This window comes from Bidens hawaiensis, unplaced genomic scaffold, assembly GCF_021521415.1.
Source record: "Bidens hawaiensis isolate Kalapana, Puna unplaced genomic scaffold, B.hawaiensis_p1.1 tig00017160_1, whole genome shotgun sequence".
Classification (NCBI taxonomy): domain Eukaryota; kingdom Viridiplantae; phylum Streptophyta; class Magnoliopsida; order Asterales; family Asteraceae; genus Bidens; species Bidens hawaiensis.
The window spans coordinates 337,156-409,244 of NW_027492596.1; the positions used below are offsets into that span (position 1 = coordinate 337,156).

The 72,089-nt window shown below is 36.3% G+C and overlaps 3 protein-coding genes across 3 annotated transcripts; 1 reads left to right on the forward strand and 2 right to left on the reverse strand.

The window, feature by feature from the left end:
* Window positions 1-17,501: 17,501 nt before the first annotated feature.
* On the forward strand, window positions 17,502-18,292 carry LOC143553232 (cell wall / vacuolar inhibitor of fructosidase 1-like). Its single transcript, XM_077043264.1, has one exon. It carries the CDS (start codon window positions 17,620-17,622, stop codon window positions 18,130-18,132), a length of 513 nt encoding a protein of 170 aa, XP_076899379.1. The 5' UTR covers window positions 17,502-17,619; the 3' UTR covers window positions 18,133-18,292.
* Window positions 18,293-44,218: 25,926 nt separating this feature from the next.
* LOC143553233 (tyrosine-protein phosphatase RLPH2-like) lies at window positions 44,219-48,399 on the reverse strand. Its single transcript, XM_077043265.1, has 4 exons — window positions 47,858-48,399; window positions 45,744-45,811; window positions 44,673-44,852; window positions 44,219-44,595 (listed from the first exon to the last, which is right to left on the reverse strand). Exons 1-4 carry the CDS (start codon window positions 48,360-48,362, stop codon window positions 44,428-44,430), a joined length of 921 nt encoding a protein of 306 aa, XP_076899380.1. The 5' UTR covers window positions 48,363-48,399; the 3' UTR covers window positions 44,219-44,427.
* A 4,714-nt stretch (window positions 48,400-53,113) lies between these two features.
* LOC143553234 (uncharacterized) lies at window positions 53,114-56,079 on the reverse strand. The gene is made up of 3 exons (XM_077043266.1): window positions 55,915-56,079; window positions 54,131-54,648; window positions 53,114-53,641 (listed from the first exon to the last, which is right to left on the reverse strand). The coding sequence occupies exons 2-3, from the start codon at window positions 54,597-54,599 to the stop codon at window positions 53,496-53,498; spliced, it is 615 nt and encodes a 204-aa protein (XP_076899381.1). The 5' UTR covers window positions 54,600-54,648; window positions 55,915-56,079; the 3' UTR covers window positions 53,114-53,495.
* Window positions 56,080-72,089: the final 16,010 nt, after the last annotated feature.

Below are 72,089 nucleotides of genomic sequence, written 5' to 3' on the forward strand. Positions count from 1 at the left end.
TTGAATTTCCTATGTTATATTATATGGTTTCCTAGTTTAACTATGATTCTCACCTATTAGTTGATATCAAGGGTTTATTGTTTATTTAGTTTCTGATTAAGTTTTATATTATAAGAACATTTTTCTTGAACCTTTGGTTCATTTATCGTCTTTGAATAATCATGAGTCTCTCGAGCCATTGATTGCTTCTAAAACCGCATTAGATTCATTGGTTCACAACGATTTACAAAGAAAGGGAAATGAATGGCTTTATGGTGCTCCGTGGGAATATTGCACATGCCTAAAAGCAAAGAATTGCATTTATATGATTACATCACATATTATAGAAACTTCAAATTACGTAGAATTCAAAGCAAACACCTATGAGCAAATAAAAAGACACAAAACTTATAAATTAACTTCTTATAACTTCTATATCTTTTTTTTTTCTTTTTCTTATAAATTACGCATCCCTTCAGTGTGTAAGCAACCTCAAGCCCTACAAAAGAACTCAAATCATCCAGATCTTTTCTTGCAAAATTCTTTGTTTAATCGGGAGACAATGGAAGCTATGATATCCTTTTGGTTGCCTTTTAAAATTTGATCATCCATAACCATGATATACAAAATGCATGAATCACGTTTAAACATAAACACTGGTGCATCAGCACGATGGCATTAAAAGCCACTACTACTAAGAAAGAAACTCAGACGTTGAAACAATGATCGTGGAGCTTGTTTTAGAACAAATAAAGGCATATATAACTTGCATACAAGTTGTTACATATTAATAAAACATATTGGTAGCTCCATATAAACTGTTTTAGTTAATTGACCATGCAGAAAAGCGTTTTAACATCTAAATGATGAAGCCTCCAGTTTGTTATTATAGCTAAAGATTAGACAACATATATGGTTGATTCTTTTGCCACAGGACTAAATTATGCAAATAATCTAGACTGAGAATTTGCGTAAATCCTTGTGCAACTAGTCATGCTTTGTATAATTCAACGGTACCATCCGTCTTGAACTTTGTGTGAAAGACTCATTTTGAGCCAACAACTTAACATTGTGAGGTCGAGGCACTAAAGTCCAGGTTTCATTACGATGAAGAGTTTACAACTTTTCACGCTTAACAAGTAGCCATTTACAATCGTTAGAAGTTGAGTTGAATCCTTTTTACACATGTTCCCAAATAGAGTAGAATATAACCAATGAGTTGGAATATGGAAAAACTTACGAGGATAGTGGTAGAAACTTGTATTTATTTAGACAACATTACAATTGAATTATAAAATAAAAGGGATATAAACAACTAGAATAAAGAATACACTAAGTTTATTTTCTTCTGCAATTTAAATAATTTATAAGAATTTAGTCAATAGTGTGAACCAAACAATTTAGTACCAAATATATAACATCGTACTCTCCTAATAAAATAGTTGTGACATGTGTCATTTTATGATGATTAAACCTTATAATTGTTTTCTTTCTTAAACTAAGATCTTTATTGACACTAATATATGTAATAAATCAATAATTATTCACTTTTCATTTACACTTTATTTATATCTATAATATATATAAACGAAAACATAAAAATCATATGTGTCGCGATATGGTCACTCCCCCTTTTTTTGAAGTCACCAGATTTGCTTGATTTTTAAATGGAGGCTTCTCATGCATTTGACCCGAATTCATGGGTATGGGTCTCATCAAACCCAAATATTTCTTAAACGGGTTATAACATCTCATTAAATTAAAAACCAATCTCATCAAATACTTAATTTAAAGATCCTATAAAGTAGTAATATACTAAAAATTAGTATCTTATTTATTTAAAATATATATATATATATTATTTATAATTAAAAAAACCAATTTTATAGTAAAAAAAAATAAACGGGTCTTGGGTCTCATCAAATCCATATAGCTTTTAAACCGGGTTATAACATCTCATTTATTTGTGAAACAATTTATCATCAAACCATAAGTATATTATTAAATTTCATACAATAAAAAAAATAAATGGGTTTATTCAAACCCAGATATTTCTTAAACAGGTTATAACATCTCATTAAATTAAAAACAAATCTCACCAAATATTTGACATAAAAATCCTATAAAGTAGGGATACTAAAAATTAATATATGATTTATTTAAAAAAGATATATTATTTATAATTATAAATCAAATCTATTGTAAAAAAAATAAACGGGTATTGGGTCTCATCAAACCCATATAGCTTTTAAACCGTGTTATAACATATTATTTATTTGTGAAATAATTTATCATCAAATCATAAGTATATTATTAACTTTCATACAATAAAAAAAATTCAAAAAATAAATTGTTATTAGAAACAAATTATATAAAACAACCCCCGTAATACAGGGGATAAAAACTAGTTACTATATATTCCAACATATACTTGGTGAAATCTAAAAATCAACAATAAACTATGTTTGTTAAAGATTGAAAAGAATATAATTTTAAATGTTATCGTTAACATATTATACTATGTATATTGTTAAAGATCGTAAAAGAGAAACAAAATTTGAATATGATTTCATTTATGAAGTAATTTTTTTAATGATTAAATTATAAATATATGTTTAAAAGTCTATCCATATTTTTTAAACAATCCATTTATCTATTATTATTATTATTATTATCATCGATAGTATATATCAATCACTTTCATATATAACAAAATTTATCATACTTAATTTCTTAGTTTTTTTATCAAGGATTTTTTCGGTTTATTGTGGAAGTCAAACTTGATTATTATGGGTCAAAACTTAGTAAGTAGATAAAAGTTAACTATATTTTGCTCAAATTTGTTAAGAGTTAAAAATGGGTAATTTGAGTATTTTTAAAAGTTTGAGAATTCAACAAGATTTATCGTCAAATTTGTTACGGGTTCAAAGTGTTGACTTGAAAATATCAGACAGATTAAAGTTATAATTTTAAACATGATTCGGGTTTCAAATTATTTTCAAGGGCATTTTTAAAAATAATCAAAAGATTTGGGATTTGGTAAATTGACTATTTTTTGGTCAACTATTAAAATTTAAGAAAATATGGCAAACACTTACGACATGCCACCCCAAGCCTATCAACGCTTTTAACTTCTATCAAATTTGAAACATTTGTGTTTGCATTAACTTTTCTTTCAATGATGATTAGATTGTTGTATGTAAAGCATGTCATGTAAAACTATGCTTAAATGAAGTAAATTATTCACAAAATTGAATGGGTTAACATGTTATTCTTTATGTTATTATTATGGCAAAGTCATGAAACCCCTCAACATATCAAAATCCTTTTTATTGTGTAGTTCAAAATAACATAGTTTTTGAAAAGCATCCACCGTTACAATTTAATGTTCTCATTTTATTTTGTGGGTTACAAATTGTTAAATATGTTAATAAATGTTACGATCCATCTATATTTACACCGAATGGTCGTAATTACTATTGTATGAGAATTCTTCTTTCCGAAATTGATTCATAATCAAAATTTTCTTTTAATTGATTTAATTTTAGAAATTGATGCTTTAGAATATTATTGGAGTGGAATATATATAAAGATAGATTATGACTCCGAAAAGAAAAAAAGTTGGTGTTATACATATGTGATGCTGAGTATGCAATTTCCGATATAGGGAGTGTTCTCATGTATGTTTTTGCACATGCATCTTTTTATTAAGTTTATTGTTTTTTTATAAAAAAACTTATTTTGTGTAACTTTATAATTTGAATCATCTCTTGTTTTGACTCTAAAACTAGTTTATTTAATATACACAAAACAAAACTTAGTAAGTGGGTTGCCGATTCAGAAAGGAATCATAAAAGAGCGATGAAATAAATTCTATTTTTTTAATTTTAGCATAGACAAATCATAAATATATTGTATTATTATTATTACATTCAAGTACAAAAAATTTTGGGCATTAATCGTTGTATCTACAGTCGCACCCGCTCTTACTGTCACGTCGTCCACAATCGTTGTCGTCTTCAAAACTCTCATTGATGCACTAACACCGTCATTGTCGCTACTTCCAAGTAGGGATGAAAATGGGTCGGGTTTGGGTCGGGTTTAGGTATTCCCAAACCCATACACGGTTATTAAAGTGCATCCCAAACCCGTAGGGTTTTAATCGGGTAATTATCCGTCGGGTTTCGGGTTTTCCCATCGGGTTTCGGGTTTTCTATCGGGTTTTGATAAAATACACGTAGGGTATACCCGACTTAAAATCCGTCGAGTTTTGACAATATATAACTAACCGATTACAAAGATGGTTAACATAAAGATAAAATAACTCAATTAATTAACATAAACAAGTTTCGACAAATAATATATATGGAATATAGTGTGTGTGTGTGTGTGTGTGTGTGTGTATAATATAATAAGCTATACCAGGTACATCGGGTATATAATCGGGTAAATGGGTTTATGTTATCGGGTAATCGGGTATATAAGAAATCCCAAACCCGTCCCAAACCCATGAAAAAATTTAAAACTAATCCCAAACCCGTCCCAAACTCTAATAGGTCGGGTATTACCCGTCCCACTTATGTCGGGTTTCGGGTTTTTCCATCGAGTTCGGGTTTCATTGTTATCCCTACTTCCAAGAAGCAATTATACAAGCTTTGTCTCATGATCACCCTTCTGGATCTATTCATTTGGTTCTGCCCACATGGTGGAAGGTCCACAACAATGTGATCATTAGCTACATGGTTACGCTACAAGATATCTAAAATATAATTAAATTAATTAATTATACAAGTTTTTTCTTGTTATTTTTGGGGTCCATCTTTTCATCCTTGTATCTTTGCAAATGGTCCTTTCTTTTTCCTGTTTTATAAAATTAGCCTTTAAAAAAGTTACAACAATGTATTTGTTTCATTTATGGAAAACAACCACATATAGTTTAAGGCTTGATGCAAAAGTGAAATTTTCCACATATAAATATGGAAAATGTCACACCCCGACTTAGGGTCTAGACGTGTGACCAATAGTTGATACATGTTTTGTAAATATATTAAAGTTTTAGCGGAAGTCTTTATTTATAATAAAATATTAATATATATTTTGAAAGTTTAATTTATTTGTAAACCTTTTATTTATAATAATAAAATATTTAATTTATTTGGAAAGCTTCTCGGATAATAAATATCCAAGTGAATAATTTATCAACCTTGTTTTGATTTATAAAACTTGTTTAAATATTATTTTCAATATTCTAATTATTTAAAACTGAGTCATCTCTACCTTGCGAGCATCTATCTTCTTGGATGGCTATAATTCATTGCTACCTGTGCTAACTTTATTTTCTGAAATAATAGGGGGGGATACGCTAGCGATATGCTTATGAATCGTTAACTCTAAAACATTTTATAAATCTTTATTTGGCTGACAAGATAGTTTTCTTGAACACACTCAGCAGAAACATCTCTTATTTCTGGGATTGTGCCACTGCCATACACACACAATTACGGTTCTCCGGGAAATGACGCCCATTGGAGAATTTAATTATGATCTCTAGTCTGTGGCCACATAGCCTTGATTGATAGACTAGATTAATTATGTTTGGATCTAGACACATGTGTACTCGGTCTGAGTTGCTTTTATATTCTATCTTGCATTTTAATAGGGATCACGTAATCCCATAAATATTTATTTGACTGTCTTTGTTTAAGATAAACAACATGTTTATCTTGACTGAAAAAGGTTTAACGTATTCACATGTGACTGTATGTTCTGAATAATGTGGTGATCTCGTTTGAAAACCTTTGTGAATGAATGATTGACCTATAATAAAATAGGTTTATATAAATACCTGGATCGTCTTTTAATCCGGCTAGAGACCTTTAGTCTGGTTTTGATAGCTTTAAACCTTGATTGGTCATTTGTTTGAATAAAACATTTTGGACATGAATTATTTCTCTTTATTTGCCAATCATGTACTATGTTTCTTCTTTAAAAAGAAATGTCTAAGATATGTTTCTTCTTCAAGAAGAAACGTTTTATTTATCTATAACCTTTGTATGTTAAGTCTTATGTTTCTTAATCATAAAGAAACACTATTTTGACTATAACCTTTGTATATAAACTTTTACTTTACTTAAACATTTCAACTATACCATTTGTATGTAAAAGCGTAGGTTTCTTAATCATAAAGAAACTATATTTTTGCTATAACCTTTATTTATATAAAGAACTATTATTTAATTTTTATCTTTTAATTTGATCAAAGTCTAGGCTATATCCCCGACTAAGGTCTAAGCCTTTTGAAATAGTAATATTTTATTTGGGAAGAACCCCTACCTTATGCGGGTATACGGAGTTTATATACCTAACTTGTACGAGCAGAACTTCTACTCTATGTCGCGTACTAAGACTTTAATTGGCGGAATTTCGAAGCTTGGATCGCATTACAAGGTCGTCACGCATTACGAGGTCGGTACACAAAACGAGGTGCACCGGTCATCGGGATTTGTCGGGCGAACTTCGAGGTGTCCTCGGTATATGGCACATCTCACGAGAATATAATTATCGGGTCAAGGCACGGAAACCGAGGTAGAGAGAGAAAGATTCTAGAGAGAGAGTGGAATTTTGGTGTAAGAATGAATGAGCCGTGACCCTTCTATTTATAGACTGAATTCGGGCTCCATCGCGATACGCGATGGACCCTTTCTCATGGTCATCGCGTATCGCAATGACTCATGTAGTCCATAGAGCGCTATGTGGCTTGTGATGTCTGACATGTGTTGCCACGTGGTGGGCACGTGTCATGAGTTGTCAGACCACGTCATCGCGGTTCGCGGTGACGTAGTGGGTTCCGGTGATCGCGTATCGCGACACCGCCCTTTCTTGGGTTTGATGAGACAGCCATCGCGTAACGCGATGGTCCCTTGGCTATGCCCATCACGTATCGCAATGGGTTAAGATATCAGAATTTTCATTTTTAGTCCCTTGTCTTTGGTAACTTGTCATGTCTGGGTCTTACTTGCAATGTCCAAGAATACAAAGTGCACCACCTTGCGCCCTTCGCCGTTGCCATCGCCATCTCCTTCGCCATCGTCCTCGCCCGAGCCCGTGCGCGTGCCCAAGCCCGGGCGCGTGCGCGTCGGGTTTTCTGCACCCTCACCCTCCGCTAGGACCACTTGGTGCATGATTGCCATAAAAGAATATTACTATGGAAACTTCCTTTGTTATAAAGAGCTTCTATTTCTTTACTACTTTTCATGTGGGATTGTCACACCCCAACCTACGGCGGAAATGCCGGGGCGCGAACTGATTGTCACAGCTCTCAAGGTACTATCATGCAATATTTAAATGACAATATCTATTAATTTTATTCAATTTTCAAATAAATCAACTACAAAATACAACTCATTAAACAAACAATAAACACAAATTTAATTCTTGATTTTATATTTTCTAACATAATTCTTCACTAAATTTTCACAAAGACTTGCAACTAATTCAAGCGATAACCTGCATATGCGTATAAAATAGAATTTTGTCAACAACACATGTTGAGTGAGCAACACACCAGTTTAGATGTACATATAGTATATAACAAAAATATGTAGTTGCAACAAGTCATATGAGAATAACAAATTAACCAAATGATCAAGTATAAATGAGATGTCGAGAAGCACAAAGGATAACGACTGGCGTATGATCATACTAGACTGAGATTATGTTGGACCTCTCCGAATGTGAAAGCATACAAAGCAAATAAGCATATAACAAGTAAGGTATAAGTTGTTAACACATAAGACAATAGTTGCAGTTTTGAGTATAAGTATATATGAGAAAGTGTATTTACGCATATGTCCCCAAAACGTGGAAAACAAGTAAAATAGGGGAATGTGGTACTCACCTCGATAGACGAACAAAAGTGAATGGATAACACTAAAAATAACGAAAGCGGGTCACGCGCGTTGACGACAAAGCCTAATAAGGAAAAAGAATACGAAGATACGCTAAGTTAATGAACCAGATCGGATAAGCGAGTTCGATAATTATAAAGCTATTAAGTTACTATTATATTCTTTTTAGCCATCTAAGCTTATATTTGTAAACTAATTAAGCAAATAAATATTGATAACTTATATAAAGAGATTCGAGATTGAACGGGTGTTCGTAAAATAATAATTTATATGAAGTTTGTAAATAATGATTACTTATCAAATAATATATTAATTTATATAAAAAGACTCATCTATAAACGACTTTTATTTATAAATTTTACTTTTAGTTAAAGTTGTAATAAATAGTATATATAAATATTTATAAAAAAAATTACATTTGGTTTATAAAATACTTGCCAAATAATTATGTAAAATAATATGGTATTGAAATATATACATATATATTTTGTTATGAATTCTAAATAAACAAAACTTTTAAAAATAAAAACCTTTATCAAAGTTTTAATAACTAATATATACATATACATATGCATATATAGGGGATGTGTAAGGCCCCGTTGCCGGTGCCCTACATTTGGTGTTGGATTTACTCATAAACACAGTTCTAAATATCAGAGTTAATTAAAACTTTCGCGGAATAATATAAAACGTCAACCATGCATTACAATTATCCATAATTTGTCTTTTAAAACATAAAATTAGTTATAACATTCAAAACATCATGACAATCTTCAGATGCCAGCCTCTTCAAACCTGCCATGTGTCCATCTCAAACCAGCTGTCTCAATCTATTAACCAGCGTGCATACTAAAAGTCAGCTATGTTGAGTGAGTTATAGTTAATCACACATTATACCATACATACACTTACCATTTATTTATGCATCTGAAGACACATAATAATTACTTTACTATTTTACTTTCATTACGTAAGTTCATACATACGTTCATACTTTATTACTTTCATGCTATATAACTTACTGTCCTTTTCTATCTCGGATATTATTAGGGTCCGATCCCTTCCTTTTCTATCTCAGATATTATTAGGGTCTGATCACTCTTTCCTTTGTCTATCTCAAATATTGTTAGGGTCTGATCCCTTTCTTGTCTATCTCAGATATTATTAGGGTCTGATCCCTTTTACTTCTCTATCTCAGATATTATTAGGGTCTGATTCCTTTCTTCTCTATCTCAGATATTATTAGGGTCTGATCTCTCTTTCTTCATCTTCGTGCATACTGTCTTAACATACCCATAACATGCATACTTTCTTTAATCATTCATACATACTCATATATTATACATATATCTATCATACACATTCATCTTTAATATAACTACCTCCCTTGTTAGCACGTGCAATATCCGAAGATCGTTCATGCACCGACAAGCTTTCATTCACAATTAAGATATACATACATAATATATAAACCATACAAGGCATACACTTACCAGTTAAGGTAAGTGTATTAACTATCACATCGAGTATGCACACAGCCCCGAAAACATAACAAGGAAATGGGGCTAGAAACTCACCTGAATGCGGTTACGTTAACCGTCACCATTAATAGTTATTCCCTTCTTGAGTTGTGCAAGGCTAACTGTATAATATTTACATGTATCAATTAACTATACTACTTATATCGCATTTCTATCTTTATATGTCACACCGTCAAAATCCACTAAAGGAATTTTACCGTCATAGGGTGTGAACTAACAGGATCGGATTCATTAGTTATAATCAAACCATAAAAAAAAGTTTTCAAACCACGAAAACGTTTACGAGTAATTAAATGCGGAAGCGTAAACACCATGAAATAAATGTTGCGTCACGCAGACGACTTAAACCTAATGATAACAGTTTTAAAAAAATAGTTTGCATAACAAAAGCGTTTCAAGCAATGCATGATCCTATACCGCGCGCCCGCCTCGGCTACCTGAGAATAACATACTAAAAGTGTCAACACGGGGTTGGTGAGTTCACAAGTTTATATAAAATAAAGCGTTTAGCGTTTGCGTTCAGCGTTTTGCGTTTCAGCGTTTTGCGTTACCAGATAGTGTTATGTCAATTATATATCTATAGGTAGCTAGCCTATAAAACAAGTATTACTAAGTGTTCGACACCGAAGCTGACTGTTTATCATTTGCCTTGCCACCAGGTCTATCCCGGCCATGGTATGTGTTTAGCCAAGATTACACCCACTCGACCTCCAGTCGAGTTTAGCGTTGGGTGGGGTTTGTCAAACCCAGTAGTACTACTCAACAATGACTCGCTATTATCCAATATTAAACGGTTCGATGTGAATGAAGGACTTTAGTTATTGCGTTTGCCACTTAGTCTTTACAAGTGATATATAATCTATATTAACAAAATCTTAAATGCGTTTTCGGAGTATGTTATCTCCCCAAGTGAAAAGCGTTTGAAAACAGTTTAAAAGGGGTAAGTGAACTCACTTCTTGCGAAGTATTTCCCAAAATAAATCACCAAGGGATGTGTGTCACAGAAAAACTCTCTCTAGCGTTCTAAAACAACAAAGAGATTTTTCTAAGTGTCGGAAATATTATCGAGTCTCTAGACTCGGCACATAATACCTATGCACACAATATATTTCGTGCTTCGTTTGTGAATCGTGTGTGACTTTAACAAGTACATCTGTGATACGTTGCATGTGTGAGCAATTATTTACGTGTCATGTATTAATAATGTACATCACTAGCAATTACTCCCCGTAAGGGAAATTTGGTCAAAACACGACAACTATTTAGCAAGTATTCCCCGCAGGGGCAATTTGGTCAAAACATAACAATTAACTAGCAATTATCATGTTTCATGCATTTTCACAAAATTCAGCAGCTAGTTTCACCGAGACAGAAATTCTACTTGAAAGATTGTACTATTACACCGATCATAGCATCTCAATTAATTTACCAAAAATCATCACAAAAGCATGCATGTGTTAGGTTTCCAGAACATATTTTATTTTATTTTTATTCCACATAGATTTCTCATAATGATCAAAACATTACAGCAAACTCATAACAGTCAAATTCATGCGCAACAAAATTTTATTTGAAATTCCAATTAAACTAAAAATCCAACAAATGCAAGACCACTTGGGTTAGGTTCCTAACTCAACAAGTCAACTTCCAGAAGTGGAACCAACCCAATTGGTCTCGTAGTTCATGAGATATAATATTTACAAAACAACCTAACAGCAGGTCTAACAACTCAGCTTTGCACAACGTTTTTGTAAAATCATAAAGGTTAACTTTTACACGTCCAAAATTTGCAAATTTATATTATTTAGAAACTAGACTCAACCTAGTTTACTGTAGTATCAATAATATCAACCAATTTTCACATTTACACCCCGATACAGTCAATTGAACATCAACAACACACAATCTGTCCAGAAACTGTTTGCAACAAAACTCAACATATTAACCATCTATAGACCACAATTCATTCATATAACATTCTAGACCCCATAACCACTATCCATGCATATCAATTACACCATTCATACATGGTTAGGGTTTTATTTGATCTCAAAATCAAAGACACAACAATTAACATGTAACAATATCAATTCTAGTCATCAAATCATCATCAATACATCATCAAATCAAAATAAAACCTATGAACACATATACATATGAAAAATCGGACCTAGGGTTTATAATTAACCCATTCAAAATCAAGATTAAGCGTAGAGGATGCATAGGATAGATGTTTATACCTTCCAAGCACCTTAATCTCCAATAAACTTGAACGATTCTTGTATGTATGTATGTGTGTGATTGACGGCAGCCAAGAACAAGGGAGAAGGGGGGCTGGCCGATCGGTTTTGAGAGAGAAAGAGAGGCTAGGGTTTTAGCTTAATATTATTTAATAACAATCATGTTACATCTAGGTCCCTCCACTTTCAAATGTTACTTTTCTAGCTTAATTAACTAGTTCTAGCACATTGAGTTAACGTTTATAACAATGTTATCACATAACACATAAGTCTAACACATAATTATCACATAATTATTGCTTTGGCGTTTTTCGTTTATTCACCAATCGTTTGCATCAACTCGTTTGCGTTTCGGTGCAAATCCCGAAAGACTACACATGTAGTAAGTGTCAAGCGTCATTTAAACCCTAGTTTAAATGTAATGAGGTGTGAGTTATAGATTCAGTGATCTTTAAGTTTGTATTGACGGAGTTGAGTTAACGGAGTTAACCTGAAATTGACGATTGTCACATTATATAACCCACAACGAACGGGGGTCCGGGGGCAGCGCCCCTGGCAGCGGGGTCTAGGGGCGGCAGCCCCTAGCAGGGTCCAAGGGGCAGAGCCCCTGGCTGGGGTCAGCTTGGAAAAATTTTATTTTCATTAACTGTCTTAACACATTTTCCATTAGGATTTTAATTTATTATTTAATTCGCTATCTCCTTCGCCATAACGAATTAAGCCTAATTCGTTACTGATTCGTCATCTTACATGCCTGATTCGTTAGTTAATTCGTCATTCTAGTTCGTTAGCTTAACATAGCGAATGATGAGTAACGAATCAACTGATTCGTTATCTAAGTATAACGAATTAGTTATTAACGAGTCTCCTGATTCGCTGTCTGGTTTGCTGTCTTATTATTACGAATTGACCAGTAACGAATGACCTAGTTCGCTGTTGTAATCATAACGAATTGGTGAGTAACGAATCACCTGATTCGTTATTTTAGCGTAACGAATTGGCTCTGTCTTATCCAAACCTTAACGAATTAGCCTATATTCTTATCCAGACTTTGACTCGGGATCAAAGTCAAAATCGAGTTGAACAAGAACAGTCAAGGGCACCAAATCTGCAATTAAACCCTCGATTCCTAACGAAACAACATGAAATTGGTACCATTGAACTCGCAATCCCAGCGCCTACAAACCCTAACCATCAAATCGGCCCAAATATCCATGTTTAAAGGGGTGCGATTTTTGCATCTATGTTACGAGTTATTTTAGGTTAACAATTAACCTATCAAATGCTAACCAATTTCAGTAAGGTTTGTTTCATTAGATTCGTTTTTAACATACTAAAACAGATCTATGATTTCCCTAATCAAACCGAACCTATATGAACGATTTCTAAATATAAACGTACCTTAAACGAGTCGAACTACGAACACGAGCTGGTCCTTGATGTTGTTTTGGTTCTTCACGACGATCTAGCATCAACAAGCTCGGGTTCTCGTCTTTGGATCTTGGTTCGGGTTATAGGATGATATGTGTTTTTTTGGAAGGTGTAGGCTAAGGTGTAGAGATGGATGAAAATGGAAAACTTTAGAGTTTAAGGGATTTTTATACTCCCTTAAGCCCATGGACCTAAGGCCCATTCCATCTTATATTTCCATCTTCTAAAGTCCAAGCTCAACCGTGTACAGTTTATTATCTAAACCGATAAATGACACAATATAAAATAAACGAAATTTATTTTATTATTATAAACAAAAGTGGGATGTTACATGATGGTTCAAGAGAAAAATCAAATTATTGCAAGAAATGAAAGAAGTTATTTAAAGCCCTAGATTAATAGTGATCAATGGCCTACAATGGTTATGGCATATTTGTAAATATTTGTATAGAGTATTAATGACTTTTAATCAAAAAGGATAGTGTGGTAATTTCCATAATTCATTAAATAAAGAAACTTAATTATTGTCAGGAAGATTCCTTGCATTGTTGCCACATATTGTCGTTCACATCATAACTCAATTTGTAACATTCCTAAAATCACACATATGTAGTGCATGTGAAACTATTTTTTTTCTTTTAATGTTTTATTTATAGAAATATGGGTTGGCCATTTTTAAAAAGCCTACACATATTCTAATAATATAAACAAACATATCATGAGATGTACCTACACTAGAAATTATCATAATATTCATAGTTTCCCCGCACACATTTATATACAACACCTACACGGAACATAATAACCTACACATGGCATTTTTATTGCATCATGTTGTAAACAAACAAGTTCATAGTATATGCATTGTTTGCATATCCCTACACTCATAAATATAATACATACACTGAACCTCATACACCTACACATAGCATTTTGTTTCATAATATCGTAAACAAACATATCATTTTATTCCTACACATAATCATTATACACCTACACATATCAAGAAATTATTAAATACACAACCTGCATATCCCTACACATATATCCAACACCTACATAAGGGTGTTCTTCGGGTTCGATTTTCGGGTTTCGGGTTTTTCGGGTCTGGTTCTTCGGGTTTCAAAGTTGTAAATCTTGACCCAAAACCCAACCCGAATCTCTCACGGGTTTCTCGGGTTCGGGTAATTCGGGTTCGGGTTTTTTTCGGGTTGGGTTAATCGGGTTTCGAGTCTCCTAGAAAACAAAACAAAAAAACAAAAATTTTTTTAAAACTACAATGCCAAAACTAAAATAACATGTTATTGTTTGCTCGTAAGCAAATAATCAAATAATAAATCAACATAACTTGATAAAACAATCCAAAAGAAGAGTAAAACTAACTCGAACCATAATCGCTTTCAATCGGGCATGATTTAGTTGTTCGATTACGGTTGCTATTAGTAATAAACAGAAAACATAAATTAACAACAAACAATTGATCTATAATAGTTGTAATGACAACAATCGATTATGACTAGATTTTGATAATTTTAGTGGCTAAGACTAAGCATATTATACCTAAATATATATTTAATTTCAAAACTAAAAGTTTGTCCGTGTTATTCGGGTTGACCCGAAACATATAAATCAAACCCGATAACCAACCCGAATTACTTCGGTTCGGGTTCGGGTTAGTCTTTTCTCGGGTTCGGGTTTTTTCGGATCGGGTTAGTTTGGGTTCGGGTACTTGTTTTCTCGGGTTGGGTTTCGGGTTTCGGGTAAAAGTGACAGCCCTACACCTACACATAATACATGTTAATAACAAACAAAATAACAACACGCGTTGTCCTATTTTATTCTAACACGATAGTTTGATGCCAATACAAAGTTTTGCAAGTAACCAAACACTTTATGGTTTTCTACTGTCTTATAACTTCTGCTAGCTAGGTTTTGAGAAAAAAAAAACCTTCATTGAGCTAAAATATTTTCGTAACACAAATCGAATAAAACATATAAGTTCTAACTGAAACTAATTTTATTTTTTTGTTGATTTCCAGTAATGTAGGTGTGGAACCAAATTTGAATAGATTTTATCAATCTATTTGTGGGATTCTAGATACAAAAGGCTAAAAATAACAAAACAAATTAATTAATTAGTTTCAGTTTGATGTATATGATATATTGTGTGTTGTATAATATGTAATGCTTTATATGTTGTAAATCATCATTGTTGGGCATATTGTGTTAATATTATAAACATAGTAAATAAACTAAAGAAATGTTGATTTATAGGGTATGTTACTATTATAAACGTAATAAACCAAAAATTGTTAATTCATATATTTTTTAATAGATACATAAAATAATAAAATAGCAAAAATGAAACTTTCAAGACATTAATACTTACCAAAATAACAAAATGACAACATTTACTATTATATCCTTACATTTAATTAAATGGAAATACAAAAGAAAAAAAATCTGATTGGTTGAAGCCACTTCTTCATTTCTTGTAATAATTTGATTTCTTTCTTGAACTTAAACCTGCATATATATACATATATGTATAAAACTTAACCATGATTCGGAAAACGATTATTTTATGTCAGTTTTATACAAAACTGAGTAACTACAAATTAAATAATGTTATAATATAAATTAATGATTTTAAGAATATATTATTATTTATAATATTACTGCAGCTAAAAAAAAGAACAATCAAGACGGATGGGGCAAGGCTCGAACCTGTGCCACAGCCCGTCTCACCACCTGTGCCTAGCCAACTGCATTAGGGTGATAGATGTTCTAAAGACATAAACCAAATTTGTTAATCAGATTTCAGATACGCTGATCAAGAACAAACCCTAGAGGATTCAATCGGATGAACTGTTAAACGTTTGATTATTAGAGGTTAGGGTTAATGATTAGTGGATAAATACGAACTGATTACACTAATTTATTACCTCTAACGATGTCAGATCAAAGGTTTCGATGCTCAAAACCCGCCGGCCAGAAACGAGATCCAGAAGAGACAGTTGCAGGTACTTGTAATCATATTAACGATGGGGTAATTGACGGCGCGGGTTATATGATTGTGACTGCGAGTTTAATTGAATTATAGAGGTCGATAGCTTGTATAGTAAGTTTCAATTGGAGTCGGCTAGGTTAAACGAGTAATACGAATCAATTGGATTATGTTAACTTAATTAAATTGTTGGTTAGGCCGATTATGGTATGTTTAATATGAATATTGATTCAATTTCCATAATGCATGCGAGAATTGAGGTCCAAGTTAGGCAGATTATAAACGGGTATGGGAAACGTGTTGGACATGGATTCGGATTCAGGGTAAAAGGGTTGATGGATAAATTGCAAGTTAGTCCCTGAACTATTGAGGTGGAAACAGAAATAGGTTAAAGTATAGTTAAGGGTTCAAAATGCATATATTTAGAAGTTGTTTATATAATATATATACTTTTTTTATATTAAATAAATATGATAAGAAATAAATAATAAAATAATAATTATTTGATACACGCGATATTTATCGTTTAAATTTCCCGAATATAGTAACGGGTCGGGTTATGGTTATTAAAATAATAAATTAAAATCTCGAGTTGTTACATGGATGAGTTTCATTTTCCTTATTTATACCCAAGTGAATTGCTTTCACTTTCTTGCATCCTTACATGTGAGATGAATTTTCCTTTCCCATTTTTTTAATATGGGATGAACTTATTTATGGAATATTTATTTCCTTTATTTCTGTTTGTATTTCCTTATTAAAATTTTTCTCATTACTTACCTTGAGAATATTTTTTATCATTCAACTTTCCTAAATTGTCAAATTTGGATCGGAATTTTGGGGATGTTACAGAAAACAACGCCCTGCTTGCGGTGCGCACGTATAATGTGTATATGTGTAAACCTCGGGTGGGCAAAAGTAAAATTGCACTAATTTTGACGTTATTTTACTAATCTCGTGAAAATAACGTTAAACATGTCGGAAGGTTAATTAGGCATCATGTTGTGGCGTTGACAGCCGAAAGATAAGGGTACATGTACCAATTGGCCAGCGTCCTGATGGTTGAGTGTTATGTGCCTTATATCCAAGACTTGATGCAAAACTACTATTGAGCCGGGGGTCTCATCGAAAGCAGTCTCTGTATTCATATGGGATAGAGTAAGACTGTCTACATTTTACCCTACTCAAACCCTATCATAACTTTGCCACTAATAGAATTTATTGAGTATAATGTTGAACACATAGTGGAGGCAATAAATGGAAAACATTACTATATCACCAATAATTTCTCAAAATATTAATAAATTCGTTTAAAACCACGTCACTCCACTTTATTTATAGCAAACTTCTATTCAAACAATAAACCAAAACACAAACATCTTAAAACATGCACAATATGCATCACAACTTGTACATCACTCTCACATGTCAATTTCCACTTTAAAAAAACAAACTTATTGGTTTATAAATAGACCGTAACACATCTCATTTCACACCAAATTTCTTCTTTCAACATGAAGCTTCATCTCCTCACATTTCTCTCTATTCTTCTCCTTCAATCTCCACTAATAGCCTTAGGAGATAAAAGATTGATTGAAACCACATGCAAAGCCACACCCTCATACAATCTATGCATGTCAACTCTCTTAACAAACCCCAAGAGCTCAAATGGTGATATTAGTGATTTAGGGCTTATCATGGTTGGTGCAACCAAGGCGAAGGCGACTCGAGCCATACAACAAATCAAGTCTATTTATAAGTCTCATCCGGAGCTAAGACGGTCCTTAAACGAGTGCACTAGGAGATATATGGCCGTGGTTCAAGCCGATGTGCCCTCAGCCGTGCAAGCGTTGGATGGTGGGCAACCGAAATTCGCAGAGGACGGGATGGCGGATACGGCTGTTGAGGCTCAAGCTTGTGAACGGAGCTTTAGTGACCGTGGTCAGAAGTCACCCTTGACACAAATGAATAAAGATATAGAAAATGTTGCTAACGTTGCTAGAGCTATTATTAGGATGTTGTTATAACTGTCATAAATGATGTTTGTGTTTACGTATTCCGTTGAAGTATGTGTTTAATGGCGTGTTGACGGTTTACATAATGAAAGGTGTAGTTAACTATAAACATGTTTTAGGATGATGTGTGTATGTTTCAAAATGAAAATAAAAGGTGTAAAGTGTATAATTATTGATGTATGGACAAGAATTACTCATTAGAATTGAAACATTGCACATGATACGAAACTTTGAGAGAAGATGCATGCTTTCATATGGTAGAATAGAATCCACCCAATTCTTTTAGGTATTTATTAAATGTGTGGGCGTTTAAAAGTAATATTATTTTGATAGAAAAGTTACAATTAGATAATATAATAATCCTCACTTTTATACAGTTTAGTGGTGAAGTCTGGACGAAACACGAGTTAAAAATTTTATCGATTATCATTCTGATAATGCACTATCTTTTGTAGTTTTATTTTGATGTAGATGTGATACAACAAAAACGAGTTAATGATTGGTTAGAATGTATTTAAATTATTGTTAAATGATTAGATGATTTCTTTTTTTTCATTTTTATTTTAAACGATCATTTAAATTAATAATGTATCAATGACAATCAATATTTATTCCGCAATCAAAAAACCCCTCATAGTTCTTCTGAACCATTTTGGTGGAATATATTATAAGATATGATATGTATGTAGACGTATTTTCATGTTTGATACAAATATGTATCCTTAATGTTTTAGTAATACTACTCCGTATTGATAACTGTTTAGAATGTATACGTGTTAATAGTATGAAACTCATATTTAATGCGTATATCCTGAATTAAAGTTTGAAAGAAATGTGGTTTTTCTATGTCCTATCTTATCTTGTGAACAATTATTGAATTCATGATTTTTGCTATGGCCTACACTTGGGTGCTCGATATATATCTCATTCTTTTTCAATGAAGGAAGATAAAAGAAAAGGTTATTTATATTATATGTTCGTGCTTCTTTTTGACATTTAGGTACTATGACATACGTTGAGGCGATGAGCCTTAGTTCGAATTAGGGATGGGGTCGGGTTTAAGTATTCCTAAACCCACACCTGGTTATTAAAGTTCATTCCAAAACCGTCTTAAACCTGTCGGATTTTAATCGGGAAATTATCCGTCGAGTTTCGGGTTTTCTCATCAGGTTTCGGGCTTCCTATCGGGTTTTGATAAAATACCCATCCGGTATACCCGGCTCAAAACCCGCCGGGTTTTGACAAAATATAACTAATCGATTACAAAGATGGTTATCATAAATATAGAATATCTCAAATAATTAACATAACAAGTTTCGACAAATAATATATTTGGAATATAGTATATATATGATATAATAAGCTATATCGGGTATATAATCGGGTAAATGAGTTTATGTTATCGGGTAATCGGGTCGGGTAATCGGATATATTAGAAATCACAAACCCGTCCCAAACCCGTGAAAAAATTTTAAAACTAATAACAAACCCGTCCCAAACCCTAATGGGTCGGGTACTCCCCGTCCCATTTATGTCGGGTTTCAGGTTTTCTCATCGGGTTCGGGTTCCATTGCCATCTCTAGTTCAAATGGTATTTGAGAAGACAAAATTTTAGCAGTAGATTTTAAAGTTTCAAGTTCGAATTTGATTTTAATCAAATTTTATTGCGACGGGTTGTCTGATAACGGGTTTCCCCATAACAGGAGGTAATGGGTTTGAACTGCATTGCTATGTCTGCGATCGTAAGCATATAGAGTCACTTTTTGCCATCGAGTTATCCGAATAAACCGGGCTTTCTTCATTGATAGTTAACAAAAATATATCATGAAATACTCTCAATTAATGGTTGTCCACATCCTACTTTTTGTTGGAGACAAGTGTTGCTCTTTCGCAGTCCCATTAACACACGGCATATCCGCCTTACGTTGCCCATTATTACCACCCGGCCCCTTCTTTTATTTCTTTTCAAATATTGATTGGATGATTACATTTTACATGTAAAGCTATTATAATTTGTGAATTGTACATAAGACTAGTTTTATGAACTCGTACGGGTACGACAGGAGTAACATGTAAAAAGTAACGTCGAAATGTTGTAGTGAACTTCCGCATATAAAAGTAATAAATAAAGCAAACTTATTTAGCGATACTTCGTAACATCTAAAGGCTTTCGGATCTTACACACTTTTTAACTGCTTAACAGGTATGACGGATAGAAAATCCTAATAAGGGTTGCAAAAGTGTAAATTAACCGACCAAAATGTTGATAACCCATATTAAAGAGTCGCAAAATAGAAACAAATTACAAACCTGAAGGCGAGAAGTATCAGATTTTACACCATCAAGTACCATCTTCCTCTATACCAAGCTTTGCATAGAACGTTGAAGCAAGTCGAGATCTAAGTTGTTGAATATGTAAAAAATCAAAACAACCAAACCATAAATAAATTAAATATTATGGTGGTTGTATTCTATCATGTTTTAGGTTCAGCCATATGCTAATGCATGGCCGTCTTTGAAAATTGTTAAAAAGTTTTGGACCGAGGGCCAAAAAAAATTTTGGAACTTAAGTAAAAGGGATTTTTGTTGGGTTAAACAGTTAAGTTTTTAACTGGGCTTACTTAGTTATGATTTGGGTTGTCTAAAAAACTTTTTGTATAAAAATAGGCTTTAAACATATCTCGAAGTAATACTAGGATCCAAAACCTTTTGGTTGGGAGTCATACCATTTTGTCACTAGACCAAATTAGTAGTTGTGTAATATAGTTAACATTAAATATACATAATGTTTTCATAATATATATATATAGGGGTAGGATCTAGAGAGAACTTCTTTTAAAGAGAGAACTAGTAAAGAATTATTTTTAACTATTTTTAAAAAAAAAATTTGTGATTTCTTTTTCTTTCCTCCTTCTAATAAGATGATATTGTTTCTAAAAAAAAACTTGTCGGTGTAGTACTATAGTGCATATGCACTAATGCCCGTTGCATATATACAATAGTGTTCTATTGCATATAATACAATACAATTGCATTATCCAATACACAATATTGAATATATGCAAATACGACACTAATAATTGTATGCAAAACACATTATCGAATATATGTAATACAACACTAATGCACATATGCACTATATCGATTTTTTTTAATTTTTGTATATAATATAACACTATTGCAAATATACAATACAAACAACTATATATATGCTATTCAACACTATTTAAAATATCAAAATGCACACTATTGCACATATGCATTATAAAAAAAGTCGGTGTATTACATATATGCATTACTCGTTAATTTTTTTATATATTTTTTATTTTTATATATTTTTTTTGTGATGAAGAATAACAACATATAAGAAGGATGAAAGAAAAAAAACATTTTAAAATATTTTTTTTAATTAAATTAAAAATATTTCATTATTAGTTCTCTAGTTCTCTCCATAAAATGGAGTTCTCCCATGATCCTCTCCCTATATATATATATATATATATATATATATATATATATATATATATATGGGAGGGTTATCAAAAAAATAAGTAGTTTCCTAGGAAGACTAAGAATAAATCTGTAACGATTTCGACGAAACCAAGTATACCCTAACCGGTAGACAATAGTTACGTTATATTTAATATCGGGTACATGAATTACCATAGTAATTATACGAGAATACATGGTTCTCTGTATTGATTGTATGTGAATATATAATTCATCGTATTGAATATGCGATTAATCGATCGATAGTTGTTGAAACCCGAATGAATCGAGTGTTCAATTATAGACGATATCTATAATATTTAGTGATTTTACGAAGCACTAATGCTTCGGGATAAGTAAAAGATTTTTATCTCAAAACATCATCATTTTGATCCCATTCACAATCAACACAAAATCTACTTATTGTACAAACCCAACCACCATATCCTTCCTAGTTCGGTCAACCCATACCCCCACCACTAGATTTTTGATATTGGTTATATCTTCACTCAACCTACAAGTCCATGACTTTAGATCTTTTTATACTCTCAACTCTACACCATCTTTTCTACATAAGATTTTCCTAGTGCAAAGACAAACCACAAAGCAAACAACAAACATGCCATATCTTTTTACTCTACCTATCAACCCTCGATTTCTCCCTCTTTTAGTTGAGCTACTATCAAACACACCCTCACCCTTTTTCGTTGCAGCTCAAGGCCCTACGCACACCATTCGGTTCTCTTTAAAAGCCGGGCGTGTATTCCGTTCCGAGCAACATGGTTCAAGCATACATTGGAAGCTCCTAGTTGGTGGAGTTTAGCTAAAGATTTTGAAATTCATCTCAATCTCAATTCTTAGAACTAAGTTCTGTATTTAGTGGTAGATAAGGCGGAAAGACGAGTTTGTAGCTTGTAGTGGCGGAAAACGAAAGGTATATTCGGTTTATGTTCGGTTAAGAGTTTTTGGACAGATTGTTGACGGTTTAGAGTTAGGTCATGAAATTTGACAGAGGTGTTAAACACATGAAAATAAGAGTTCTGTGAAATTTTGGTAATTTTTGGACAAAGGATGAATATTTGGTGAATTTAATGCTCGGTTTTGGCCAAAAATAGTGAAAAATAGTTAAATATCATGAAAAATTCTGGAAAATTCCAGATAAGCTTTTTATAACATGTATAAGTCACACACAAAATTTTAGGTCAGTTGGAGAAGTCTAAGTAGGCTTTTCGGTTAAACGAGTTCTAGGGTTTTCTAGCTTGGTTTTAGTGAAAATGGCATGTAAAAAGAGATTTTGGTTCTGGAAAAATTACAGGGGACTATGGGGATGGCAGGGATCATCCAGGAAAAATTTGGGATTTTTCTAAGATCGTTTGATATTTACGACATATTTAGTGTTTAAATGGTGTTTAAAAATAGATAAATAAATTGTAAATATAAAAAAAATTCTGGAAATATTTTTATAAATTTCCCCACTGTCAAAATGTTATTTGTGCAAAATCTCAAGATCCGAGGATGAACGGATATTTATTTGGAATAAAAGTGAACTTTTATAATATAAAACGCGTAAACCGGCAAAGTTCGGGTAGACGAGCTGACTGGTGTATAAAAACCCTGAAAATGGACTATTTTCATATAATTGAGTTAAACAAGTAAAAATGAATCATCCGAAAATAATTCGGATGATTTAAGTAATTTTACCCGATTTAGCAGTTTCCGGTGCGCTAAAGACGGAAACGGGTCCCGCGGCCAAACGGGGCGTCTAAACCGAGCTCTAAATTCACAACTTTAATTAAATTATCAGTCAACAACTATTTTCGGGTCGTGTGTGACCAAACTCATTTTTGAAACGTAAAAACGGATAACCGTGCTAGGCACGCAAAACGGGAAAAACGACTAATAGTAATTTTGACTAGTGAACTCTAAACGATATCACAATCTGAGTCCGGAGAAGTGTTTCTGGGTTAACATTGCCCCCGGAACGGTTACAGTACTGGGTTAACAGTGTCCCCAGATGTACCGGTTAACACGGTTAAAGTTATATTAATAGTGATTGTATAGTAACGAATTTAGGGATCGTATTACAGATCCGGATTAATAGCTCACATACTGTGTTACTGCTTGCGATAAGGTGAGTTTCACGAGCCCCTTTTTCTGAATTGTTTTTAAATATTTTCTCGGGGCGGAAGCATGTTACTACTGAAATGTTTAAGTACATACTGAACGCATGGATTTGCGTGGATTTATATATTTTTTATTGTACGGGAATCGTACGGAAATGTACTAAGATGGTAATTGTCTGAGTTGCTAACATTCTAAGGCCCCGGAACACGAGTGATTAACTGAAAGCCGGTAGAGTGTGGATAGTACTATTGGTCTGACAAACCCAACTGGTCCGGCATGGATTTGCTGATGTTTCCCAGCCAGTTGCACATGTCTATTTTGTTGTTATATATATTTTGCTATGTAATGTTAGACATAGCGGTTTGGGGCAGGTCCGTGGGCGGGGGATATGCCACGGGGGTTGTGTGTGATAGTCAGAGGTTTCACTTGTGGGCTCAGCATAATTACATCGATAATATTATCTTATGATATGGATTTATCATGGTTTACTCAAATTGTGAAACTCACCAACTATTCGTAGTTGACCCGTTTTCTCACATGCTTTTCAGGTACAATTAAGATGAAGTGATTGCTTACGTGCTAAGTGCTTGATGTGTGTAAGGTTTGCGTGCGGGATGTTAGGATACATTATAATAAATAGAATTATGTATCGTATTGTATGATGTGTGTATCACCTAGACGGTAATGAAATATGAGATAATGTAATTTGAAGTATATTAATGTATTCAGTTTTCTTTATAAACAATGTGGTTGATATCAGAGGTGTCTGTTGCATCCCGTTTACGTTTCCGCTGCGGTTACGGGGTGTTACAAAATCATAGCCATTGGATCATATCAATCAATGGTTGAGATTTAAAATTACCAAAAACCGTCATAGTTTCTTAGAATTACTCTTTCACAATTATAACCGACATAGTTTCCTAGAATTATTCTTTCACCATAGTTTTAATGCCAAATGTCAAAATTCTATTGGTTCTTACCATTCCTAGGAAACAACTTCTTTTTATTTGAACCATTTTCTCTCTCTCTCTCTCTCTCTCTCTCTATATATATATATATATATAAATGAAAACATAAAAATCCTACGTGTCGCGATGTGGTCGCTCCCCTTTTTTTGGAGTCACCAGATTTGCTTGATTTTTAAATGGAGGCTTCTCATGCATTTGACCCGAATTCATGGGTATGAGTCTTAACAAACCCTTATATTCCTTAAACTAGCTTTACAGCCCGTGTATTTCACGTTTCACCGGATGAAAAAAGAGAAAAAAAACAAAATAAATTACATAAAACATTACATGCAAATTATATGTAAAAAAGTATTACGTAGATGATTATAAACGAAATTTTAACTTTACAATTAAAGTACATGTACTCAATTCTTGAAAATGCACCAAATACGAATATAATGCTAAAAACAAATACATTGTTTAAAATATTAAAAAAAAATGGAGAGCAACTATCTTCATACTGCCCTTGGACCAAAAATCTGCATCATTTGTCTCAAACGTGCCAAACTTGACACAAATCCCTAAACTGCCATTGGATTGAAAAATGATGATATTTTGGCGTGTGATCAAAATCTTAACTCCAAAGTAACTCTTTAACCCATTTACCCCTACAAATGTATAACATGCAATTTGCAAATTTTCTGTTACATAAAAAGACCAACGGGAGTTTTAGAAATACTCTTTAGATCCAAATTTGATTAGCCATTTGTTGCTGGTAATTTGTGACAACCACTTGCGGTTTCAAAATATCTAGATTCAAAATGACCCATCTATGTATCTTGATCATGAGCTTGGATTTATTCTTTGACTCCTAAGTGGCCAAGTCACAAAAGAAATGTTTGAACTGCTTCAAACACCATAAACCCACCAAACAATAATAAATAAATAATAATAATCCAATTCATTAAAAAAAATGCAGCTAAGAAATTCTAAATTCTCTAATTCCCAATTCATAAAAGTCATCTTTAACCCTCTTCAACCATCACAAGTTAAATAACAATTAGAATCTATCAAAACTGCTGCTAAAAACCAAATATGAAACCATAATCAAGCATATAATTCAATAATCTGTGTGATATCAAACTAATCATACAGTGTACTTTGGCAATATAAAAGAAAATGCTAGTGGATGTATTCAATGCTAGCATCATTTTCCTACATAATAGAATATAAGTTATGCACATTTTAGAATGCATATTAGGATTTGCCAACTTACAGTATCTTTCCACTTCTTAATGATACCTCAGCTTCCAAGAATACTGATAATTACAATCCAAAAATAATGGAAAGATCATTTTTCCTTCCTTTAACTTTAAGCTAAACTGATTTTTAAAGCACCTTGGTTATACCCAAAAATAGCTTACAAACCACTTATACAAAATCAAATTGTTATGCAAGAGATATAAGATCAACATTGGCCTTCATCAAAATCCAATACCTAATATGCATGAAATTATGAAACTAAAACCATAAAGTTTTATTTATTTTACAAAACCCTTCAACTGAACTAAGTATCCATAAATTAGAGAAACTAAGCAGATATATTATATTGGATAATATTCAATAACTGGTTTAAATTCACAATGTCCAAACATATAGAACCCCAAACAATTCCGTGAAAATTCACCTATGAAATCAAATTAATAAAAAATAACTCACTTGGAATTTTTAAAAAATAATAGTCAATCCTTTTAACAACCCCTAAATTAGTAGATTAGGTCAATTACGTTTCAAATTATCCAAATTCAAGAAAAGAAGTACATGATCTGAACTTTACACGCATTCTAGTCAACAATATAACCAAACCTCACACCAATACATAATAATTATGAACAATAATAATTATAAAAATGAAAAACAGAGTGGACATCACATAAGAAAAAACAAAACCCTAAACATGCAATCTATAGAAGGTAAGCAATTTACCTGTAGATGATCAAAAATACATATCCTCTCTGGTTGCGAAAGAAGAAAAGCATAAACCCTAACCTTGTGAAACTGAAACCCTCGATCCAACAAAGAACAAAACCGTCAACAGAGGGAAAAAAACACAAAAATATTTTAAACAATCTACACATAATCCATAATTGTGCTGCAAAAGCAACGATAAAAACATGAAGATCATAATCGTTGTTTTAAAAGAGCGGTGAACAGAAAACCAATTCGATATACATAAAATAGATGAGAAATTGGTTGTAAAGATTGAGAAGGTTGACAACACATAGTTGTTTAATTGATTTGTAAGGAATTCGATCTTGATGAGCAATACACATATGCATGAGATTTATGATTGACAGAGGCTAAAGAGATACGTAAGGTTCGAAGTTAGGGTTTGACTGAAAAAGATGTTAAGAGAGAGAAAGAAAAAATAAACCGAGTATGGGTCATAAAAAGATCCGTGTGTGTTGTTTATGCGGGTAAAAGTTTGAGAGGGAAAATACCATCAGGGATTCATGATACAGTTACACGTGTCCTCAAACATTTTTCTTTATTAGAATAGGTAAATGGGTTATAACATATCATTAAATTAAAAATTATTCTCATCAAATTATTGTAGTAAAAATTCTATAAAATAGGATATACTAAAATTAAGATCTTATTTATTTTAAAAAAGATATATATATATATTATTTAAATTAAAAACCAATTTTATAGTAAAAAAAATAAACCATAAGTATAAGTATATTATTAACTTTTATAAATATTATTTATAATTAAAAAACCAATTTTATAGTAAAAGAAATAAACGGGTCTTGAGTCTCTTCAAAACCATTTAGTTTTTAAACCGGGTTATAACATCTCATTTATTTTTGAAACAATTTATCATCAAACAATAAGTATATTATTAACTTTCATATAATAAAAAAAATATAAATTCAAAAAATAAATAAATATTAGAACAAATAATATAAAACAACCCCCGTAATACGGGGAATAAAAACTAGTATATACATATATATATATATATATATATATATATATATATATATGATTGATTTCTTTTGAACCTAGCAGGATGTAGAGCCGGGTAGGTCGATCACCCTGCCCTCCTTAAGAGCCGGCCCTGTGCTTATATGATATAAAATGGTAATTAGTTCCTAGATCATAAGCCAATTAACTTTGATAGTACTTCGGAAAAGAAAATTACCTTAGGTATGATGCTCACGATATCCTACTCCATTGTCAACTCCGGGAATCAATAAAAACAATATTTGCACAATATTTTCAAGTAAACACGAACGAGAACAAAAGCTTTTTGTTGTAAAAAGAAATCAGATAATATTTTTTTGTTCTGGAATTATGTTGTGTACATTTACAAAGTAGAAAAGAGTCTAATTAAATAAGAGCTCCGTAGCTCGATTTAAGGAAATGAAATAATAATAATAATAATAATAAATAAAGGTAAATTCGTTGATTCTTGTTATGTAAGGGTCGAAAATTTCTTGTCATTGTTGACTTGTCATGGTTATAGCGACTCGCTGTTTTGGTTGGGTGTTTTAATGAAATAATTTCCTCCTGGTCGTTCAAAAAAAAGAAATATGGAAAGAATATGAAGTTAATCTTTTGTTATTTTTATTATTTGCAAGCACTTTCCTCAATGCTCAAATTAAGTAATGGGGTCTCCAATGCTAAACTTGTCATGGCAATTGCTAAATGTTCTTCTGTTAACAACTTTTGTTAATATATTTGCTATTTGGTCTTCTGATCGAACGAAAGGAAGCTCTATAATCTTTGTTTCAAGTTTTTCTTTGATGATATGTCTATCAACCTCCACATGATTTATACGGTCATGTTGAACTGGATTTTCTAGAAATTGGTGTTGCAGCTTTGTTGTCACATATAATCCTACAGGCTTCGGTTTAGGGAAAGGCAATTTTGGTCAAAAGTTTCGGTATCCATATAACTTCTTAAACGCCCCGAGTAATTCCTTGGAACTCTGCTTCTGCGTTGGACAACGCTTCCACCTTCTGTTTTTTACTTCTCCATGTAACTAGATTTCCACCAACTAGGGTAAAGTATCCCGATGTTGATCTTCCATCATCTTTATCTCTTGCTCAGTTTGCATCAGTGTATAACTGGACTTTAGGTGTTTATTTGGTTGAAATAGAACACAATGGCATATTGTTCCTTTGAGATATCTGGTAATACTCCACATTGCTTCCATGTGAGTAACTGGAGTGTCAGCAGGCTTGCAATCTGTCATTCCAGTCTCAGCTAGATGATCAAGGATATATTTCTCCTGGTATATAAAAATTCCTTTTTTTAGACCTTAGTACCTCAAATCCAAGAAAGTACTTAAGTCTTCCCATGTCCTTTATTTCAAATTTTGTGAACAAGTTTGCCTTCAACATTTTCATTTCTTCTTTATCATTACCTGTAATGATCATGTCATCAATATATATAATTAAACAAGTCACAAGTTTACCTTTGTTAGGTAATAAACAGAGTCGGTACGCAGCGGAAACACAAACACACACGCACAAACGAAAGCAATAAATAAGAGACACGAGATTTTACGTGGTTCGGTCAACGTGACCTACGTCAACGGGCTGCAACTAGGGTATTTTATTAAGCACGGTACAAAGATTACAATACATGACCATGATATATATAGAGAAAAATTAGGTTAAATGACTTAGGGACCAAGAAAACGTCAAAGGGGCCGCCCCCTTTTGTCTTCTAATTGTCAACCAACGAACCCGGCCCAAAGTCCTTCACTAATCCTAACAATCTCCCACTTGAAGGCCTTGCGATAAACTCTAGCCCACCATTCAAGTACAAAGCAACCCAGTCATCAATAATATCAGTAATCTTTATTAACAAGTCTTTCAAACTTCCAGTTCCCATAAACAAGCTAAGACTTACCACCTAGTTGCAGCACCCCCTTCAATATCAAGTACCAGAAGGGCCAGTTGAAGCTCCGCCGAGCTCCAACTTGTCAGTAAAAACTGACCCATCCTCTATCTCAACTGATACGCACGATCCATCAGTTCCAGAGATAACCCGAGAACACTACCACTCTCCTCTTTTAGCAAGAGTTCCCCAGAAAAGATTTTATCAATCGGAATAACGGTCTTCAAAACCCAACGTTGTTTTGTAACTGTTCCCGGAACACAACCCGCGCTCCCACTGTCACCAAACCCCTGACCTATTTAGACCTCCGACCCCGCTCAGCTTGAATCACCTTGGCACCAGGCTCTACTCTTGCAAATTGAACCTTATTCTGCCCCTTCGACTCAGCGAACCCGACTTTGTTTTGAGGGACGGTCATACTTCCTTCACTAGGCACCTGCACCATGTATAATGAACCATACCTGTTTCCACGAGCAATAACCATATTACCTTTAGTTACCTTCCATTTACCTCCACCAAACTTTACTTCCATGCCTAGTTCATCCAGTTGACTAACAGAGATAAGCCTTCTCTTCAACGATGGAATAACCCTAACATTCTTCAAGTTCCAAATGGTTCCCAATGGAGTTACCAAATTAACATCCCCCATGCCCGTAACATTAAGAACATTACCATAAGCAATACGTACCTTCCCAAAGTTACCAACCTTTAGATTCACCATCGTCTCCCCGCTGTGCGTAGCGTGAAACGAAGAACCGGAATCCATGACCCAAGAGTCCACCATGCTATCCACACTGCAAAATAATGCCTCGTCATCACTGACGCCTTCATTAACCTGTTCAGCAGTGTTCACCTCAGCAGCCTTTCCCTGTAATCTGTTTGGACAATCACTCTTAACATGTCCAACTTCATTACACCTCCAGCACTTCACATTCTTCCGGGTTATAGACGAACTCCTCCCCCGACTTCGACTGCTCCTGTTATTTTCCCTTCCCCTGCCAGCATAAAACATACCAGAAGATGATCCGCCACTCGTGCTTTTCCGGCGAACGTCTTCACCCAACACAATGTCACGGACCCCCTCAAATGTCAAACCATCGGCCACCGCAGAACTAGTAATGGTCGTTATAGTTCCAGACCAACTCTCAGGCAAAGAAGATAACAATATAATAGCTTGAGTCTCATTATCCAACTTCATACCCACAGAAGCTAACCTGGACATAATTGAGATGAAATCATTAATGTAACCAGCAACTGAACTTCCCTCGTGCATCCTTGTCATAAACAATTCCCTCATCAAGAACACCTTATTGGTTGCAGACGGTTTTTCATACATATTTGAAAGAACTGTCATCATACCACGAGCCGTGGTTTCTTTCATAATATTAAATGCAACGCTCCTCGTCAAAGCCAATGTAATTTTACCTCTAGCCTTCTTGTCTTTTGAGTTCCAAATTGCTTCTTTGGCTTTATCCATTTTATCTAGCTTTTCTTCCAATACCATATCCAAATCATGTTCACCAAATAACGCCTCTATTTGCATTTTCCACAATGCAAAATCAGTCCCGTCAAACTTGTCGATTCGAACCTTCCCGTCTTCAGACATCGCAAACGAGAAAACAAAGAAAACCAATAAATTAAACTCTAACCCAATACCCGAAACCTTTCTTGCAACCCGAAACTCACGTAAACAAATACCCAAACCACACAATCAAAGCAAACCCGAACAAAAAACCGAATCCTAAACACCCAACATCGATTCTAGTTCGACAACAAGAAGCAACAAACACTACTTCTTTCTTTGATTGATTGTCGCATACAGGAACAAACCCAGATGGTTATATGTTTTTACGTGAGTACACACACAAAAAAAGGAACAAATATGCTTGCCTTTTTTAATATCCAATCACAAGAGCTCAAGAAAATATATATTATTTCCTTTCCTTTCTTTGATTTTTATTTCTTTGTGAGCAAGGCACGAAAAACAAATAGAAATATAATCTGCACCTTCCTTATATCACAAAGGTAATTAACCAAATTTCTCCATTCTTGAATATCGTGACACCAAAAAAGAAATAACACCTTGCAAAGCTTCTACGGGTACACAAATTAAAAAATACGAAGATCCAGTTACTCTTGTCTCAGTGCACACGTGTGTTCAACAAACCTTCGGCTCTGATGCCACTTGTTAGGTATTAAACAGAGTCGGTACGCAGCGGAAGCATAAACACACACGCACAAACGAAAGCAATAAATAAGAGACACAAGATTTTACGTGGTCCGGTCAACGCGACCTACGTCCACGGGCTGCAACTAGTGTATTTTATTAAGCACGGTACAAATATTACAATACATGACCATGATATATATAGAGAACAATTAGGTTAAATGACTTAGGGACCAAGAAAACATCAAACGGGCCGCCCCCTTTTGTCTTCTAATTGTCAACCAACGAACCCGGCCCAAAGGCCTTCACTAATCCTAACCTTTTCATTTCAGGTATAGATTGTTGTTACTAGTTGTATTGTCCATTGTGGCTGGACGAATGACGGTTGAAACGAGTTAAGTGATAAGCTGTTATTTTGAGTGGGTTGATCCTTGAATCGTGTCGTCACTTTGATACCATGTTGTAAAAAGAAATCAAAGAATATTTTTATATTTTGGAATTGTGTTGTTTGTGTACATTTATAAAGGAGAAAAGAAAAAAATAGGAGCTCTATAACTTAATACAAAGAAATGAAATAATAATAATAATAATAATAAAGAAAAGGTAAATTCCTTGATTCTTGTTATCCAATGGTTGGAAATTTGCTATTATTGTTGTGGTTGAAATATGAAAAAAGTATGAAAGTAATTTTTTTTAAAGACCAACCAAAATATATTAAAGCAAGCAAACAAAAAGTTGCACAACAAGTAGCTGCAACCACCAAGGACAGAGGAACCAAAAAAGCATAATCCAAATCTCAAAAGAAATTACAAATTAAAGCTCTTCCACTTCTCCCATGTCACCAATGCATATTTCAACCGGTTTCGTATCCACAGGAAACAAAGTACCTTTACTATATCCACCAAGTCGACCAACATTGCCGGTTTTCCTTCAAAAACCCTAAAGCATTCCTCGCTTTCCAAAGACACCAAATAGCCACCAATGTAACCCATAAAAAGTTTTAGCCTTCTCTTTTTTAGAAACTTGTGTATTTGTATTGGTCCAAAATATCTCGAATGCTAAACGCGTAGATACTTGGGATCTTGCACCACAAGGAAATGACTTGCCACAGCTCTTGGGCTAAGCCACAATTCACAAACAGGTGCTCACTTGTTTCCTCGGCATCACCACAAAATGGACAAAGGGTCACTGGGACGTTAATGTTTCCCCTTGCCAAAGCATAGTGAGGCGGTAGTCATTCCAAAACTGCCCTCCAAGCGACCACACCCACCTTTGTAGGGACCCAATTGTTCCAAACAAAGGAATAATTTGGTGTCTCGCCTATCGAATCGACTAGTTTAGCTTTAACGTTGCTGACCCAAAAACCCTTTGCTTCGTCTAATAACCAAACGTAACAGTCTTTCTCGATCTCTAACCCTACTGTAAGATATGAGAGTAGAAGTTGGCGATGTTCTTCCAACTCAACGGCCGAGCCTGGTGGTCCAATCCAATTCCAAGTACTACAGATGGCCCCATCAATTAACATAACATTTCCGCGACACTGCACTATTTTACTGCATCAAGAATGAAAAGCCTTGGGAATCTTTGGTAGAAAGGGGTGTCCCCATTCCACAAGTCAAGCCAGAAACGAGCAAAGTGTCTTTTCTTTAACGAACACCTAATGAGCCTGAATAAATAAATTCCCAAACCCTCAAGTTAATCTTTTGTTATTTTATCATTTTCTAACACTTTTGATCAGTTGACCTATATATTTTGGTAAATTGTCTAAATTAAATCTAGCACGATAAACGAAGAGGCTCGAATCTATGTGCCTGGGGTATTGAGACAAAGAAGATTTTGGTTAAGTCGTTGCTGCAAATTCACGGTTGCATAGGGCTTAACTATGTCATTTGGATATTGCCCTGCTAAGCTACAACTCGGATCATTGATGCCTCATTATCTCACACCGATCACTATAGTCTTTATACTTATACAAATTTACAAAGTAAAAACTGCAACAACTATAGATACCAAAAGCGCAATCATTAAATATATATATATATATATATATATATATATATATATATATATATATTAAAAGCCAAAATAGGTTTCCCACACATTGCACCATTATTCATGAATCTGAAAGTGTTATTACATGTAATAAAGACATATTGTTTGCTAATGGAGCATTAGTAACACATCTCTAGTCACTTGCATACATAACATGTAAATTGATCACACCAACAACATGTTGTACGATGAGCATCAACACATGTACACGCAGCACATATAACCGAATGCCAACCGTAGAGGCTAAGATCTATATGACACTCGTCAATTTCATGTTAACTCCGTTAATCCAAACTCCGTCAATTCAAACTTAAGATCACTAGAACTATAACGCACATCTCATTACATTTAAACTAGGGTTTTAAATGACGCTTGACAATCACTACGCATGTAGTCTTTCGGGATTGCACCGAAACGCACACGAGTTGACTCAAACCATTGGTGAACTAACGACAAACATCAAAACAATAAATATTTGATAATAATGTGAAAGTTATATGCTACTTGATATTTATACATAGAACACAAAATTCAAGAGTCAAGAGTTATTATTTACACTAGAAATTTAATAATAAGAAGTAGAGGGGCCATTGTGTAACATAATTATTATTAATTAATAACAAAACCCTACACTCCCTTCCCCCCTCCCAAACCCGATCGGCCTCTCTCCCTCTCCCTTCCCCTTGGCTGCCGTAACCCCCCACACACACACATACAAGGATTTTCAAGTTTGGTTGAAGAATTAAGGTGCTAGGAAGGTATTAACAACTACTCTATGCATTCTAGGTGTTTAATTTTAATATTGAATGGGTTAATCAAAACCCTAATTCTCGAAAAGTGATGATTAAGATGAGTTAGGGTTTGATTATATGCTTGATGATGATTTGTTAGTGAATTGATAACTAGTTGTGTTATTGTTGCTTGTTAATCACTTGTTCTTTGATTTTAAACTTTCAAGAAAAACCCTAACTATGTGTGTAATGTGAGATTGATATGCATGGTTGGTTAATCTTGTGTCTAGAGTGTTATATGCATGGATTATGATTCATAGATTGTTATTATGTTAAGTTTTGATGTAAACTGGTACTGGACAGATTGTTAAGTTTATGTTTAGACGAATGTAACTGAATATTAATCTGGTAATTGGTAGATATTATTAACACTACAGTGTACTAGGTTGAGTCTAGTTTCTAAAAAGTCCAAGTTTGGAATTTTTGGACGTGTAAAAGTTATCTTTTTTTATTTTACAAAACTGAAGTGCAAGTCTGAATTGTGAGGTCTGCTGTTAGGCTGTTTCGAAATTATCATATCTCATAAACTACAAGACCAAATGGGTTAGTTCCACTTCTGGAAGTTAACATATTGAGTTAAGAATCTAACCCAATTGGTCTTGCATTAATTGAATTTACCACTTAACGGGAATAACAAATATCATTCTGTTGCGCATGATTTTGACTGCTGTGAGTTTACTGTAATGTTTTGGTCTTTGTGAGAAAACTATGTGGAATAAAAATACAATAAAAATAGTTCTGGAAACCTAACTCATGTGTGCTTCTGTGACGATTTTTGGTAAATTAATTGATATGTTATGATCTGTTGAATTGAGTAATCTTTCCAAGTATAATTCTGTCTTGATAAAACTAGCTGCTGAACTATGTGAAAATACATGAAACGTGTTGGTTGATCGATATTTGCTATGTTTTTGACTAAATTGCCCCTGTGGGGAATAATTACTAGTAATGGACAATGTTAGTACTTGATACTTATGTAGTTTTCTACACATGTAACGTGTCACCAATGTGTTTGTCGAGTCACACATAATTCACAAACGAAACACTAAACGTATCTCATGCATAGGTATTATGTGCCGAGTCTAGAGACTCAATAATAGTTCCAACACTTAGAAAATATCATTCTTGTTTTAGAGCGCTAGTGAGGATTTTCTGTGACGCGCATCTCTCGGTTGACTTGTTTTTGAATTCTTCGCAAACAGTGAGTTTCACGTTCCCCTTTTACTCTTTTAAACGCTTTTTATTTGGGGGAGATAACATACTCCAAAACGCTTTAGATTTTGTTATTAGTTATATATCACTTGTAAGGCTAAGTGGCAAACGAACCAACTAAAGTCCTTCATAACATCGAACCGTTTAGTATTTGTATAATAGCGAGTCACTGTTGAGTAGTACTACTGGGTTTGACAAACCCCACCCAACTCTAAACTCGACGGCAGCTCGAGTGGGTGTAATCTTGGCTAACACATTTTCCATGGTCGTGGTAGACATGGTGGCAAGGCAATTGATAAACAGTCAGCTTCGGTGTCGAACACTTAGTAATACTTGTTTTATAGGCTAGCTACCTATTGATATATAATTGACATAACATTATCTGGTAACGCAAACACAAACGCAAACGCAAAACGTAAACGCAAACACAAACACTTTATTTATATAAACCTGTGAACTCACCAACTCTGTGTTGACACTTTTAGTATGTTATTCTCAGGTAGCCGAGGCGGGCGCGCGGTATAGGAACATGCATTCATTAAATATCATTGTTTCGAAAAACTTGTTTTAAACTTTTATTAATTGGGTTTTTAAGTCGTCCTGCGTGACGCAACACTTGGTTTATGATTTACGCTTCCGCACTTATTTAAACTTAAATGTTCTGTGGTTTGAAAACTTTATTTATGGTGTTTGATTATAACTAATGATTCCGATCCTGTTAGTTCACACCCTCTGACGGTAAAACTCCGTTAGTGGATTTTGAGGGTGTGACAATCTATAACTGGGGAAATCGAAATGGCTACAAATTCAAGGTTATGTAGTCTGTGACCATGCCATCTGTGATTAAAAATAAATCAAATTATCTACCATATTGCTTTACTATAAACAGATATGTGGTTAAAAACTCAAATAAACTTGACCCTAATTGTCACAGCCCCCGACCCATGTACCCTGGGAGGGAAGCCGTGAACATTGATTGGTGGTATCAGTGTTTATTATATTATTTTGCAACAGAATATTTTTATCAGAATCGTAGTTAGGAAAAATAATCAGAGTTATAAAAACACCATACTTATTATTATTATTATTATTATTTTTATTATTATTATTATTATTATTATTATTATTATTATTATATAAATGAGAATTTAATTCATTTTGATACAAACATAAACTTTATTGGGATAAACCCTAATTTACAAAACACGTTTCTTTATTCTAGTGACAAGCCACTTATTTAACCTGGAAGCCCGCATGCATCACTCCTTTGTCTCTAAAAAGTCACGTGAAACATGTTTAAAATATTTGATCAGCTGTAAATGACAAATTTTACATTTATAGCATTAAGATGTTTTTACATTTGTCTGCTTACAAATTACCGAAAAGTACTTGTCACTCGACCATATCTATGATTGTGGTCATATTACTTGTTGGCTAACACTTGTCCAATAAGTAACGTGTAATAGCCCAGTAGGCAAGCCTTGTATACAAAACTCCATAATACCAGTAGTAATCCTTCCGTAAGTCTAGATAGACTTAATCACTGTAATGTATTTAAAACACTTTAAAAATATAATTGAAAGCATTTAGACTATCTACCATGAGTATTGTAGGTTTTGAAATTATCATACAGTGTCGGAAAAACAGTTGTGTTAGTGCACGGTTTTGCGTCTTGAGTCTTTGTAATTATCGTTAACGTTTTTGTTTTATGTTTAATGTAATAATTAATTAAGTTATTGTCTAGTTCGTTATATGTAATGTCTAGTTCGCTAATGTTGTTTAGCGAACTAAGACTTAAGCTTATTCCCTCCTGATTCGTTAGGGAATGTTAACGAATCAGGAAATGTTTTGTTAAGTTATTTTGTTTATTAATGTATGTAACGAAGTAGTGTCTGGTTCGCTAGGTAATGTTAGCGAACCAGACCTATCTTCTATATATAGTGAACACTGTTCACATTTAATGTTAAGCTTTGAGAGTTAATTAACGAAACCCTGTCCAAATCCTCTCTCGATCTTCATCCTAATATTATACAATCAGTAATACATATATACTGATAATACATAAACATACATAACACTAAATCATACGTAATTATGAGCTAGATCTATAGTTAAGGTATTAATCGATTATACACAGATCTGAGATCTGTTATTGTTATTGGATTGATACACCCGGGGTTCCAACAAGTTGTCTCGCGTAAATGTGAGTCGTACAAAAACTCGAATGTCTCGCATTGCAAGTTTACAATTAAAGAACGCTTCCTGGTATTAAGCACCTAGGTTAAACACAATGTAGTATATCTAGATTAGTATAAAACCAATAATCATAACGATAATCACGAGATTAGAAACTTTACACGATGGCACAATGTCTTATCTTAATAGGCAAAGCTTTTGGATTCGCGTATATAAGTTTCTTGCGATCGGATAGGATATCGCTACAATCACTCGGGTATTATACCATTTTCTTAATATATATATAAGAATACTTCAGAGAGAAAGAAAGATTATTTTGGTGCAAGAATGAACGTCCCGTTTCCAACTTATTTATAGCAATTTTTGGAACCTGTTGCGATACCCGATGGTCATTAACAAAGGTTATCGCGTATCGCAAAGAATCTTATAGCATTTCCAAGTTAGCCCTAGGCATGCTATGTGGCACGCCACGTGGCATGCGACGTGTCTCATCTGCGTAACCTCCACGTCGCGTAACGCGATGCCTTACTTTAATAGGTTGTCGCGTGTCGCGACGCCACAAAAGTTTCTAGATAATTTACACGTCATCGCGTAACGCGATGAGGCTAATCTAAACCTGTCGCGTATCGCAATGGGAGGATTATTAAAAATCTTAATTTTCCACAAAAATATTAAGGCGAACCTTAAGCGGATCACGGCGATGCGAGTGTGCGAAGTGCAAAGTGCGCCATCAAAGCGCCACATCATCGCACTTCGCCCGAGCCCGTGCGCGTGCGCGTTCGGGTGCTTCGTACCCTCCGCTAGGACCACTGGGTGTGATTTTTCTTATAAGAATATTTACATATGAGTTTTCTTTCTTATAAAGAGCTCACTAGTTTTATAATCTAGCGATGTGGGACAAGTACTTACACACCTATTTATACCATGGTGGAAGCCTCTCCTTTTCTTTCCTCCACCAATGTGGGATGTGACTTTCTTCATTTATTTATTTACTTGTAGTATGTGGTTTGTTATAGTCTCCCCCTCCTTATTTTGAATCTCTTCATCGAGATTTATTGGAATAAGTGTGGGTACTTTCGTTTCATCTCTGATTCTAATTCCCAAGTATATTCTGGCCCATGTTTTGAATCCCACTTCACTTTAACCAGAACTATTATTTTATGCTTAAGATTCTTGATCTTTCTATCTTTAATTTACAAAGGTTTCTCAACGAATTTCAACTTTTCATTTACCTTTATATCTTGAAGGGGTACTTTTAGTGATTTATCAGCTAAGCATTTCCTTAAGTTTCTTACATGAAATACATCATGTACACCTGTGATTTCTTCTGGTAATTCTAGCTGATAGGCTACTGGTCCAATTCGTTTGATAATTTGAAATGGTCCAACAAATCTTGGACTTAAGTTTCCTTTCTTACCAAATCGAATTACTCCTTTCCATGGGGATACTTTTAGTAGTACCTTGTCTGCAACTTGAAATTCCAATGGTTTGCGTTGATGATCCGCATAACTCTTCTGACGATCTCGTGCAGTCTTTAATCTCTCCTTAACTTGATTTATGTTGTTAGTACTTTCTTGTATAATTTCAGGACCTGACAATTATTTTCCTCCTATTTCTGCCCAACATACGGGAGTTCTGCACCTTCGTCCATAAAGGGCTTCAAATGGGGCAACATTAATACTTGTATGATAACTGTTATTATAGGAGAATTCTATTAGTGGTAAATGGTCATCCCAATTTCCACCAAAATCTATTACACATGCTCTGAGAATGTCTTCTAATGTTTGTATGGTCCTTTCACTTTGATCATCAGTCTGTGGATGGTATGTTGTGCTCAAGTTTAATTTTGTTCCCATATCTACCTGGAAACTTTTTCAAAAATGAGAAGTAAAGCGGCTATCCTGATCCGATACAATGGATAATGGAACTCCATGTAATGAGACAACTTTGTCTACATACAGCTTAGCTAATTGTTCCATTTTGAAAGTTTCATTCATTGGTATAAAATGAGCTGATTTTGTTAATCTATCCACAATCACTCAGATTGTGTCATTACCTCTTCTTATGGTAGGTAATTTGGTAACAAAATTCATTGTTAGTAATTCTCATTTTCATTCTGGCATTTCTAATTGTGAAGTAATCCTGATGTCTTTTGATGTTCTGCTTTAAATTGTGAACAAGTTAAACATTTTGAAACATAACAAGTTATTTCCTTTTTCATTCCTAACCACCAATATGTTTTCTTCAAGTCTTGATACATTTTATCTCTTACAGGATGCACTGTGTATTTGGACTTATGGGATTCTTCGAGAATCTTTTCTCGTAATCCTCATATGATTGGTATCCAGATCATGTTCCCCATTCGAAGAATTTTATCATTTCCTTTGACAAGTAGATCAATGGTACCATTTCTTTTCTCATCAGTAGTATTATTTTCTTCTATTGCTTGCTTCTGAGCATTCTTTACTTCATTAGTTAAATTGATTTGAAGTTCTAACCTTAGAGCTCGCACTCTTTTAGGTTTCTCATGCTCTTTTCTGCTTAATGCATTGGCTACTACATTAGCCTTACATTCACAATATTGGATTTCACAATCATAGTCGCTAAGAATTTTCATCCAATGTCTTTGCCTCATGTTAAGCTCCTTTTGCCCCAAAATATATTTTAAACTTTTATGATATGTATATACAGTAAACTTACTACCATATAGATGGCCACTTGTATACAAGCTTTAAAGCAAGTATCACACACGAGATTATTCAAATTATAAAATTCCAAATAAAGCAAATAATTACGTAACTTATATGAAAAAAATGTATTACATCTATGCTTGTATATATACTATATGTATATAAATTGATTTTATTTATATCACAAAATGTTTTTTTTATAAACTTAACAAAAAATACACGTGCAAAAACGTATCCGCAAACACCCTATCTATTGAAAATTGCATTCTTAGTGTCATATATGTATACTTAAAAGAATTTTGGTTATGAACCAATTTAGAAAATAAGACTTATCATATGATAATAGTTCTAACCACTTAGCTTAAATGTAGAAGGAACGTTACCTTTATTGATATATTTATCAATTTACCACTCATCGAAAGAAATGAGAATATTAAATTGTAACGACGGGTCTTTTTTCAAGAACTATGTTTTTCTAAGCTAAACAATGAGAAATATTTTGATAAGTTTTAGGGGGCTTCTCGACTTTGTTATAATGACAACATGAAAATAACATGTTAACATATTCAATTTTGTGAATATTTTGCTTCATTTGAACATAGTTTTGCATGATATGCTTCTCATACAACGTTCTGATCACAATTGAAGGAAAAGTTAATGCTGACACAAATATTTTAAATTTGATAAAAGTTAGAAGTATTGATAGGTCTGAGGGTGGCTGTCGAAAGTGTTCGCAATCTTTTATTAAATTTTAGTATTTGAAAGAAAAATAGTCAATTTGCCAAATCCCGAACCTTTTAATTATTTTCAAAAATGAAAATAAATTTGAAACACAAATCATGTTTAAAATTCTAACTTTCACTCGTATAACATTTTCAAGTCAACACTTTGAACCCATAACAAATATGAGGATAAATTTATTTGCATTCTCAAGCTTTTAAAAATACTCAGATTTCTCATTTTTGACCCGTAACAAATTTTGACATAAATGTATTAATTTGTATCAAACAATCTATTACCAATTTTTAACCCATAAAAATTAAATTTAAGTTCTACATAAAAACCCAAAACAATCATTGATAAAAAAAAGCTAAGAAATTAAATATGATAAACTTTGTTATGTCTAAAAGTAATTTGTATATACTATATGATTACATTTTAACATATAAATATAGTTTACTGAATTAACCGAAAAATAAATGGATAGATTTAAAATATATATTTATAACTTATAAGACAATTTACAATAGTAATAACTATTGATAAATGGATTGATTTAAAAAAATCTAAATCGACTTTTAAGCATATATTTATAATTTGATGATTAAAAAAATTACTTTGTAAAATAAAATCATATTCGAGTTTTGTTTTTCTTTACAATCCTCTACGATATACACAGTATAATATGTTAATAATAACCTCGGTACAAATATGACACCATTTAAGGCAGGTAATAGGCATAAGAAAATAATTTCCACAAGCAACATGGAATTAGATTTAAAGAAACATTATGTCAACATCATCACACGGATGTTCCAAAGCCTAGCATATTATCCCTACTACATTTAGAATTGGTTGCAAATATATTTTTCAACCATTTTAAAGAAAAAAACCTACATTATTAATTACATTACATTATCCAAATAAAACCCCACCTTTCATAATATAATGTTTTCATAATATATATAATAATAATAATAATATATTGAGCATTTAAAAAACTAAATACTTTGATCGACCATCGTGTTGTTTCGTCTTTCTCCATTAACCACCCTTTAACTGTCATGAATAACCGCCGGCATCAAAATCTATAAATACACCATCACATCCTTCATAACAATGTTGAACGATGGCAATCACAAGTAACCAGATTGTCATGTAATCATCTTTGACACCACCTCTGTTGCTAAAATAATCTCCAAACATCCTAACGACGAGTGAGGGAAATCAAACAGCACCACACTTGGATGGGCAACTGATGGTGTGTGGCCGGGTATGGCCGTATGGGACAGTGGACAGTGGGAATCTGGCCGCGTTGGGTAAGCACCGAAACGTTACAAGACACTGGGCCGTAACGGGTCCTCGCCACCGGAAGGTGATTCGCGGGTTCCGATCTATTGTCTAAAATCGATATTGATTGTTTGGCGTCGTCCTTTAGGGATGAAAGACATGCAATTTCGCATCTTTGTCTTCTTGAATTTGGATTTTGAATTGCCTGTGGATGCTGAAACAGGGGTGTGGTCTTTCAATGAAGAATTGTGTTTTTGTTTGTGTTGTTGAAGTAGGCATGTGTGTATGTCGTGTGTGTCTGTTTCGTTGCATATTGTGGATATATGCAGATTAAATATTATTTGTTTGTATGTATCTTTAATCAAGAAAACTCATATTTTTTGGGTATAATTCATGGTAGCGGGCATAAAAGACATGTATAAACTTAGGATCAGAATTAACATATCAACATGTTATGTGCCACTAATCAAAGTAACTAAGTAAGCGTTATAAGGATATTGATATCTCTATGAAATCTGTTACGTGGCTATTTCTAATTTCAATTGTGTTTGTCAAAATAATCCGTTTTGATACTCTGTAGGTCATACCCTTAATGCTTTATTATATTAAGGTTATCATGCTATAGCAATTTGATATATATATTTTGAATCGAAATTTGGATGTATCAAGGAGGCTGGTTTGGTTATTACAACATAAAAAAAGAAAAAATATATATATTTTGAGTCCTTTAGTTAAAAATATATTTACTCTTTATTTTAGCGTTTTGATTCTTTGTCATGTGTTGAATGAATAGATCATTGTAAATTTGTAATGGACATTTGAATAAAAACTATTACCGGTAACCTTAAATTTACAAATATTATTTTAGCGTTTCAAGTGTTTCAACTTTTACCAGTAGCCTTAACAATCATTGTAATGGATATTTGAAAAAAAAATTGTATTGTAGAGAATCTTTAAATCAAAGAACGTACGACTTAATTCTACAAAGTAAATATGCACATGTTTTTTTTGCCATAATTGAAAATGCATATGCATGAATGAACAAAATGCACTGATCATATGCATGAACAAAATGCACTAGATATAATATCATATGTATGAACAAAATAATCAATTTTTATATATACTTATAATTATAATATCATACCATAATTTTGTATACACAACATAATTATATTGAAAAGCATGTAGGCATACATGTGAAAATATTATAGGAAGAAAGTTTTCAAAAAAATGCACACTGTTAAAGATGCATATTGATGTCAAAGATATAGATTGGTGAATCTAATGCTTTTATGATCAATATATTCTATAAATTTCAATCTAATGTTTTATTAAGATTACGATTACTTTATTATCCTTAAAAAAATATGATAAAAGTGAAAACTCCGCTGCAACGCGCGGGTTGTCATGCTAGTAACTATTTATTTAGATTGTCAATATTAACGGTCTTATGACAATACACACATTTGAACATTTATAGAATATTCTATTCATAAAGCATAACTCGTCAACTAGTAAAATTGAAAACGAGGCTGATAAGAGTATCCCAACACATTGACTGTAAAACAAAATAAACACGGTACTTTAAGCAGAACAATTGCAATGATCAACCAGACCCAGACCCGACCTGACCAGCAACAGGTAACGGCGTATTTGAGCCACTATATAAAAAATACCTACAAATTATTCATCTTTTCAAAATTATAACCCCGTCATTTGAGTATATCAGTGTCACGGACAATAGTCTTTGAAGGCAGAACGATTGCAGCCACTGGATTCTGTTCAAGACCACCACCTTCATCAATAATCAACCGAAGTCCATCCACATGAAGCTTTCCATGATGACCACTCACCACAATCGTCATTGTATTTCTCAACTCCTGTGTTTTTTTTATAAATTGATTATAACAACTTCAAATCATAACTTTTGAAATCATTATGATTATTATCAACTCACCTCAGGGATGTCCCAAACGTTCTTTCTCCCGCTAAGCGGCTCCACTTTAGAAATCCTTGTGTCCTTGGCTTTCAAATACTTAATCAGTTCCTCAACATCTTTTTTACCGTCCAGACCTCCATGAACAGCGATCAATTTACAAAATTCGACACCATTCTCAGTCTCTATGGCCACATTATCCTAAACAAAAATTATATATCTATATTAGTATTGGTTTAATGGATAGTTGAGGTGGTTTTTTTTAACTGATGACGTGTTTTGTGCTTTTTAAGTTTGGCTATAAGGTTTTTTTTATTTAAATTAGCATAATTTTCATTCTTTTAATAAACTGACCATGAGACTTTTGTACTTTCAAATTTAGCCGGAAAGTTATTATTTTTCATTTTCAATTTTAATATTTTAAAACAGCTAAATATGCAAATGTGTTTAGCTCTTACTCAACGTTCCGGTAAAATTTATGACGAATGTAACCATTACCAGCATCGGTACCGGTAATCGTTGAACGGTCTTCGATCAATGTTAAACACGTGTTGGTATCCTTTTAGGCATATACTGACTCTATTTGTTTCCATGGTTTTTGAATCGATATATAACACATGCCGATATCCTTTTAAAAATATCACAAGTATATCTCTTTGATTCTTTCGGTTGCAGCACTCGAGAACCCACTACTGTAGACATATGTGTTTAATTTTTTTCCTTGAAGTTCTTGTATAATTGTTATGACAAACCTAGCCAATATCGACACGACAACACCTACACCAGCATTCGTTTTTATAGTTTTCAATCGATGTAAAACACGTGAGGGTGAGTTTCCATAAGAATGACTAAAATGCTAATGGTGAGTTTGGTTACAGAACATGTGCTCGCGTGTACGTGTGTTGTACGTACCTATGAGTCGTACATCACACACATTAGAGAGCAGGGAACCCGCGAGGCATAGAACGACGTTATTTGTCCTTTTGGTTTTAGCTCGATACAAAACACATATCAACTATATTTTCTTTAGGTCGTAATGAACCGATACCAACTGAAACCAAATTCACGAGTTATAAGTTAAAAATCCTTTACCTCTTCATGAATCCACACCAAATCCGCAAGAAACTTCTTGTGTTCTTCAGGAACTGCTTTCATCAAATCTGCATAAACAGTAGACAATGAGCAACTTGCATTTTGACTTCCAGAAGTTAATTTGTAGAAATTCCAATTAAACAAATCCAAATTTGGCTGTGCTTAAACGTTAATTACAACTAGAGGTGGGCAAATAAACCGCTTAACTGAACCGATCCGAAAACCAAACCGGTTTGAAACCGATTATGTAGAACCCGATTTGGAACCAATTGAAACCGTTGGTTTGGAACCGATTCGTAATTTTCTCCATCAAAACCAGTTCCAAACCGGTTAACCGAACCGAAACCGGTCAAAACCCGAACCGAAACCAATCGTAACATGGTAAGAAACCGGTAGGGGTGCCCAAGAAACCGAATCGAAACTGAAAAAACCGAAAAATCCAAACCAAACCGAAACAAAAACTGATGGTTTGGTTTTATGTTTTTGTAAAAACCGAACTAACAGTTCGGTTTGGTTTTGAATATTATAAAAAACGAACCAAATTTCTAAACTTTTGGTTTTTTTATATATTATATTAAGTAATTTTTAAGAATTTAATATATATGTAAGTCAAATATTTTTGGTCAAATATATACTAATCTATTATTTTACAATTAACAAAACTATTTATATATAAACTAATTATTTTTTGCCAACTTTTTTTTAGCCTAAAATTTTCAAGCTCAAATGACAAAAACCGAAACCAAACTGAAACTAAAACGAAAACCAAAAAACCGAAACCGAAAAAACCGAAACTAACGGTTTCAAAAACTCCAAAAACCAAAGTTTTGGTTTTCGGTCAGGTTTTAGCCGAAAACTGCACAATGCACACTCCTAGAAACCGGTTTCAACCCAAACCAAAACCGATAATAAACTGGTTTTAAATTTGTTAACCAAACGGAACCGGTTTTAACCCAACCCAGTTTTGAGTTTTAAACCGGTTTATGCACCTCTAATTACAAGTAACCCAAATTTTAATCTCAAAAAAATAAGGAAAATTGGATTTATCCCACCTTTAATGGATTGGCCAATAATAATCCCACCTTCGGTATTTCCCGCTGGCAGTCCCACCTTTTCAATGTTTTTTGTTTTATAAACCAGCGTTAAAAAAAACTTAACGGGGTTAAGTTTTTGCTTATGTGGCGAGTGACATGGATTTTACAATATCCTACCTGGCTTTTCCCTTTATATTTTGTTTCCATCCTTATAGTTCAGGGATCTAATTGCAATTTCTGTTATATTATTATATTATTAACACATTTACCCAGAACCCATATGCCCGTACCCATGATCCAAGTACCAACCCGTGACCCGTTTAGTATTCTTGAAGCACAATTCTCGTCCAAATTATGGAATTGATCTAGGGGAATTATTCTTTATGCCAAATCGGCCTCACCGACGTCTCTAATTTGGTAATAACAATCATGGATGATACGTATTTTCTCATTTAAACGAACTGACCTTAACGTAAAACTGGTTTATACATATTTCGTCAATAATAATTCAATTAATCAGGCCTGCATCATCTTGGCGCCATCGCCAAACAAACCCCTTTACCTAATTGCTTATGACAATCGTTAGTTGGTGTTCTTGATTTGTTCTTTGGTCGGCCCTGTTATTAACAGTTAAACCCTTCAAATAAAATTGTTACATGTATTATTTTATATGGTTATGATCGCCGTTTCTTCCTCGTCAATAACCCTATGCTTAATTGATTGAACAATGACTGGATTAATCGATTGATCTTTTTAGGGTTCTTATATTGCAAGTGTTTTCTATAATAATATAAAAGAAATTGCAATTAGATCCCTGAACTATAAGGATGGAAACAAAATATAAAGGGAAAAGCCAGGTAGGATATTGTAAAAACATGTCACTCACCACATAAGCAAAAACTTAACCATGTTAAGTTTTTTTAACGCTGGTTTATAAAACAAAAAACATTGAAAAGGTGGGACTGCCAGCGGGAAATACCGGGGGTGAGATTATTATTGGCCAATCCATTAAAGGTGGGATTATTTAAATCCAATTTTCCAAAAAATAAATAATAATAATAATAAAAGTAGAGTATATACCAGAGGATCCATGACTGACACCATAAGACTCAAAAGTAGTCCCAGCATCATAAATAGAACCCTTATATTCGATTCCTTTCGCAGCATTAAACCTAACAGTCATCTTCCCACCCCACCTCCGCCCTTGCAAATGCATATCCTCATACCCGTACCCCTTATACCACCCCTCTCGCTCTTCATTCGCCGCATACTCATCCCACGTGTCACGAAACACCGATCCGTCAGGCGGCGGTGGGACGGCTCCAACAAACGCGAAGTCGTGGTTGCCGGCGAGGAAGACATGGGATTGGTTCGGGTATTTTGAAGGGAGGCTGGTTAGGAAGTCTAGGACTTTACGAGTGTCGGGGCCGCGGTCGCAGTAGTCGCCGAGGAAGATGATGAGGGCGTGGTGGAAGGAGGGAGGTGGGATTGAGGTTTGGAGATTGGACCAGAGGTTTTGGAGCTTGGTTATGTATCCGTGGATGTCGCCTATGCAGATTGTAAGCCTGGGGTTGGTGGTGGACATGGTGGTGGTTTTCAGGGTGGGAAATGGATGGCAACAAAGGTTTGATTAGGGGGTGTTTGGGATTCCGTATATATTTTTAATTTTTTAGCATTAGTTAATAGTTAATAAGTAAAAATATTTTATTTGTAACACCCTAACATAGAATGAGTTGATGTCACGGGTGTTCAAGAAATCTGAAATCCGAAATCCTAAAAAAACGAAATCAGAACTGAAACCGAAACCCAAATAAACTTATCCGAATTCTTATTCGGATATTCGGATCGGATTCGGATATGGAATTTTAAAAAATTCGGATTGTTCGGATAATCCGGATATCCATTTAATCCGAATAAAAAACATGTTTTTAATTATATTTTCCGATTTGGTATATTTATTAAACTATTATTTGAAGTTTGAACTTTAAATTTGTGTTAAGAGTAATTCTTATTTTTCGGTTTGTATGTTTATTGTGATTCTAAACTATTAAATGTTATGAACAAAAAATTAGGAATTTTTTTAGGTTTATTTCGGATTATTCAGATATTATCCGAATCCGATCCGAATTGAATTCGGATAGATTCGGATCGGATACGAATATTCCTAATTCGGATCGGATTTCGGATATGGTCCAAAAATTTCCAAATCCAAATAACCTGAACCGAATAATTCGTTATCTGATCCTATAAACAGCCCTAGTTGATGTGTCACGAATCACGATATACTGAAATATACATAGACAAAATATATTATTCCACTAAATTGCAATCTTCGTAAGCATTGTTGGGCTACACTTAAATTGTTTATACCTAATCGTTATGGGCTTGGGTTCGGTGGGCCGTTTGTATGGGCTTGGGCTTAGGGTGTTTGGTGCATTATATATACTTGGTAATCAGATCTTTTGAGTGTTGGTCATTCGTAGACAGTGAGAGACAAGAGTTTTGTCATTCATATCGTATTGTAATTAGAGTTAAGGGATTAAGCACCTGACGTTGAATATAACGTGTGTTTTAAAGTCATTCTGTGTGTTTATTATGTTTGATAGTATTTGCATTGAATCAGTTCGTTGTTAGATTTCGCCTAACAACGGGTTTAGGTGATATCACATTGAAAGATCCTTAATTGGGACTTACAATTAGTATCAGAGCTTATAGACCTATTCAAAGCTCGGTGTTAGTGATATCATTGTTTCTGGGTTGTGTTCTTCGCTAATGATCGTTGGAAACTTTCTGGAAATCAAGACCAATGTGATCTTCATGTTCATTGGGTTTAGTTGAGCCATATATGGGATATATTTAACTTGATCTTTGGTTTAAATTTAAATCCCTGAATTTTCGGGATTTGATTTATTACCAAGTCAAAGGTTTGATTGTTCTTGCGATCTTAGTTGAACCTGCCTCAACAAGGCCTTCGAACCCAACATGTCAGCCGTTGCCATTCACTCTTTTTCTACTATCTTGGCTTTCACCAAATTCAACCACCACCATTTCTTTATGACTTCCAAAAATGAAGATCATAATGTTAGTTCAATGTCACCAATCAAGCATAGCCGATTGGTTTTTAAAATTATTTTGTTTTGATATCACCATATAAAAATCATTAGTCAATCAAATAATCATTCATGAATCAGGACGTCTTAAACGAGCCCACGGGCCAACCAAAAACCAGCCTTAACCTGTTTATATCAAACCCAAACCTGTGAATTTCATAACAGGTTTTTCACATGTCATAAATTCGCATCCCCTAACAATCGAGTTAAAATGTTGCTCGTCATCACAAGCTTTAGTTATGATACAAACATAATAAAATAGCTGTTAGACCATGTGTAGTCATAAAGCTCCACTACCAGGGGTTATGCGTCATGTGGCGCCCAGTCAGAGTTATGGTTTTGTACAAAAACAGGCTGTAGTCATAACTCTCCACATCCAGGGGTTATGCGCCACGTGGCGCCCAGTCACTTTTACACTTTTTGTTTTTTTTTTAATTTTTAATAAGAATAATCAAATAACAATAATATTTTATTAAATAAATATTACAAGAAAATAAAAAAAAACTATTCGTCGTTGTTGTCGTCGTCGTCTTCGCCCTCTTCGTCGTCGTCCTCGTCCTCCTCATCGTCCTCATCGTCGTTTTCATCGTCGTCATTGTCTTCATCATCGTCTTCATTGTTGCCCTCGATTATCGTTTTCACCAGGCCGAGGCCGATGCATCCAAAGATGTTTGACCAAATCCTTCTTTAGTGCGTTATGTATCTCTCTTGACCGCACGGAATCCGAGTTTTCGAGTCGTTGCTCCATACTTGCCGGAGTCCGTGGTGGATCCGGGTCCGGTATGAAAGTTGGACATATTGCTCTTCCCTCGTCCTCGATGATCATGTTATGCATTATGATACACGCATACATAGCACATCTCATTCTTTCTAAAGATCACAGACGACAAGAATTTTTAACATAATGCCATCGTTGTTGAAGAACACCAAAACACCTCTCGATATCCTTTCTCGCAGACTCTTGCACTTTCTTAAAATACTGTATTTTTTCATCCATCGGGTCTCTGAATGTTTTAACAATTATCGCGAACTCTGGATATATTCCATCACCCAGATAGTACCCATGATCGTAGAAGTTATCGTTAGCCCAAAACGAAGCGACGAGAACGGTCCCAGATATGTAACTCTCCATCACAGGAGACTGCTCTAAGACGGTTATGTCATTGTTGGAACCGGGAACACCAAAGAATGCCGACCAAATCCAAAGGTCGTATGAAGCGATCGCTTGAAGGCTGACCGTTGGTCTTTTGGTCACCTCGTGTGAATTGACCTCGCCATGCAGTTGGACAATTAGCCCATTCCCAATGCATGCAATCTACACTTCCTATCATGCCGGGGAAAATGCACCCTTGTATGTGCCTCGTAAAGACGTTATAGATCGTTAACGTTGGGCTCTCTCAGATAATGTGGTCCATATAGTTTAAATATTCCTATATTTTACAAAATTTTTATAAAATAAATGATCACAGTAAACAAGTGATAAACTATTTAAAAAAAACAAAACGTACCGTAACAAAAATACTCCAAGGTGTTCCGAGTTGTTTTTTCGGCCATCTTTAAATACTCGTCGTTGATGTCGGTCGTGTTTCCGTAGGCGAGCACGCGCACGGCTGACGTAACCTTCTGAATAGCCGTGAATCCTAGCGTCCCTCAAGCGTCATGCTTTTGCTTAAAGTAATCAAACTCACTCTCCAGATCATTGGTGATTCGCATAAATAAATTTTTAGACATCCGAAAACGACGCCTAAAGGTCTTCGGGTTCTTGTATCTCGGCGTGTCGCAGAAATAATCCGCCATCAACCTGTTGTTGGCTTCGGCACAATCTCGTTCGATATATGCTCTTGTTGAAACGAGGGGTGGAGAGCTAATCGCACTCGTAACGGAACTCATATACTGTGTCGCGAGCATAATCGCACTCGTAACCGCCTGTTCCTCCTCCACGTCCTCGGCCTGTTGGTCGGGCCCGAAAAACTGTTTATATAGATGGAGGATCCATATATAGTGAATTTGGTGTAAAGGAATTTTTATAGAGTTGAAAGAGAATTTTTATAAATTTGATGAGGTTTGATTGGTGATGAAATGGTTTAATATATAGGAAATAATTTTATTTTTTTTAATTCTCCAACGGTCAAAAAAGCAACCGTCAAATTTTGATTAATGTAACCATTCTCAGCATTTTGTATACAACGCACACAAAATGAAAATCCCCCGCGTTTTGTTTCATAACGTTGGTGACAAAGCCACCACTACGGGTGGTCTTAGAAAGGTCTCAAGTCCAAACCTATTTAATATGATTTCGATGTTCTATCTCACTTTGAAAATGTGTGACAAATGGCACACCATAATTAAACCTTACATTTCAATAAAAATAATAAAGAAATCAGATCATTCACATCCACAAGGACTTATCCATTTACTTTATCCCAGTACTTTAATCTTTATTATGGGAAATTGCAGTGGCAGGCCTTAGTTTATAATTCAAGTAAAGTGTTTAATTATACTTTTAATAAATACCCATACTCCTGAAATCTTCAATTCAAACAGGAATCTTGGCTGTCAATTCTGATACTGCATAATTTGCTTATTTTCAAGACATAAATACAGCATAGTGTTAAAACTTAGAACAGGACAACTATATTTTCCAACTATAACGTAGAATGGAAGGCAAGTGAAAAGCAATGCATTTCGAGATGAATGAAAAACAATATATAGAAATTGTAATGAAGTGAACAAACAAACGCACCAAAATAAAATAAATGCACAAGTAAATTCATGATTCACATGAAGTGAACAAACAAACGCACCAAAATAAAATAAATGCACAAGTAAATTCATGATTCACGCGTTTTTACAGTAAATTCATAAAAAACAAAGAAATCCGTCATAGGAAAAATTAAAGCCTCACTGAGGAATTTGAGTCTAACAGTGGCTTGTTAAATCGCAGACCTCGTTACACCATTTACCATTTCATCCATTACACCAATTCCGTTCATACTTCATTCATTCATGATATTGATTAAAGAGCTTATACTAGTAAAGAATTGTACTAGGTGAGATTTAAGGTTTTTTCTAACTCATTTGTCTTACCAGGTTACTACTTACTAGTTACTACCAACAATATTTATGTGACGAATTCGACCACCGACAGTTGATATTATTAGGGACATTAATCAATGATAAGACGTTATTATTTGCACGACATATTTCTTTCAAATTCAAGGTCCACTGGAGTAATAGCACTTCATTTATGGCTTTTTGTATGCATCTCATAGCATATGCACATGCATGTTACATACATTGTACCCAGAAGACCAAGGGCAAAACAGTCTTTCCAACACTAGTCATGACTCATGACTCATGAGTCCAAAACCATTTTGTTGACTTTTTTCCAGAAAAAGATATTTATGACAAATGAAAAGATTGTTATCAATAACAAACATAACCTAGAAATTATTAAACCCTTTACATTAAAACCTTATTAGCATTTTAATCCTATAAAATAACCATAAAAAGTAAAAGACACCTAATCTTGTTATGATTCATAGTTTCATGCCAAAGTACCATTGACTGTACATGTGATCAAACTTAGTTTATCAGTATTTCACCGGTCAACCCTTCCAAGATTTATAAACGAACGAACCCGAATCACTTGGAGAGATATTGAACTGATTCTGCATAACTTTTAACCCGTTCCCATTTCTTTGAACTGTTTGACCAGGACCTTGACCTTGAATCGTTACACCCGAATTTTGGCCTGAAATATCCAATAGTATAATTTTAGTTTACAGATTGACTAAAGTGATCAAACTAGAGAGATAATAGAAATAACGAGTTTTTATCTTTTACGCGTTATAACTTTCTTTTTAAACGTGCGAATGATAAAAGATTTTGGTGTGACCCTAGAGATATTTTCATGTAGGGTAGGAAGAATTCAGGCCAGGCGATTTAAAATTTACAGGCACTCGAGCGTCACATGTAATGTTAAGCCAAAATTTGAATGTTCTATAAGTTTAAAAAACCGATTTTTAATGTAGGGTAGGAATCATTCATATGGTTAAGGATACTTGTGTGTCACATGCAATGTTATGCCAAATTTTGAATACTCTATAACTGTACAAGCCCATATTCATGTAGGGTATGCATTGCATAAACAAAACAAAAATCATTATATTTTCTATATCTATTTCTATATCTAAGATGCTAAAAAATTAAAATAGATATTGAATAAATAGTGATTGATTACCTTGAAAAAGTATCATTATGAAGAATATGACGGTAATTAGCATTGCAAAAAAACTGCCGTGTGATGACGATGATGACGAAGATGACGATGAAAGCTTCGAATTTTTCTTTTGTTTGAGTGCCTTCATGCGCTCGATTCGGGCCCGTTTGATCATGGCGATTTCAGTAAGCTCTTTAATAAGCTTTTGATCAGAAGCGTCCAATGAAAGTGGTCGAGGAGGTCTAGGCGGTTTTTTGGCACTTGAAGTCTTTTTCGACTTAATAATATTATTCTCTAACGAACCCTCATTCACATTTAACGGATCTGATCTAGCTGAAATATCATCTTCTACACTCATTAATCCATCACATAACCTCGAAAACACTGTTTGATCCGGACTTCTCTCTACATTGCTATAAATTATACCCGTACCACTCTCGAGATCAAGATCAAAACCATTGTCGTGTTCTTTAGAAGCCGAATGATCCATTCAAACTATAGGGTTCTGAGGCTCAATATATCACAATGGATACAAAATCCTAAATGCAAAATTGAAGAAAACAGTTAGGTTACTATAACACCATATGAATGCAGATTTATTTATAGATGAATTAAATAAGGCTTTCATATGTGCTCAAATAGAAACTGTGTTTTAGTAACCACAAAGCAATGAACAAGCATAGAGTTGACATTAATATTTAAATATTATATACTGGAACACAGATTTCATCAAATTGTGTAATTTGCCTAACTTTCAATCAAAAACAAGCAATCAAACCAAGGCCTAACTAGCAAATTGCACAAAACAGCAGGGTTGACCATGAAACCAAAATATAAAAAAGAAAACAACCCGAAACCAAAAACCGACCCGAAACAAAAATTGACTTTTTGGTTTTATGTTCCATAAAAACCAAACTTCCATTTTGGTTTTGGTTTTGTAACTAATAAAAACCGTAAAACCAAACCGAATTAATAGATTTTCAATTTTTTTTTAGTTTACGTAACTTACATGAATTTAATAAATATGTAACTTAAATATTTTAGCCGAAATGTATAATAATCAAATAACTATTAATCAACAATACAATTTAGACCCAAATCCATTATTTGGAACCAAAAACCGAATTGGAACGAATTAATTGATTTTCATTTTTATTTTAAGTTATTTATATGAAGTTAATTAATAAACATGTAAGCCCAAATGTATAATAATTAATAACTAACAATACGATTTCAGCCCAAATTCATTAATTTGAGGCAAAATAAATTCCAGCCCAAAATTTCAACCTCAAACGACAAAACCAAAAAAACCCAAAACTGAACCAAAAAAAAATCGAAACCGAAAAATCCAAATGTAAATAACCAAACCTGAACGGTTTTCAAAAATTAAAAGACCGAACCCCCTACAAGATGGTAAAATTATTGAATCCAGAAGGGGTGAGCAATAACCAAAACTGAACCGAAAACAGACAACCGACAAACTAACTGAATAAACCAAACCGATTAACCAAAAACCGATTGGTTAATTCCATTAAGGCTATTAACGGAACCGTGTGCACACCCCTAGAATCGAGTATAAACATGTGAAATTAAACCCTATGCAACAATTACAGGTTAACCAAATTGAAGCAACGAATGTCAAAACATGAAGTGAACACAAAGCAAAGTACAAATTACAAACAACACAACTGTATCAATAACAATATGTAAACCAAAAGCCAATTCTTACGCACAAAATTGAGTACGATCCACTTATTACCAAATTATGTATTTAATGATTCAAACTGATGAAAAATGAAAATTACCTGTTGTTAATTGAAATTAAAGAAACCCCAGATCTGAATATATGATAATAATAATGAATGAATGAAACTGATGTGTTTGTATTGTTGGTGTTATAGTTGTGTGTTGAACAATGAATGAATTGTAGTTGGTTCACGACACCATGGCTTTTTCAAGGGTTTATATATTATTATTATTATTATGAACAAAAGAAAAGAAAATATGTTTTGAATACTAAAATACTTAGAATGTGATAACAATCTAACATAAGACATCAACACGTGTTTAATGTTTGGAAACTTATGTATCGGCAGAATTTGATGTAGAATATCACCTAACGTCATAAATAAAAATATATTTATTTGTATTTAAAACTAAGTTAAAAATTTATATTTATAACTAAGTTAAAAAGAATATTTTATTGGGTGATTATGAAAGACTAGGTGAGTAGTGATCTTCACTAGTTGAATCCTTGAGCTGAACGAGTTTTATCTCAATGTATCGTCGTGCCTTCGGGCGAGTGTTCACGGGTGTTGGTAGGTGAGGGTTTTTTTCGGGTTGAAAATGAGTGTATCCCGATGTGATGAATTTAGTCAGTAGCTCATTTGAAAGATTCGTTGATCGTTCAAAAAAAATTAGAATACTTTATTACGTAATTATTATCATTATACATAATTACTAATATCGTTAAGGTGGGCGGGGTGCTACCCATTAGAAACCAAATCACAAGCCGACGGCCACCGTTATCTGCCGGACCCACAAATATCGATGACCCTACCTAGGCTGTCTTCCTCATGCAAACACACAAATTCCTTTTAGCGGTGATTACAACCCGTTCAACCTCAATTCAGCGACAACCAGCAAGGGGTGGCGACAGTGTTATCGCTCCTTAAATGATACATGGACAAAGGTACCCTGCGTATGCCATGTCCATCCTAAAGTAAAGAACTATAAGAAACGTATAGTTTATTTGTGTGTAATGTCTTGTTTAAGGGGGAATGAAACATGCGGTTACACAAGTCAACTACATGATGTAGAAAACGTTTGGTAAAATATATAAGTATTGGATATCAACTACGTTTTGAGATCTAGTATCCTTATGATTATTTTCATACACCACGGCCTCTTGGTAGTTGAATCATATAAACAATAAGTCTAAGGTGCTGTTTGTTTTTGCAGACATAAACTGTCTGCAAGCTGATTTCATCTGTTTTCATGTCTGCAACTGAAGATGTGGTCTGAAGATCTGTAAGCTGAAAATATAAGACTGTTTGTTTTTATAAGCTGATACTGTCTGCATAACTGTCAAACTTATCTCACAAGATAGAAGTCATTTATTCAAGTTACATCTAGTTTTTAGTCTTTGCTTGCCATGCCGATTTGGTTTTGGTGGGTGGTGGAAGGTGGTGGTGGTGGATGGTGGTAGTGGCGGCGGACGGTGGTAGTGGCGGTGGATGGTGGTGGTGGACAATGGGTGGTGGTGATGGATGGTTTTGGTTGGTGGTGGACGGTGGTGGTGATGGATGGTGGTGGTGGTGGGTGATGGATGGTGGTGGTGGCGGTGATGGATGGTGGTGGTGGTGATGGATGGTGGTGGTGATGGATGGTGGGTGGTGGACGGTGGTGGTGATGGATGGTGGTGGGTGGTGGCGGACGGTGGTGGTGATGGATGGTGGGTGGTGGACGGTGGTGGTGATGGATGGTGGGTGGTGGACGGTGGTGGTGGCGGTGATGGATGGTGGTGGTGGTGGCGGTGATGGATGGTGGTGGTGGTGGGTGATGGATGGTGGTGGTGGCGGTGATGGATGGTGGTGGTGGTGGCGGACGGTGGTGGTGATGGATGGTGGGTGGTGGACGGTGTGGTGATGGATGGTGGGTGGTGGACGGTGGTGGTGGCGGTGGATGGTGGTGGACGGTGGCGGCGGGGTACGGGGGTGGTGGTGGCGGCGTACGGTGGGTGGTGGTGTTGGCGGACGGTGGTAGGAGCAGTGGATGAGAGGGTGGCTGCAAAGGGAGAAGAGTAGGGTTTTTTTGTGAGATGTTTTAAGCAAGATTTCCTTGCTTTTCTTTTAAGATGAAAGAAGATAACTTCAGATCTGTTTTAAGAAAAAAAAACAAACAGTCTTCAAGGGTAATGTCTGCGCGCCTGCAGACATTAGCTCCCTTGAAGATGTTGAAGAAAAAAACAAACACCCCCCTAAATCCTAACTTGTAACCCAAAAGCCAATTATAATTTGGTTTAATGGATTTAGATAATTCCAACAATTAATTGTTGGCCGACACCAGTCTCAGCAAACAACGTTAAAATTTTGTTAGGCATGATTCGATGATAAAAAGTACGTTTAAAGGTGGGACTGACATCAAATATTTCGTTAGTTGAAATTGTTAATAATCAACATTTCACAAGAATACAAGCTTTATTTAAATTTGTATAATATAATAATATGGGTGTGTTTCATAACACTTTAAATCTAAATGACTAAATATGTATAAGTGGGAGTGTTGGGACTTGTTTAAATAAGATTCATATAACTTAAAGTGCAAATGAATGATGGCCCGATAAAGACGAAAGATATTATGGGCAATAACAAAATAATTAGTTTGTGTTAATGCGGAGATTTTATAGGGTCTACAAGAAGATCTCAGAATTATTTGGATCCATCCCACCCCCGTCCGTGGGTTTAGGCTACCGTCAACTTATGGGTCCATTTTAATGAGCATTGAAGAGGTATGCACCCGCCTTAACATCGAGCGGGGCGGGTCAACCCACAAGATATAGACAAGAGGCTTGGAATCAAGATGTCATGAAGGCACAAAGCCAAAACCTATGCGCATGGCGCATATCACATATGCTCACGCATATCACATATGCTCACGCACCATATATGCTCACGCATATCACATCTGCGCGTGGCGCATATCACATATGCTCACGCATCATATATGCTCACGCATATCACATCTGCGCGTGGCGCATCTGCGCGTGGCGCATATCACATATGCTCACGCATATTACATATGCTTGCGCATATCACATCTGCGCATGAAACATCTGCGCGTGAGAATAAAGAGAAGACCTCGCGCATCCTCAGGATAGGCGCATATCACACATGCACATAATCAACCTCGTCCTTATCCAAATCAGGATAAGGACAACCCTGATTGTGCTCATCAAACAACCTTCCAGAAGGTATCTTTTAAGGAATAAAGAATATGCTGATGTTGACAGCTGCCAATGAAAGGTGGACAACTCAGCAAAACCCATGTGCTACCACGTGATTGCACATGGGTCAGGTGAAATACCTTGGTCAGAGAATAATCAATGAAAAAGCACCAGGTGTCCTAAGGACACGTGGCGCGAAGCAATAGAAGGAGGCCAAAAAGGCCCTAATGGGGTCTGAGCCCAATCATTGGAAACCCTAACACTATAAATACCACACCACCTCCACAAGGGGAGGTAAGCAAGAAAATACACTCTAAATCCTTACTCACTGTCAGATTATTATTATCTTCTCCTACAATCTCTTATTCTCACACCGGAGGGTTACCCCAAAGAGGACCCCTCTGTCCCTTTCTGAGGGGTAAGTTCACGGTGCTGCTCATTTTGTAGGTGGAAGAATTCATACTCCGGAGAACCATTGGTGATATAGCATACTCATACCCGAGGAAAGTTGATCGTCTACCAGTGAGCCGATCCACGTTTCTTCATTGGCGCGAAATTCTACTCCTTTTGGTTGAAATGAATCGTCCATGTACGTGGTTGGTTGGTGCTGACATGCGTTAGAGATGGAGACATGTGTCAGACTTTTCGTGTGCTCGAGGTGCTACAGTTGCCTTTCATGTCTCCTCACACAGTGTCAGGAACACGTGTCGCGCTCGTGTTGGCCTGCACCTGCGAGTGGGGGCGCGTGAACTCTGATCAGTACCTGTTTCTTTCTCTCTCCTGGGCCTATAAAAGCAAGCCTTTTGAGTTGTTATTCTTCATCTTCATTGTTATTTCAGAGCTTTTTCTTTCCTTCCATTTTCATTCCGATTAAGAGCCTGTCTTTTGCTTCCAGATTTCCGTTCTTGAAGTAACCGCTGTTTGATTCACAGTTGTATGTCTGATAACCCAGACACCACAATCTCCCCCAGCAAACGCCGTGTAAAATCATTAGTCATGTCCACTTTGAAGAAGACCGGCAAGGGAAAACGGGCTGCCGAGGCCTCGTCGGAGGAGGTGGGGAAGAGCAAAACAGTGAAGAGGTGGGATGAGATTCCCTGCAAACTGAAACAGTTTGATTTCGACAATCTCATCGCCTCTCAGGGTTTTCTCCCTGAGTACGGCTGTCTGCTCCCGGCGGCCGGGCAAACGGCGGCAGATCCGCCCACCGGCTATATCTCCTTATACTACCACTTTTTCACTCACTGTAACCTTCGTCTCCCGATGACAAGGTTTATGGGTGCGTTGCTTCAGTTTTATGGGATTCACATATCCCAAGTCCATCCTTGTGGACTAGTGCGCATGACTCATTTTGAGTTCATGTGCAAAGCTCAGCGCGAGGAGCTCATCCCCCGGCGCTTTCAATATTTTTACAAGCCAAAAATCCAAGATTCTTGGTTCTCATTCATACCTCGCAGTCAGAAGGTTAAGTGTTGCACTGTTTCCTTCAAAAGCCTTCATGACTGGTCTGAGAAATTTTTTTATATTAAGGCTGGTGTGATTCCCATCCGCATGACCATGCGCGCGATCACTTCTGCGCCCGCAGATGAGAATGTTCTTAAGAACCCCACGGGCACGTGGGTTAACAAGTTAATTGCTGAACCATCCCCCGCCAAGAATATTTGCGAGGAGGCGCTGGTGGGGGTTGGTATGAGCAAGAGGTGGACCGACAGCGCGACTGAGCCTGTCATTTAAGTTGATGGCTTAGGTGAGTTATTAGCTCATTGCATTATTTCTGCGCGAATATAATTCGTTTTGCTGATATCATTTGTCTTGTATTATGCAGTAAGCAAGGAATACGTCCACGCCGCCTATGATGAGCATATGGAGGGTGGCTCTGTCATGCTGGGCGCTGGGGAAGTTGCTTTCCCCGATCGCTTCGATGATATGTTCATCCCTGTTGATTTGGGATTTTGCTTTGACAGCGATGCGCCTGGTAAGCCTTTGTACTTATGCTTATGCCTTTAGAATACCAAATTTGGTTAACATTTCTGTTGCACGTATTGTAGATGCGCTTGCGAACTATGAGCTGGAGCTCGCGGAAGAAGAGGTGGAGGAAGAAGCTGAGGCGCCACAACTCAAGCGCAAAGCTAAAGGCAAAACTGGCGCAGGGGCTAGTAAAAAACAGAAGAAAAATGATGCCCCTGTTGCTCAGGATCCTCCTACTCAAGCGAAGGGACTTGAGAAAACCAAGAGGTTTACCTCCAAGTTTTCCTCGTCTTCTTTGCCTCGAGGTGTGGGCAGTCCTCCTGTCCACACGAGGTATGGTGCCGCCACCTCATCTCTTCGCGCGGCGGACAGGGGAAGCGGCGCTGCGCCTGCTGTTTCCTCTTATCCAACAGGTATACTTTGTTTATATTTTGTGGTTTTATGAGCGTGATTCCGATAGAGTTATTAATGAATCTTTGATCGCTCAAATGTTTGTAGAGCCGGCGACTTTGGTGGCTCAACCTCAGGCGCAGCAAGGTACCGAGGCTGCGCCGAAGGTTGCTTTGAAGTCCCCTGTTTTACCCTCGAAGAGGGGGAAATGGACTTCATGGCGATGCTCAATTCGCGGACGGCGGTGCGCCAAGGTATTCATTGCGCTTTGATTTTCTGATTTTTTCCTTTGGATCAAGTCATGAATCATTTCTCCTTGTTGGTTTTTTCATAGGAATTATAGCTGGCACGCAAGCTGTTGGCGGCACTGCTGGCGAGGGCGCCGGCGCCGTTAGTTCTGCTCCTGCTCCGACAAGCACTGAATCTCCTCTCATTGGGATTACTAAGGAGCAGGAGACTATTTTACGGGCTGATCTAGCGGCGTCGAGACCTCCCTCACCTCCTCCTGCGCGCAGCCCTCCTTGCGAGACTGGTTTTGATTTTTACAAGTCGCAGGAGAAAAGACCTGTTACAGAGGATGATGAGGAGGTCAATTTTGAAGACTCCGATGGCGGACGCGCAAGCCTTGTAGCGCCACGAGATTTCGTGGCGCAGCCTTCTCGTGGGGCTGGCGCTGACTTTTCTGCTTGCTCTCCGCAGGTATAAGTTCGTTTTGCTCCGCTGTGTGGACTTCCATATTAGTGTTTAGATGACTAGAACGTTGCTTTGTGTTTGCAGGAAGCCGATCACATATACCGCCCGAGATGGAATATTACTGAGGATAGCTCATTTCAGTCCATGGGTGTGTGTGAAGACTTCTGGGCTCACTCTGTGCCTCCGGCTGAAAGGAGGTTTCAGGAGGACCGCGCCCGCGTGGACTTGCTCAACGACCATCTTTTTGCTGGGTCTGCGTTCTTTGTTGCCTCTTAAGAGCTTCGCAATGATTATATAAAAGTGCGTGATGCTCTTGTGGAGGCCAAGCAAGAGGCTAAGGTTTCTGCTTGGAATCTTTCTGACACTCGAGAGAGAGCTGAGAAACTCCAAGCAGAACTTAGCGAGAACCGAGCAAGTGCCAACGCTGCCTTTGTGAAGCGCGGGCATGAGCTGCAGGCTGCGCGGGAGAAGCTGCAGGCGGCAGAGGCGGATGCGGCCAGGTACGCGCGGCGAGCGCGTGATTTGGAGTTAGAGGCAGAGGCGCGTGATCAAACTCTTGTGCAGGCTATCACTAACAAATCTTTATTATAGAGTGAGGTTGCGCGCCTGAAGAGAGAGCTCGAAGCTGCGCGGGCAGAAAAAGATGAAGCCCTGGCGGCAGCAGCGTCTAACAGTGAAGAGCTCGATGCTGCGCGAGCGGAAATGAATGAGGCCTTGGCGGCAGCAGCGTCCGACAGAGAAGAGCTAAAACAGACCAAGGAAACTGTTGAGTTGTTAAACTCTCAGATTCCTGCTCTTGAGACGTCTGTTTCTTCCCTCGCGCAGGATCGCCAATGGCTAGTTTCACAGGGTGTGACTCGTTGCGCTTACGCGATGAAATACTCAGACGAGTTTCAGACCCTTGTGATGGATTGCAACGCTGCGTCGCGCTTGGTGGGTCGAGCTGAAGGGTTTAAGGATGGCTATGAATATAGCATGCTGAAGAAGAACCCGTCCGACTACCCTTATCAGCTCGACGTTGTCTGCGCTGACATGGCCGAGGTGGGGAGAAGTATTTGAATACTCCGATTCCCATCCTTGAGCAGGTATTTTAACCTTAATGGGTTTACCTTGACTTATTTTCCTAGTATTTTGTACTCATACTTTTCCTTGTGACTTGCAGATAGCCGCGCTTGCTGACCAGCCTGATCTCGGCGCGCTAAAGAAATTACTTGACGAGTGTGAAGGGGCTGGTGGCAGCGATGATGGTGCGGGCAATGCTGCCTCTGCTAGCGGCTCTGGCGTGGCCAAAGGACCTACTCCTGACACTATCGTGATAGAAGACGACTCCATTCAAGACGAACAGCTTGATTATGGTAAGTTTGGAGATGACGAGGAGCGGGCTGCGCCAGATGCTGAGGGAAGGGGTAATGATGAGGACGGTGAAGAGGCTGATGTTGATATAGAGACCTGAGAAACCCTTCATGTTTTTTTTTTTATTTTGTAGTTTGTATCTCATCATTTTGTAAATTTGTAAACTTCTATGTTTTGGGAATGAAATTTTGTTTTTCCCTTATTCGCATCTTGCACATTCCCGATTCATCTCTTTATATTGCATGTGTTTGCTTGTTGAATATAAGATATGCTTGCACATTGAAACTTGAACAAGGTTGTGAGGAAATTATTTTACTTAATCCCTGTCATATTTCAAGTTATTCTGCAATATTCTGAATATGCTGACACGTGCCTTGGCATTTCATTATTCCTCTTTTGCGCGACGTTATCGCGCATTTATTATAGGGAATTATGAATTGAGTTTTTTAGCCTTTACGTGTCAGTATGTGCTACTCTGATATCCATTACAATCCCATGCGCGACCTCGACCTGAGACATTAACAACTATGTTTTGGCATGTGCTTTGCCTTAGCTGTGCTTAGGTATTTTTATGGTCTAGCTACGCAGCATGTAGGATGGATGTGAGTCATTTGAGCTAAGGCTCGTATTATTGGGCTAAGGCCCTGAGCTAAGGCTCATATTATTGGGCTAAGGCCCTGACGTTTTAGAGCTAAAACTCGTTAACGCGTTTGAGCTTGAAGCTCGCGCATGTATGTTTTACTTCGTTTTATTTTTAGTTTTGATGTCAATACAATGTTGTCATATTGCTCAAAATTAATAAAGGGAAGTGTGAAACATGTATGCAAAAGGTAATAGAACACATATTAAGAGAAGATAGCGCGTATCATTATTCATAATGGCTTAAAAAGCCTTGACTACAAACTTGACAATTTTTACATGAAACATTTTCTAAGCTGCGCTGCGTTCCATGTGCGCGGGATCTTCTTTCCATTCAAATCTTTTAAAGCGTATGCGCCTTTTCCCAATTCTTCCGAGACTTGATAAGGTCCCTCCCAGTTGGGGGACATTTTTCCCGGAGGTATTGCGCGGCTAGCTTCATTATTCCGAAGGACAAAATCATTCTTCTTGAAGTGGCATTCTTTCACGCGCTGATTGTAATATTTTTCTAGTTTTTTCTTGTATTTGGCTTCACTGATGATAGCCGCCTCTCTGCGCCCTTCAAGTAAGTTGAGATCCATCCTCCTTTCGCGCTCGTTATCCATCTTACTCATCATGAGCACTCTATGGGATGGGCATCCAATCTCTGCTGGAATCATAGCCTCCGTTCCATAGGTTATGCTGAACGGGGATTCGCCATTGCTGGTTTTGCTTAATGTCCTGTGTGCCCACAGGACATTAGGTAGCTCCTCGACCCATGAATGGGATTCTCCCTCCAACCTTTTCTTCAGCCCATTCAGCAAGCTTTGGTTCGCGCACTCCACTTGGCCATTCCCTTTAGGGTGGTATACTGAAGTGAAGACTTGGTTGATGTGCAATTCCTTGAGCCAGCTGGATATCTTCCTGTCAGTGAATTGTTTGCCATTGTCGCTCACAATTTCCATTGGCAGGCCAAAACGGCATATGATGTGGCTCCAAATAAATTGCTTCATTGCCTCGGCTGTGATTTTCGCTAGTGGCTTGGCTTCAACCCATTTTGTGAAATAGTCTACTGCCACTACCAAAAACTTTACTCGCCCTTGCGCTTGTGGTAAGGGACCCACAATATCGATTGCCCATTTGTGGAAAGGCCATGCGGAGGTCACCGGAATCAAGTTGTTCTTTGGCCGCATGGTGTTTGGCGCATAGCTCTGACACGCTTTGCATTTTTGGATCTCTTTTAACGCGTCCAAGTACATGCCTGGCCAATAGTAACCTGCGTTCATTGCCTTGGCAACCACCATGCGCGGGCCAGCATGTATTCCACAGATTCCTTCGTGTATCTCTCTGATCACATAGCTTGCTTCCTCGGCATCCAAGCATTTCATGAGCGGTCCAAGATACGAGCGTCGATATAACGTACCATCAAGCAGTTCGTAGTTCTGCGACTTGTGTCTTATCTTCCTCGCCTGTGCGCGATCGTCCGGTACCTTTCCCTCCTTCAAGAATTCCATTAATGGAGTTATCCATGATGAAGGTGTTGTATGAATTACAAGGACAGACTTCGCTCCCACCGATGGGTTGCTCATTACTTCTACCCTGACATCTTTGCCAAAGTGATCGAAGCTGGTTGATGCCATCTTGCTCAGCGCGTCGGCAGACTTGTTTTCACTGCGCGGAATATGTATGATTCTGAAGAAGTCAAATTGCTCGATGAGTTTTTTCGCCTGCTCTAGATACAGAGGCATGGTATTCTCCTTGGCATCATAAAGGCCATTGACCTGTGCTGCTACCAAGTATGAATCAACATGGGCCTCTAGCTTTTTAACTCCGAACTTGTGCGCGATGCGCAGACCAGCCAGCAGGGCTTCATACTCAGCTTCATTGTTTGTGCTCTTGAAATCCAACCTGATTGCTTAAGTATACTCATGATTTTCTGGATCCACCAGTTTGAGGCCTGCGCCGGACCCTTCATTGTTTGAAGCTCCATCAGTGAATAATCTTCAAACATTTTCTTCATTATTGGCTTGCGGAGGGTCTACCTCGCGCTGAGCCTCTTCAATTTTTCCTTCGAGGATTTCTGCGATGAAATCAGCTAAGACTTGTCCCTTGATTGCTGGACGAGGCTTATAGGCGATCGTGTGCTCTCCTAATTCCAGCGCCCACTTTGTCAGCCTTCCTGAGAGCGCGGGACGTCGCAAGACTTGCTGGATGTTGTAATCAGTCAGGACTTCAATGGGATGACCATTGAAATATCTATGAAGCTTGCGCGACGCGTGTGTTAGTGATAAAACTAACTTTTCTATGATGGTGTAGCGCGTCTCAGGATCTGTCAGCACCCGACTTACATAATAGATTGGTGTTTGGATTCCCTTGCGATCCACCAACAACACTGCGCCAATGGCGCGCTCTCCTGCTGACAGGTACAACGTTAAAGTTTCACCAGGAAGTGGAGCTGTGAGCGCAGGCAGATTTATCAGACATTCTTTTATCTCACTGAAAGCTTGCTCGGCCTCGGGCGTCCACTTGAATTGGCTTTTCTTTAAGCAATTTCTCAATGTGTTGACGAATGGGGTAGATTTGCTTGCGTGGTTCGCTAGGAACCTGTTAATTGATACCAATCTACCATTCAACTTTTGAACTTCCTTCATGGTGGATGGTGAGGGCATGTCAAGGATAGCCTCCACCTTCTCTGGGTTCACCTTGAAACCATCCTTGGTGACCATTACACCGAGAAATTTCCCTTCTTCTACGCCGAATGTGCATTTGCTCGGGTTGAGCTTCATGTTTACTTCCTTTAGGCGCCAAAGGGTTTCTTCGATGTCTTTGGGCATTTGTTTTTCCTCCCTGCTTTTAATCACCAAATCATCCACGTAGACTTCTAAGTTTCTTCCAATTTGCTCGTTGAAAACCGCATCCATGAGTCTTTGGTAAGTGGCTCCTGCATTCTTCAAACCAAAGGGCATTTTTGTGTAACAAAAAACACCCTTGTCGGTTCTGAAGGCAGTCTTGTCCTCATCTTGTGGTGCCATTTGAATTTGGTGATAGCCCTTATAGGCGTCCAGGAAACATTTGAGCTTAAATGGCCCCACAGAGTCCACCTTCGCGTCAATGTTTGGCAGGGGGTAACAATCTTTTGGACATGCTTTGTTGAGGTCCTTGAAATCAATGCACATCCTCCATGACCCGTTGCTCTTCTTTACCATCACAGGATTGGCTACCCATGTTTGGTATCGTATTGGGCGGATGATATTTGCGCGCAGTAGATCTTCTACCTGCTCATTCATGGCCTTTGCCTTCTCATCCCCCATGACTCTCTTCTTTTGAGCAATTGGCTCTACAGACTTGAACGTGTTGAGAGAATGTTGCGCCAGGTCTCGCGGAACCCCAATCATATCAGAATGTTGCCACGCGAAGACCGACATATACGTTGTGAGCAATCTTTTCATTCTCAACCTTGTGTCGTCTGATATCGTAGCTCCAATTGTGATTGTTTGCTCTGGGAATTTTGGGTTGAGAATCCATTCCTCCGGCGCGTTGTTTGCCATTGGAAGTCTCATTCTTCCCTCTCGCGGTATACTTGTCACTGCGCACAAATGATCTCGGTATACAAATGTTACACCTGTTGGTGTTGGGAACCCCAACGCGCCGTGCGCTGGTGACGGTATAGCGTTGAATTGGGCAATCGTTCCTCTACCCAAGATCATATTATGGCATGAAGTGGTGGGCAAGACCAAGAAGTTGACAATTTCAGCTCGCTTGTGTTTCTCGTCCCCCATAGTTAGTTCGAATTGTATTTGACCTAGGGGGTGAATAATTTCATTTGAGACACCCGAGATTGGTGCATTCACAATTTCGAGCCTTGCTTGGTCTGCTGGATCCAACTTCCTGAAACATTGCTCATACATGATGTCTGATTCACTGCCGGTGTCCACCAGGACTTTTGATACTTCATAATGAGCAATGTGTGTAGTGATGACTAGAGGACTGCTGATAGACGGGCCTCCTCTGATTCTTGGGAAGATTACTTGTTGCTCGCGCCAATCTCCTTGGACTTGCGCGCTTCTCTTTCTCGATCTTTGCCCTTGCCTTCCTCCCTCGGCTACACAGATTCTTTTGAATTTTTTACTTGCTGAGGCTCCATCTGGTTGTTCATTCTCTGGTCTTGGGTTTTTCACCAGGTGAGCCAACTTGCCTGATTTCACATCTCTTTCAATCGCATCCTTCAAATGGTGGCATGCATCGGTGTTGTGCCCTGTGGACTTGTGAAACTCACAATACTTGCCACTGTTTGGCGGTCCCTTATGGAGTAATGGCTTGGGGCTTTTAAGCTGGACATTCTCTGTGCTTAACACTTGTGAAGGCGTTTTAGTGAGGGGAGTCCATATTCTTGGTAGAGGTCTGTTAGGCTCTCTGCTGCCTTCCCTCTTGTCACTTTCTCTGTGATTACGAATGTCTTTTTGGGGCTGGGGTGAACTTGGTTGCGCCTGCTTTTCTGCGGGAGAAAAACTGGTTTGTTGCAACCTGGACCATACGGAGTTTTGTTTGCCCCTCCTTTCATTGTTGCGTGGTGCTTCTGTTTGATGCCCTCTATCTCTTGCTCTATCTTGGGCAATTTGTTTTTCATTTCGCGCGAAGACTCGTGATGCTTCCATTAGCTTAGCCCAAGTGGTTGGCATGCCATCTCTGCTCACGAGAGCTCTGCGGAGTTGATCACTGCGCGCACCTTGTATAAAGGCCACGCGCAAGAGTTGCTCAGTGATACCTCCAATTGCAAGAGATTCCTGATTGAAACGGGTTATGTAGTCTTTAATGGTTTCATCATTCCTGCGCACGCAGTGCATAATGTCATCGGGGTCACGCGTGTGTCTGCGCTGCTGTACAAAGTGAGCCTGGAACTTCTCCAATAGCTCTTCGAACCCATCGATTTGTCCAGTCGGCAAGCTTTCGAACCAGACACGCGCTGCGCCCGTGAGGCAGCGAGCAAACATGTGACACCATGTTGGCATCGTCCAGCTTTCTAGGTTTCCAGTGTTGTAAAAACCTTGTAAGAAATCGTCTGGATCTGTTGTGCCATCGTACTTGCCCAAACCACTTGGCATCTTGGTTTTGTGTTGAATGGGAGCCTTTGCGATGCGTCAGTGAATTTTGGATGCTTCACCAAGATGGCTGGCCTATATGGTGTGGTTACGTCCACTTGCACTCTCGCTGGTGGGTTGTACGGTGTGTACAGATCCATATCGGCTTTGGCTCCAGGCGCTATGTTCATGTGCGCGCGGAGCTGTGAGCCTCCTGCATGAGTATCTCACGTCTTACTCATGCTGTGCACTTTTTCATCACTAAAATCAGCGTGTTCGGTGTGAACAGAGTGACCATCTTCCGGCGCGCGCGCCCTTTTTGTTGTTCCCTGAATGGTTTGCTTATCAAATGCGAGCCTTTGTGTTAAGTCGGCTAACTTTTTGTGTTTGACCAGCTCATTGTATTTGTCCATTAAACGCCGTTGTTCGTTTATGAGCCATTCTTTAGGGTCATTGGTTTCAACTTTTGGACCCATTGGTCCTTTTTGTTTTGCACCAGTCAGATTTTGGAACGTGAGATCGTCTGGAGGAGTTTCAGTCTGGCTATGAGGAGTTGTGATGAAGGGATGGTTACTGGTGGTGCGCGCAGAATCACGCGACGCCCTCAGAAACTGTTGTCCCTCATTAACATCCTCAAGCTCATTATCCTCCAGAACTTGATCGCTGTTTCGAACATCGGAAACCATGGTGAAGATTTTTAGAGAGAACTGATGAGATAGTGGTTTTGTTGCCGTTGTAACAGGTGATGGCGCCAATGAAGAAACGTGGATCGGCTCACTGGTAGACGATCAACTTTCCTTGGGTATGAGTATGCTATATCACCGATGGTTCTCCGGAGTATGAATTCTTCCACCTACAAAATGAGCAGCACCGTGAACTTACCCCCCAGAAAGGGACAGAGGGATCCTCTTTGGGGTAACCCTCCGGTGTGAGAATAAGAGATTGTAGGAGAAGATAATAATAATCTGAGAGTGAGTAAGGATTTAGAGTGTATTTTCTTGCTTACCTCCCCTTGTGGAGGTGGTGTGATATTTATAGTGTTAGGGTTTCCAATGATTGGGCTCAGACCCCATTAGAGCCTTTTTGGCATCCTCCTATTGCTTCGCGCCACGTGTCCTTAGGACACCTGGTGCTTTTTCATTGATTATTCTCTGACCAAGGTATTTCACCTGACCCATGTGCAATCACGTGGTAGCACATGGGTTTTGCTGAGTTGTCCACCTTTCATTGGCAGCTGTCAACATCAGCATATTCTTTATTCCTTAAAAGATACCTTCTGGAAGGTTGTTTGATGAGCATAATCAGGGTTGTCCTTATCCTGATTTGGATAAGGACGAGGTTGATTATGTGCATGTGTGATATGCGCCTATCCTGAGGATGCGCGAGGTCTTCTCTTTATTCTCACGCGCAGATGTTTCATGCGCATATGTGATATGCGCAAGCATATGTAATATGCGTGAGCACGCGCAGATGCGCCACGCGCAGATGTGATATGCGTGAGCATATATGATGCGTGAGCATATGTGATATGCGCCACGCGCAGATGTGATATGCGTGAGCATATATGGTGCGTGAGCATATGTGATGCGTGAGCATATGTGATATGCGTGAGCATATGTGATATGCGCCATGCGCATAGGTTTTGGCTTTGTGCCTTCATGACATCTTGATTCCAAGCCTCTTGTCTATATCTTGTGGGTTGACCCGCCCCGCTCGATGTTAAGGCGGGTGCATACCTCTTCAAGCATGATTGAGTTATCTACACGAACTATTACATTTCTCATCGATGCATATAACACTCGCAAACCCAACTTATAGTTTTATAATACAACATACATCTCATCCTGTTATAATTATTATTCATATTTATTATTTATTATTATTATAATAGTTATTGTTAATAATATTACTACTACTATTGTTACTATTGCTATGTACTTATATTGGATGAATCAAAACTATTAGGCCTAATGCGAGCTTAATTGTACTTTTCTAATTAAAAACATGGCCATCAAGCATATGTGGAGTGGTGATCAAGCGCTACACATAATACTATCTATTTGTAATACTTGGGACTACACAAACCGACACACTCTACTATAATGAGTGCCATCAATTGACTAATCACTGATTGACGAGTACCGATAGATCAACGAGGAGGACCACTAAAATATGGGACATATAAAATATTGATGGACAAGTTCCTCAATACTTAAGAGATTGTTAGCCTAACCCACAATATTACTGACGAATTACTACTGACAACCGATGCTAGTAAATCCAAATATGGTCAATGATTGTGGGGAATTTTTAGCGGCATATTACAAAAGAATTATTTGTCGATGATACTTATAAATATTTTGGATAGAGATCCACTGCCAAGTCTTTTTACCAAATTTTGGTAACTACATATCACTTATACATATTTGATGTCAATAGAGTCGTTGGCCTACGGTAAATATAATAAAGTTTTGCTTCAAGATCCTTGGTATTAGTGGAAAAACGTTTTAGAGCTAGACTACTAACTCACGAGCGAGCACTTGTAAGTACATATATAACGCTTTTCATTGTATGAGCGTACTAGATTTTACAGGGCCATCTACCAGATTTCGAGTGTCCAAGACAAGTATAAAAGATGGACCTTAAATAATTATTTTTCTCGAAAGATCAATAATTGAAAAACAATAAATAAAACAAAGTTATTATAGCAATAATGTACACAAACATAAATAAAGCTTAGTGATAAAGAAAAAAAAAGTTAAATGAATCGAGGCACCCTAATGATATTAATCTGTGATCATGGAGTACATTATTATATATGGAAAACGATTATAACTGGTTGGTTTAAAATGGCTCTGGACATAAGCCCAATTTAAATTACCAAGCGCTATTTTAATTTGACTTATTTATAAATAAATAAAAGGAAAAGAAAAAA

Coding starts and splice junctions, on each gene's coding strand:
- LOC143553232 (XM_077043264.1), top strand. CDS start 17,620: ATGAAGCTTCATCTCCTCACATTTCTCTCTATTCTTCTCCTTCAATCT.
- LOC143553233 (XM_077043265.1), bottom strand. CDS start 48,362: ATGTCCACCACCAACCCCAGGCTTACAATCTGCATAGGCGACATCCAC. Junction 44,853..45,743: donor TGGTGTGGATTCATGAAGAG/GTAAAGGATTTT, acceptor ATTTTTGTTTAG/GATAATGTGGCCATAGAGAC. Junction 44,596..44,672: donor ACGTTTGGGACATCCCTGAG/GTGAGTTGATAA, acceptor AAAAAAACACAG/GAGTTGAGAAATACAATGAC.
- LOC143553234 (XM_077043266.1), bottom strand. CDS start 54,599: ATGGATCATTCGGCTTCTAAAGAACACGACAATGGTTTTGATCTTGAT. Junction 53,642..54,130: donor CATAATGATACTTTTTCAAG/GTAATCAATCAC, acceptor TGGATATTTCAG/GCCAAAATTCGGGTGTAACG.